The sequence below is a fragment of the Salvelinus fontinalis genome, chromosome 23, assembly GCF_029448725.1.
Source record: "Salvelinus fontinalis isolate EN_2023a chromosome 23, ASM2944872v1, whole genome shotgun sequence".
Taxonomy (NCBI): Eukaryota; Metazoa; Chordata; class Actinopteri; order Salmoniformes; family Salmonidae; genus Salvelinus; species Salvelinus fontinalis.
In genome coordinates, this window is record NC_074687.1 from 21,745,175 (window position 1) to 21,800,935 (window position 55,761).

The window sequence follows — 55,761 nt, forward strand, 5'->3', positions numbered from 1 at the left end:
TGACCTATGTCATTGCCAACAAAGGGTATATAACAAAGTATTGAGATAAACTTTTGTTATTGACCAAATACTTATTTTCCACCATAATATGCAAATAAATTCATTAAAAATCCTACAATGTGATTTTCTGGATTTCTTTTTCTCATTTTGTGTGTCATAGTTGTAGTGTACCTCTGATGAAAATTACAGGCCTCTCTCATCTTGTTAAGTGGGAGAACTTGCACAATTGGTGGCTGACTAAATACTTTTTTGCCCCACTATAAAGCCCTTTTTACATCAGCCGATGTCACAAAGTGCTATACAGAAACCCAGCCTAAAACCCCAAACAGCAAGCAATGCAGATGTAGAAGCATTAGTTTGATATGTTTGCATGTATATATTAAAAAAAAAAATTATTTACATAAACATTCAGACCCTTTGCTGTGAGACTCAAAATTGAGCTCAGGTGCTTCCTGTTTCCATTCATCATCCTTGAGATGTTTCTACAACTTGATGGAGTCCAACTGGGGTAAATTCAATTGATTGGACATGATTTGGAAAGGCACACGACACACTTGTCTATGTAAGGTCCCACAGTTGACAGTGCATGCTAGAGCAAAAAGCAAGCCATGGGGTCAAAGGAATTGTCCGTAGAACTCCGAAACAGGATTGTGTCGAAGCACAGATCTGGGGAAGGGTGCCAAAAACATTTCTGCAGCATTGAAGGTCCCCAAGAACACAGTGGTCTCCATCATTCTTAAATGGAAGAAGTTTGGAAACACCAAAACTCTTCCTAGAGCTGGCCGCCAGGCCAAACTGAGCATTCGGGGGAGGAGGGCCTTGGTCAGGGAAGTGATCAAGAACCTGATGGTCACTCTGACAGAGCTCCAGAGTTCCTCTGTGGAGATGGGAGGACCTTCCAGAAGGACAACCATCTCTGCAGCACTCCACCAATCAGGCCTTTATGGTAGAATGGCCAGACGGAAGCCACTCCTCAGTAAAAGGCACATGACAGCCCGCTTGGAGTTTGCCAAAGGCAACCTAAAGGACTCTCAGACCATGAGAAACAAGATTCTCTGTTCTGATGAAACCAAGATTGAACACTTTGGCCTGAATGCCAAGCGTCACGTCTGGAGGACATGGGGGTGGCAGCATCATGCTGTGGGGAAGATGTTCGGCGGCAGGGACTGGGAGACTAGTCAGGATTGAGGCAAAGAGGACAACGCAGGAGTGGCTTCGGGACTTTAAATGTCCTTGAGTGGCCCAGCCAGAGCCCAGACTTGAATCCGATCTAACATCTCTGGAGAGACCTGAAAATAGCTGTGCAGCGATGCTCCCCATCAAACCTGACAGAGCTTGAGAGGATCTGTAGAGAAGAATGGGAGAAACTCCCCAAATACAGGTGTGCCAAGCTTGCAGCGTCATACCCAAGAAGACTTGAGTCTGTAATCGCTGCCAAAGGTGACTCAACAAAGTACTGAGTAAAGGGTCTGAATACTTATTTAAATGTGATATTTTCATTTTTTACTTTTCATAAATTTGCAAACATTTCTAAAAACCTGTTTTTGTTTTGTCATTATGGGTATTGTGTGTAGATTGACGAGGGAAAACAACTATTTGATCCGTTTTAGATTAAGGCGCAATGAAATGTGGAAAAAGCCAAGGGGTCTGAATACTTTCTGAATGCACTGTATAGCGAATGTGCTCACTCTGGTCTTGGCACTTGTGCTCTAGCCAACAGCTCACAGATAGAGTGCGAGTATAGACTACATGAGATTATTATGGACAAAAGAGCAATATTATTTGTATTTGTCAAATTGCAGCCAAGCATCTATCAAAGCATCAAGAACCTCAATATTTATTGAAAAAGAACATCAAGCTCATCACCCTGCACTTTCACCACCCGGCGAAGTTCATCATAACTTATTTCATCTGTAGCCTAATAAACCACATGCTTCCCGGGGTCGTAGTGGCAGGACTACACGACATGTCATCGCGTGACTACAATTTTACTTTGATATGATGGTAATTATATCAATATTTGTGCATAAAAGCATTTCCACCGGCAATTCTCGCATATTGAATTTTACCATCACAAAAAGATCTCACTTTGTATTTTGTTTTGTCAACATTTGGAAAGTTTACAGACACAAATGCTGTTTCCATCAGGCCTGTCATTTTTCATCCGACATGTGCTTTACTTTCTTAAAAAGGTTGAATGGGAACCTGGTTAGTGTCAAGTGTTTTGAGGATGCTGGAATCAGATTTTGGACAAACTTGCACATGCCTACAGGAGACTTTTGAAGTAGCCTAATCAGATTAAAGCATTGTGACTGTTTGGCCACATATAAAATGTAATATATTTTAAAAGTTACTTGATAAATATTTAGGCTATTTTGAAGCGTTAGGTTCTAGGTGCGCGATGAATAGCTGCTCGGATTGCCTGGTTGCAAAAATTCAAATAGTTTGCCAAATTTTAGTTTTTGTGACAAAACAAGCAAGTATTGTGTAGATAATCATTAACTAAACCGCTGTGAAATATATTTTCCATAACCAAAAATATTGTGTTTTCAGCTGGTTCAAGCTGGTGAACAAATCCGGAGGTAAAAGATGAAAAAACGAAATTTAAGAACGGGACGCATAGAACTAGTGCACATAGAACAGATCTACTGCTTCATAGACTCGCTTTCAATGAGAATGACAGATCTATAACTCACATTTCTATGTGAATTTGGTCAAGGCGCCCAAAAAGTTACATATTGCGTCTTTAAGCTTTCCTGAATAACTCTGCCTGCAGGGGGCATATGTGGCCACGTTATTACAGGATGCCTTGATGATCTGCAATAGGCAGCGCATCTAAGTACCAGAAGCAATAATACAGCCAGACTGGCCTGCTACTGTGCCTTTCTAGATGCTATATACTGTCCAGAGTAGACCCACAACTTATCCAAATGCAAAGAAACATTCAAATCACAGGGATTTTACACCGTTATTCAAATGACATTTTCACTGCAGCCTAGAGTTGAATTTTGTACTCACTTGAAAACAATAATGCAATTATTCATTGTTGTAGGCTGGTCTACGTTATTAATAGGGGAGCTTTTTGAGCAGTGTGTCTCATGTCTTCACTGTTATTTCATGCAATCTTTCATGGACACACAATCCACCTACCGCTATTGTCACTATGAATGGTGGATAGAGGTGAGGATAGACAGTTAGACTGGAAGACTATATTGTACTGTGGTATAGTAAAAGTTAGCACACAGAAAAGTGTAGTGCAAAAGGGAAGTACCAAAACAGATGAGGAAATTTGGCTAGGATGGTAGAAATTATATTGTAAACCTTGTGGTAGAAATATTACAAGATTATGTTATATTTATGCACCAAATGGTTGTTTTATTTAATAGAGTAATGTTCTTAGGACACTCTCTCTCCTTTCCGAGTTAACTCTGGGACTAAACCCCTCCCTCTGCAACTGGATCCTGGACTTCCTGACGGAACGTAGGCAACAATACGTCTGCCACGCTGATCCTTAACACTGGGGCCCCTCAGGGGTGTGTACTTAGTCCCCTCCTGTATTCCCTGTTCACCCACGACTGCGTGGCCAAACACGACTCCAACACCATCATTAAGTTTGCTGACGACACAACAGTGGTAGGCCTGATCACCGACAATGATGAGATGGCCTATAGGGAGGAGGTCAGAGTGAGCTTCCTCAATGTGAGCAAGACAAAGGAGCTGATTGTGGACTACAGGAAAAGGCGGGCCGAACTAGCCGCTATTAAGATTGACGGGCCTGTAGTGGAGCGGGTCGAGAGTTTCAAGTTCCTTGGTGTCCACATCACCAACGAACTATCATGGTCCAAACATACCAAGACAGTCGTGAAGAGAGGCACAACAAAACATTTTCCCCCTCAGGAGACTGAAAAGACTTGGCGTGGGTCCCCAGATCCTCAAAAGGTTCTACAGCTGCACCATCGAGAGCATCCTGACCAGTTGCATCCCCGCCTGGTATGGCAACTGCTCAGCATCTGACTGTGAGGCGCTACAGAGGGTAGTGCGAATGGCCCAGTACATCACTGGGGCCAAGCTTCCTGCAGTCCAGGACCTATATTATAGGCGGTGTCAGAGGAAAGCCCATAAAATTGTCAGAGACTCCAGTCACCCAAGTTATAGACTGTTTTCTCTGCTACTGCATGGCAAGCAGTACCGGAGCGCCAAGTCTAGGACCAAAAAGCTCCTCAACAGCTTCTACCCCCAAGCCATTAGACTGCTGAACAATTCATAAATATCGCCACCGGATAGCCATTGATTTACATCAATGTAAATTCACATCCTCCCTCTCCCCTCTCCTACACTGCTGCTATTTGCTGTTTGTTTGTTACCTATGCATAGTCACTTTGCCCCCACCTACATGTACAGATTACCTCAACTAGCCTGTACCCCTGCACACTGACTCAGTACCGGTGCCCCCTGTATATAGCCTCGTTATTATTATTGTTATTGTGTTACTTTTTATTATTACTTTTTATTTTAGTCTACTTGGTAAATATTTTCTTCTTCTTGAACTGCACTGTTGGTTAAGGGCTTGTAAGTAAGCATTTCACAGTAAAGTCTACACTTGTTGTATTCGGCGCATGTGGCAAATAAAGTTTGATTTGATAACTGAGAGGAGTGTTTATGGAGCTTGGGCTGGCAACTGATTAAGTGATGACTTGGTGGTAAAAAAAAAAAAAACCTGCTGAAAGGAAAATTCCAATCTAATAGAATTCAGGGATGTAATTGTGACTTTGCACAATTTTTAATTTATTTTTATTTCACCTTTATTTAACCAGGGGCCTGTTGCACAAAAGTAGAATTAAGACATCCGGGATAAATGACTCAGCTGAGCTCAATGAAGCCAAAACATGTGCGTCCAGGCTTAATTGGTTGCACAAAGACCAAGCCAGGATGAGCAGACACGGATTCATTAAGCCAGGTGAAACCAATCCTGGATAGGTGCGCGCTCACGGCTCACTCAAATAGACCCCGCCACAGATCACAGATTAACTGATTTACCATGGCAACTAGAGCCGCGTACTTTTCCCCGTCGGAAGCACAAATCCTCATGGAGGCATACGAGGAGGTAAAAGATATAATTAAGAAGAAAGGCAACACCGCCACAGTGATAAAGCAAAGAGAAAAAGCGTGGCAAAGTATTGCAGACCGCCTGAATGCGTAAGTAGTGCACAATTACACAGTCACCGCTCCGCTGAAACATCACAATTACAATTCAAATATTTAATTCACATCTCCAAAAATGCAGTTGTACTGTAATTATGAAACGGTTAAATTTTTAATTGAAATGCACTGCAGATATGAGTGAAATTGTGTAAAGTAACTCCATCACACTGTATAAAGCTATGATAAATGTTTTGATATTTTTACTGAAAACAAGACAAATACCAAGTAATTTTTTGCAGTGTGACTCCATTAAATGTGTGTGTGTGTGTGTGTGTGTGTGTGTGTGTGTAGATTAAACATGAACGGGCCAAAACGGACATGGCAGCAGGTCAAAATCAAATACAAGAACATTCTGCAGAATGGTATGGTCCCTGACTAATATTTAACAAAGCACAAGCATATATTGTACCCAGAAGGTGCCTGCTCACACATTGTCTGTACTGTTTTAGCAGTGAAAAAGAATACCCACAGACAAGGCACGGGTGGTGGGTCACCAAAGGCTGACCTTACCCCAGCAGAGGACATGGCCTTGGAGCTAAATAAAGGCAGGCCCGTCTTAGAGGGGATCCCTGGGGGGAAAGAGACGAGCATAGGTTCCTCCCAAGATGCCACCCGCTTCATTCAAGGTATGTCCTTCCATCTCTACATGGGATACAACCACATTCATATTGAATCAATTTGGACTGTCTGACTTTGGTTTACCTATTGCCTTGCAGTGTCTGGCAGCACTGTGTTCCTGTTAGAGCCACCAGCACAAGCACCAGACGATGCTGATCCAGTGAGTACTCCATCAAAGGCATACTGTAGGCCTGGCATGTCTTGTCTACTAGCTTCAATATGAATCCGATTAAATGTGATAGGGTGAAGGCCCCAGTGCAGCAGCAACAGCACATGATGGAGACGATGATGAGGAGGAGACCATCTTTCTGGATTCCAGAAGGCATGAGGTATCATGTTAAGACTGTGAAAGTACTATTTACTCTACAATGGTGAGGAGTCCTCATCAAAATCAAAAAATCTAATTTCTTTTACAGGACCCAGATGCTATACAGTGGGAAAACCAGCCTGGCAACATAGTGCGTATTAATAAAAGGACACCACATCCTGCCAAATTCCAGCTGCGCTAATTGTATTGTGTTCACAGAGCTCACAAGCTATCAGAAAGTTGTATGGCAACCACCTCCGGCGCCAAATAGAACTGGCAGACATAGACATTCAGTACAAGAAGAAAAAGATGGAAAATCTTGCACTGGAGTCCGAAATAAAAAAGAGGACAATTAGGAAACTGGACCTTGAAATAAAAAAACTTGAGAGGGAGGTGAGACATGCCTTCAATGTACACTGTATGCTAACTGTAACACAAATGTATTAATCATTATTTTTCTTTCCTCCCCCAGCTCCAAGAAGATGACACAGCTCAAAATAAAAATTAGGTATATTCTCGTAAAGTCAAGTGAGCCATGACATATGAGCTCTTATTGTGAGCACACAGGACGGTGGCATCTTTCTAAGTTTTTTTTTATTTTCCCAGCAATCAGTACAACCAAGTCATCGTTATAAGGCATCGCCCTCTTTTGCCCACCCCCCCAGCACCAGGTGTGGCCACTAGCCTATATGAAGGCCCAAAATTGTGTGTTCCTTTCTGCTCTGACAATGGCATGCCCATTCGTGCGAGATGTGGTGGATGAAGAAGCACTTGTGCTGAGGAGAGCCTTCAGGCGAGAAAGGGTCTTCAGGGACCGGTTGGACCCACTGGCCTTCCCTGATGACCATCTATATGAAAGATACAGGTTTTCTGCAGATGGCATCAGGTATCTATGCAGACTACTGGGTCCCAGGATTAAGCACCGCACTGCACGGAGCCATGCACTGAGTGTGGAGCAAATGGTTTGTGTGGCCTTGCGCTTTTTTGCTAGTGGAGCCTTCCTGTACTCAGTGGGGGATGCTGAACAAGGCCACAATTTGCCGCACAATAAGGAGTGTGTGTCTGGCTATCAAAGCATTAGCAGATGTCTTCATCTCCTTCCCTGGCCACAGAAGACTCTGTGACATCAAAGAGGAGTTCTATAGGATTGCAGGTAAGAGGATCTACAAATTACAGGACAACTGTTAACACATAGTAGGATACTCATTACTTTGTGTGACAGGTTTCCCCAATGTCATTGGTGCAGTGGACTGCACACACATAAGGATAAAAGCCCCCTCAGGTGCCCATGAGGCCGATTTTGTGAATAGGAAATCCTTTCACAGCATTAATGTTCAGGTGAACATAACTTTTTGATATTGTCCATTGACGAACACTCTGCATTGCCAGTGATGTGCATTGATTGGTGTAATATTCCTCATCTTATGATTTCAGATGGTCTGCAATGCTGACTGTGTGATCAGCAATGTTGTGGCAAAATGGCCTGGCTCAGTCCATGACTCCAGAATCTTTCGGGCCTCTGAAATCTATCAGTGCCTATCACAAGGTAAGCCACACAACCCCTATTTATAACCATCATGGCTGTGTCAAGAATATCACTGTGTTTATGAGGTAGTAATGATGAGATTTTGTGTTGACAGGTGAATTCTCTGGTGTGTTGCTGGGAGACAGGGGGTATGGCTGCCAGCCTTTTCTCCTGACACCTTTCACAGACCCCCAGGAAGCACAGCAGGCCTACAACCATGCCCATGCCAGGACCAGGGCCAGAGTTGAAATGACCTTTGGCCTCCTGAAGGCACGCTTTCACTGCCTTCACAAATTAAGGGTCAGCCCTGTTAGGGCATGTGATATTACTGTGGCTTGTGCTGTCCTCCACAATGTGGCCTGCCTGAGGAAGGAGAGGGCCCCCAGAGTGCCACCAGCCATGGACTGGGACAATCCGGCAATCTTCCCTGATGACGACAGTGGTCGGCTGCTGAGGGACCAATATGTGTTAAATTATTTTAGTTAGTATGTGTGCTTTCAATTTTGGTTAAATATGTCCTGCGGTGGCAGAGGAATTTGGTTTTTTTTGGGTTCGTTTTTTGACGAATTTGGCCTCTTATGATGTTTGTGCGGTATACTGTGTGTAATACAAGGCTGCAGGGAGGCTACTGCATCCATTCATTTGTCTGTTCAGTTGATGTGTATGGATTTGTCCTGCATTTATTTTAGTGTGCAGACATGCAGGGTGTGTTATATACAGACCTTTGAATGTGTATGTATCATTTTGTATAATATGCTTGGATTCTGTGCTTTCCATCTTGTAGAGTCACTGTGACTTCAGTTTCGAAAGGAGCTGATGGTTTACCTGCTTTGTTTTGTCCTTATTCAATAAAGGAACATAATGTTACACATTGTGTTTTTATATTCATATGGAATGTGTATTTGTTTATATGACAGAGTACTAGGGCCACACTGAAGAAAAAGGATAAAGTCATACATTTATGAGGCTGGTTCTTTCTGCAGAAAAGCTACATATTGTTTTTACAGTTTTGATACTTATGACAATGTGATACTTAATATTCTGGCACATCAGCATGTCTTTGTTTATGAAACCATACTGAAGTACAATTTCACGAAATGCCCCACATCTGTCATTTTAACAACTGTCCTCCTTTAAAACAACTGGTTACAATATTATGACTTGTGTTTTTTTCCCCTCTGTGGCCCTAATATTCTATCATTTTATATATAGCCTTATATTCTATGGGAAACTGTAAATTATCTAATGATAGCAACATCATCTAAAAATCATTTTTTATCCAAAATCATTGAAATTAATGATCACAAACGTTTAAATAATAACAGTGGGTCTAGTTATATGTGATAATGTATAGTGAGCAGTGAAATAACTATTGGTTTCCATTTGTGGTGACTGCTGACTGACATTAGGGATGAGATTAAATAGATCCTGGAATTTAGCCTGGTCTGGAGCAGGCTAGCTCCACAGAATAAATCTCCATGGTAATTTATACCATAACATATCCTCCTGCCCCCTATCCATCTTTAGTGCAACCGGATTACGGATCAATTGAGCCAGGATCACCAAGATATCCTGGCTTAATCCCTTATCCTAGTTTTGTGCAACAGGCCCCTGGTAAGCTAGTTAAGAACAAGTTCTCATTTACAACTGCGACCTGGCCAACATAAAGCAAAGCAAAGCAGGGTGACACAAACAACAACACATAGTTACACATGGAATAAACAAGCATACAGTCAATAACACAATAGAAAAAAAAGAAAGTCTATATACAGTGTGTGCAAATGGAGTGAGGAGGTAAGGCAATAAATAGGCCATAGTAGCGAAGTAATTATAGTTTAGCAAATTAACACTAGAGTGATAGATGAGCAGATGATGATGTGCAACTAGAAATACTGGTGTGCAAAAGAGCAGAAAAGTAAATAAAAACAATATGGGGATGAGGTAGGTAGATTGGGTGGGCTATTTACAGATGGGATATGTACAGCTGCAGCGATCGGTTAGCTGCACAGATAGCTGATGTTTAAAGTTAGTGAGGGAAATATAAGTCTCCAGCTTCAGCGATTTTTGCAATTCGTTCCAGTCATTGGCAGCAGAGAACTGGAAGGAAAGGCGGCCAAAGGTGGTGCTGGCTTTGGGGATGACCAGTGAGATATACCTGCTGGAGAGCATGCTACGGGTGGGTGTTGTTATCGTGACCAGTGAGCTGAGATAAGACGGAGCATTACCTAGCAAAGACTTATAGATGACCTGGAGCCAGTGGGTCTGGCGACAAAAATGTAGCGAGGGCCAGCCGACTAGAGCATACAGGTCATAGTGGTGGGTGGTATAAGGGGCTTTGGTGACAAAACGGAGAGCACTGTGATAGACTGCATCCAGTTTGCTGAGTAGAGTGCTGGAAGCTTTTTTGTAAATGACATCGCCGAAGTCGAGGATCGGTTGGATAGTCAGTTTTACGAGGGTATGTTTGGCGGCGTGAGTAAAGGAGCCTTTGTTGCGAAATAGGAAGCCGATTCTAGATGTAATTTTGGATTGGAGATGTTTAGTTAGTATGAGTCTGGAAGGAGAGTTTACAGTCTAGCCAGACACCTAGGTATTTGTAGCTGTCCACATTTTCTAAGTCAGAACCATCCAAAGTAGTGATGATAGTATGGCGGGTGGGTGCGGGCAGCGAACGGTTAAAAAGCATGCATTTGGTTTTGCTAGCGTTTAAGAGCAGTTGGAGGCCACGGAAGGAGTGTTGTATGGCATTGAAGCTCGTTTGGAGGTTAGTTAACACAGTGTCCAAAGAGGGGCCAGATGTATACAGAATGGTGTCGTCTGCGTAGAGGTGGATCAGGGAATCACCCGCAGCAAGAGTGACATCGTTGATATATACAGAGAAAAGAGTCGGCAGAGAATTGAACCTTTTGGTACCCCCATAGAGACTGCCAGAGGTCCGGACAACAGGCCCTCCGATTTGACACACTGAACTCTGTCTGAGAAGTAGTTGGTGAACCAGGTGAGGCAGTCATTTGAGAAACCAAGGCTGTTGAGTCTGTCGATAAGGATACGGTGATTGACAGAGTCGAAGCCTTGGCCAGGTCGATGAAGACGGCTGCACAGTCCTGTCTTTTATCAATGGTGGTTGTGATATCGTTTAGTATCTTGAGCGTGGCTGAGGTGCACCCGTGACCAGCTCGGAAACCGGACTGCACAGCAGAGAAGGTACGTTGGGATTCGAAATGGTCAGTGATCTGTTTGTTAACTTGGCTTTCGAAGACTTTAGAAAGGCAGGGCAGAATGGATATAGGTCTATAACAGTTTGGGTGTAGAGTGTCATCCCCTTTGAAGAGGGGGATGACTGCGGCAGCTTTCCAATCTTTAGGGATCTCGGACGATAACTAAGAGAGGTTGAACAGACTGGTAATGGGGTTTGCAACAATGGCGGCAGATAATTTTAGAAAGAGAGGGTCCAGATTGTCTAGCCCAGCTGATTTGTACGGGTCCAGGTTTTTCAGCTCTTTCAGAACATCTGCTATCTGGATTTGGGTGAAGGAGAAGCTGGGGAGGCTTGGGCAAGTAGCAGTGGGAGGTGCGGAGCTGTTGGCCGGGGTGGGGTAGCCAGGAGGAAAGCATGGCCAGCTGTAGAGAAATGCTTATTGAAATTCTCGATTATCTTGGATTTATCGGTGGTGACAGTGTTACCTAGCTTCAGTGCAGTGGGCAGCTGGGAGGAGGTGCTCTTATTATCCATCGACTTTACAGTGTCCCAAAATGTTTTGGAGTTAGAGCTACAGGATGCAAATATCTGTTTGAAAAAGCTAGCCTTTGCTTTCCTGACTGACTTCGTGTATTGGTTCCTTATTTCCCTGAAAAGTTGCATATCGCGGGGACTATTCGATGCTAGTGCAGCCCGCCACAGGATGTTTTTGTGCCGGTCGAGGGCAGTCAGGTCTGGAGTGAACCAAGGGCTATATCTGTTCTTATTTCAAAATTATTTGAAAGGGGCATGCTTGTTTAAGATGGTAGGAAGTTACATTTAAAGACCGACCAGGCATCCTCGACTGACGGGATGAGGTCAATATCCTTCCAGGATACCCGGGCCAGTGATATAAAGAATCATTACCTCAATATACCAGCTCATTGATGATAGCGTTCTATCAGCGTAATCGCACTAACGGTACTATTTGTGAAGTAATTTTAGTATGGACATTGTTAAATTGGGTACTTGATAAATTAGCTCAGGCTATTTTGTTCGGATTTTAGAGCACTGGTTTAAATGTTCCAGAGCGTAGAATAGCTGATGAATTCATTACATTTACATTTAAGTCATTTAGCAGACGCTCTTATCCAGAGCGACTTACATGAATGCTCAACGGCGGTTAAATATGGCCGGTGTCAGTAAATGTTAGGGAGGTAACGTAATTTTAATTATTGCCAGCAGCACAGTTAGTCACCAATGTTTTGAATAAACATGTAAAAAGCCTAACCAGCTCTGTTAGGTGAGTAGAATGGAGAGTGAAGAAGTGTTTCTTGTTTGTCTGGAAGTAGCATTAGCTAGCAAGCTAGCCAACTTTAGCCAGTTAGCTTGGGTGTGAGGCAAGAAAAGTATTCGGGAGAGCAGTGAGTGAAATTCTGCAGTGTAGTTAGTATAAATGTATCCGGATTAGGCCGTCAACTACCAAATGAAATACGGCCTGGCCATTTTTGTTTGTTTTGCCGCACGGTTTGCAGGCATCCACAAACAACACACGTGTAATTAGTATTTGTTGGTGTTTTTAAAATGCTATGTCTGATTTATTGTGAGTGTTCTATTTCATTTAGTTTTAGTAGGTTTTTCACGGGTTGGAGATGCTTATTTTAAAGACGCACACATGGAATCTTCTGAAGTTTTTATTTTCTGAGTTTAATTAAAAGAGTACTCTTTCATGTCTCGTGTAATGAAAGATGTCTGCAATCTTTTATGAATCAAACAGGTGAGGACCCATGTGTATGAGACCCTAAAGCAGAAGTTGAAGAAGGTAATCGAGAGAGATGGGAGGAACTGGGACCAGCTGCTGCCCCACTTGATGTTCTTGGTGCATGAGGTACCCTAAGCGTCTACTGGGCTCTCTTCGATTGAGCTCCTGTATGTCCGTCAGCCCGCGGATTGCTGGACCTAGCTAAGGAGGTCTGGGAGGACCAACTGACCCCCCTTCGCAGTGTGGTGGAACATGTGGAGGAGATGAGGGAGAGGATGAAGGCGATTTGGCCAGTGGTGAGGGAGCACATGGCGCAGGCGCAACGCACCCAGGAGCATGTATACAACTGGGGGGCCCAACCATGAGAGTTCCGGGTGAGAAGGTCTTGGTTCTGATCCCCACAACGGAGTGCAATTCTTGGCTACGTGGCATGGGCCCTACGACATCGTCGAGCGGTTAGGCAACGTCAATTATAAGGTCCGCCAACCGGGGCAGAGAAAACCCCCCCGGCTTTACCATGTGAATCTATTGAAGAAGTGGCACGCACGAGAGGCACTGTGCCCAACGTGGACCCGGCCAGAGCAGAACCTACCCTCTGTCGACGTTTCCATGGGGGAAGACCTCAGTCCGAGCCAATGACAATCGCTCCTAGAGTTGGTCAAGCATAATATGTAGGAGTTATTGTTACATATAGAGGTGGATATCACACTATTGAGCAAAAAAGGAGAAAAGGGAAGAGGCGACACTTAAAGTACATTGTCTATTGTCTAGGACAGGAAACTAAAGCAAGGCCATAAGTGCATAGAATGGCTGGACATACACAGGTCAGAGGGACACACAAAGGAGGGGGCCAGCCAAATGACCAACAGATGGACTATAGGCATAATACATATTTATTTTAGGACACTGAGAGGGTCCTGGCACCCTTGTAATTTAATCAAGAGCGGATACAGGTGTTATTGGGCATGAACAAGCAGGAAGTCTAAAATGAGAGATATGGGATGGACTCATTTGATGTGTGTGTATAAGAACAGAGCCAGTGCTTATGGAAGTTGGTCTTTTCCACGTACTGACACGGCTTCTGATATTTTATATTAAAAGCCTACATTGAATTCACTAGTTCTTGTAAGAGTGTTATATTTCTGAGACGATTATCCACGACAAGTATAGCAGTGTTCTCAGAGGTGCCAGAGCGTACGGATCTTGTGGAACATCATATCCACTAACGCCCGGAAGAAAAAGTCAGTAAACGGCCATACCGGATACCAGAAGCCCGGAGGGCAGCGGTCCAGCGGGAAGTGATACCAATGCTAGAGATGGGGGTACTGGAGGAGTTCCACAGTGAGTGGTCTAGCCCTAAAGTGCTGAAACCGGACTGAACCGTCCGCTTCTGCAACGACTTCTGTGGCCTGAATGAGGTCAGTAAATTCTATACCTACCTCATGCCCAGGGTGGACGAACTGATCGACTGCTTGGGGAAGGCAAGATACATCAGCACCCTGGACCTGACGAAGGGGTACTGGCAGGTGCCACTGGCAGCGGGCTCCCGGTAGAAGATGACCTTCTCCTCCCGGGGGGGTGGGGGGGGGGGGGTATACCACTACCGGGTTCTTCCATTCAGGCTCCACTGGGCCCCAGCGACCTTTCAGCGACTCGTGTACCGCGTCCTGCGCCCACGACGTGAGTACACTGCTGCTTATTTGGATGATATAATCGTGCACAGTGACAGTTGGGAGTCTCATCTCTGTAGGTTAGAGGTGGTGCTGGATGCCTTAAAGGATGCAGGGCTGACCGTGAACCCCCACAAGTGCAAGCTGGGCTACGCCGAGGTGTAGTGCTTGGGCTATCAAATTGGGCAGGGAAATGTGAAGAACCAAGAGGGAGATGAAGTCGTTCCTGGGGTTAGCAAGATACTACAGTTGATTCGCACCTAACTTTGCAGCAATAGCTTCTCCCCTCACAGACGCGATGGACGGAGGACACAGAGGCAGCGTTCCAGGCCCTGAAGGAAGCTCTATGTTCGCACCCGGTACTCGTCACCCCAGACTTTTCAAAAAACCTCCTGGTCTAGACAGATGCATCTGAAACACGGGTAAAAGCCCTCTTATCCCAAGAGCAGGAAGGTGAGGAGCACCCCATCATGTATGTCAGCAGGAAACTCCTCCTGAGGGAAAATAAGTACTTTATTGTCGAGAAGGAGTTCCTCGCCGTGAAATGGGTGCTGGACACCCTCAAGTATTACCTCCTCGGGGGTAAGTTCACCCTAATTACTGACCATGCCCCCCTTGTGTGGATGGCAAGAGGTAAGGACACAAATGGCCTTGTCACCGTCTGGTTCCTGTGATTGTTTTTCTCTTTCAGTCACAGGTTGGGGGCCTGTCATGCCAAATAGTGTCCTTCTGCCAAATAGTGTACACCTCTACATCACAATGTAATTCGATGAGTTATCGCTACTGTTGCAACATTCTGAACGGATTACGTAATGAAACAAAGCGTCCGTTGCTATGTTGGTTTATGGCTGTTGCTTGGCTCTAATTTACCTAGTAGGAGGGCGCGGGCAGTTCGTGTTCTATTTCACTGCATAAACGCTTGCTCAGTACGCTCAAAATTATTACCTCAGAATTGCTCTCCAAAGACGGTGTTTTTGACAGTGATAACCTGCTGCTTCAGAGCACCGAAAGACTGGAAAGAGAACACTTTCTTTACCATGTATTTGTCTTAAGTACATATTGTTAAATAGGAATAAATCATTTAAGCTGTTTTTATAGATTGATGTTGCTAGCTACTATACTTATATACCTCATTCTGCCTAGTTAGCTAGCAAGCAAGCAAGCTACTGTAACTGCTATTGCAGCTTTCTGTTTTTATGTAGTTAGCACTTCAATGGCATCCCTCGAGGATATTTTCTTTTATCTTTCAAACCAGGCGAAGTACTATGAAGACACCCCTGATCTCGACAAGAGGCACAACATTCAGAAAATTCACAATTCAGGGTAACGTTAAGCAGTTAACTTCAATTAGATAACTGGACGGATTTAGCTATGTACAACCATTTTTCAACAACCATTTTCCATCTAACGTTAGCTAGTTGCTAGCTATACATATAGTTAAATGGAGGCTGCTGAGGGGAGGATGGCTCATAATAATGTCTGGAATGGAGTGAATATAATCGTATCAAACACGTGGTTTGCATGTGGTTGATACCATTCAATTGACTCCATTCCAGATTATTATGAGCCATCCTCCCCTCAGCAGAATCCACTGATGTAGTTATGTCTGTCATATTGAGGTGCCTAGCTATAAGTTAAACCTTGATCAATCAAATGGATAGGTGCAAACTAAGTGTCTTCGCTAGACAGACACAGAGTGAGTGGGGGGGGGGGGGGGGGGGGAGAGACAGAAAGGACGAAAGTGAGAGAGGTGGGAAGAGAGTGGAAGACAGACAGAGAGAGAGAAATAGAGAGAGAAAGACAGCAGTGTAAATATACTTAGACTTGAGTATTTCAACAACTCTTCTCTTCCAACTTGTTAGGCAATCATATCTACCTACGGGGAAGGATGGCCAGCCACACAAGAGGGTGATTTGTATTAAGGAGAAGTAGGCAGTGCTGACCGAGATGCATGCTGGCCATTTCAGAGTGAAGTGCATGAATGCCAAAATCAACCTACGCTTTTTCTGACGGGGAATTGTCAAGGAGGTGGACAGCTGGGCAAGTGAAATAAATAACATTTTGTCACTTTTTGCGTAAAGGTCTGAACACTGTGTAGCCTGCCAGAGGTTTGAGATCACTGAAACCCACCTGATGTGGTGGAAGTTGTCGATCCAGATCAGAACGCCTTCGAGTACTACCTTCAGGCACGGACTGAGAAGGATGTGGAGGTTTTTGACCAGGTAAAAATGATTGCCCGCTGTTAATTTATTTTATGACACTGCACTAATCCATCAAATTTTCTCACAGTAAAGTGTAACCTGTGTGTTTGCTTGTTATGTCTCTGTCTCCTACCCTGTTCCCTTTAACTCTGCTCTTGTTCTCCAGGAGCTAGGGGTTCTGCCCAACACCCAGACATGGATCCACCGGATGTCCTCCATTACCAACCACGCTCCAGCTTTTCATTACATCATCTACAGCTACTGTTGTTGTCATGTTGTCATTATCTGCTAAGAAAGTTTTCTTGCTCTATCATACTGGGCACATAATATGTGAGATGCACAGATTAACTAAAAACACGAGCACTGCAAACACTCAGAACAGAGAGAGCAGCAGCGCCTGGACTTTGCAGTCTCCCTCTTCTTCAAGTTCCCCTTCTGAGACTGGCTGCCTGATGAGAACAAGTGACAGGTAGAATTCCACACACCTTAATTCAGTATTTTAGTCTATGATTGCCATGTGAGTGCACAAAAAATCTGTGAAAATAAATTAATGACACAACTGTACCAAAAACGATCAAAGTTTATGTATTCAAATCTTAAATATTGCCAGGTTGGTTTTCACAGCTGTTTCACAAGGTGTTCATTTTTGTAAGTTGTAAGGTATCCTTTGATGGCATTTATTTGTTCCACATGATTCATTGTTGTATCCTAGGACCTACAATAGATACATATATGAGCTATGTGAGATATAATTTTTTAATCATAATAGAGGACTGCTGAAATTATATTATTTCAGTCTAGATAAGGGAAGGGCAGGCTAAAATAAAAACATGACAAAATCAAATCCAATTTTATTAGTCACATGCGCTGAATACAACAGGTGTAGACCTTACAGTGAAATGCTTACTTACGAGCCCCTAACCAACAATGCAGTTAAAAAAATGAATAAGAAGTAATTAAATAGCGAGACTATATACAGGCACAGAGTCAATGTGTGGGCGCACCAGTTAGTCGAGGTAATTGAGGTAATATGTATATGTAGGTAGAGTTATTAAAGTGACTATGCATATATGGTAACAACAGAGAGTAGCACCGGTGTAAAAGGGGGGGGCAACGCAAATAGTCTGGGTAGCCATTTGATTAGATGTTCAAGAGTCTTAAGGCTTGGGTGTAGAAGTTGCTTAGAAGCCTCTTGGACCTAGACTTGGTGCTCTGGTACCACTTTCTGTGCGGTAGCAGAGAGAACAGTCTATGACATGGGAGGCTGGAGTCTTTGACAATTTTTAGGGCCTTCCTCTGACACCGCCTGGTATAGAGGTCCTGGATGGCAGGAAGCTTGGCCCCAGTGATGTACTGGGCCGTACACACTACCCTCTGTAGTGCCTTGCGGGCGGAGGCCGAGCAGTTGCCATACCAGGCAGTGATGCAACCAGTCAGGATGCAGCTGTAGAACCTTTTGAGGATCTGAGGACCCATGCCAAATCTTTTCAGTCTCCTGAGGGCGAATAGGTTTTGTCGTGCCCTCTTCACGACTTTCTTAGTGTGCTTGGACCATGTTAGTTTGTTGGTGATGTGGATATCAAGGAACTTGAAGCTCTCAACCTCCTCCACTACAGCCCCATTGATGAGAATGGGGGCATGCTCGGTCCTCTTTTTTCTGTAGTCCCCAATCATCTCCTTTTGTCTTGATCACGTTGAGGGACAGGTATGCCGGGAGGTCTACCCCGGGGGTTGGTGATAGAGGGGAGGTACCTGCCACGATGTTGGCTCCCTCTGCTAGGAGTACACGGGCTGGGCAGCCCAACACTGATAGCCCAAGTAGAGATAATTAGGGGAGAGTGCCAACCAGCCGTGCAGGCCACATAAAGGGAGCACCATGGCACACCGCGAGGGAGACAAAGAGAGAGGCAAGGAGTGAGCCTAGAAATGGGAACAAAGCTCCCGGAGGCACAGAGCAGAATATAAGAAGGACAGAGCAAGTTATTTTGTTGTTATGTTTATTTTGTTGCCTAGTAAAGTTGTGTTTTCTGACTAGAACCTTCCTGTCTCTGTGTCCATATATGCATGCTCAACCCAACACAGTACCTCATAATGACAAAGTAAAAACAGGTTTTCAGAAATTTTTGTAAATGTATTAAAAATAAAATAAAATACCTTATTTACATGAGTATTCAAGCCCAATGACTCATGACTATGAGACTCAAAATTGAGCTCAGGTGCATCCTGTTTCCTTTGATCATTTTTTAGATATTTCTACAACTTGATTGGAGTCCACCTGTGGTAAATTCAATTGATTGGACCTGATTTGGAAAGGCACACACCTGTCTAGATAAGGTCCCACAGATGACAGTGCATGTCAAAGAAAAAAACAAGCCATGATGTCGAAGGAATTGTCCATTGAGCTCAAAGACAGGATTGTGTCGAGGCACAAATCTGGGGAAGGGTACCAAAACATTTCTGCAGCATTGAAGGTCCCCAAAAACACAGTGGCCTCCATCATTATTAAATGGAAGAAGTTTGGAACCACCAATACTTTTCCTAGAGCTGGCCGCCCGGCCAAACTGAGCAATCGGGGGAGAAGGACCTTGGTCAGGGAGGTGACCGAGAACACGATGGTCACTCTGACAGAGCTTCAGAGTTTCTCTGTGGAGATTGGAGAACCTTCCAGAAGGACACAAATTCAAAAAAGTTCTGGGACACCGTAAAGTCCATGGAGAATAAGAACACCTCCTCCCAGCTTCCAACCGCCCTGAAGATAGGAAACACTGTCACCACCGACAAATCCACTATAATTGAGAATTTCAATAAGCATTTTTCTACGGCTGGCCATGCTTTCCACCTGGCTACCCCTACCCGGGACAACAGCACTGCCCTCCCCTCTGCTACTCGCCCAAGCCTTCCCCATTTCTCTTTCTCCCAAATACAGTCAGCTGATGTTCTTAATGAGCTGCAAAATCTGGACCCTTACAAATCAGCCGGGCTAGATAATCTGGACCCTTTCTTTCTAAAACTATCTGCTGAAATTGTTGCCACCCCTATTACTAGCCTCTTCAACCTCTCTTTCGTGTCGTCTGAGATACCCAAAGATTGGAAAGCAGCTGCGGTTATCCCCCTCTTCAAAGGGGGGGACACCCTTGACCCTAACTGCTACAGACCTATATCTATCCTACCCTGCCTTTCTAAGGTCTTCGAAAGCCAAGTCAACAAACAGATTACCGACCATTTCGAATCACACCACACCTTCTCCGCTATGCAATCTGGTTTCAGAGCTGGTCATGGGTGCACCTCAGCCACGCTCAAGGTCATAAACGATATCGTAACCGCCATCGATAGGAAACAATACTGTGCAGCCGTATTCATTGACCTGGCCAAGGCTTTTGACTCTATCAATCACCACATCCTCATTGGCAGACTCGACAGCCTTGGTTTCTCTAATGATTGCCTCGCCTGGTTCACCAACTACTTCTCTGATAGAGTTCAGTGTGTCAAATCGGAGGGTCTGTTGTCCGGGCCTCTGGCAGTCTCTATGGGGGTGCCGCAGGGTTCAATTCTTGGACCGACTCTCTTCTCTGTTTACATCAATGATGTCGCTCTTGCTGCTGGTGATTCTCTGATCCACCTCTACGCAGACGACACTATTCTGTATACTTCTGGCCCTTCTTTTGACACTGTGTTAACAACCCTCCAGGCGAGCTTCAATGCCATACAACTCTCCTTCCGTGGCCTCCAACTGCTCTTAAATACAAGTAAAACCAAATGCATGCTCTTCAACCGATCGCTGCCTGCTCCGGCCCGCCTGTCCAACATCACTACTTTGGACGGCTCTGACTTAGAATATGTGGACAACTACAAATACCTAGGTGTCTGGTTAGACTGTAAACTCTCCTTCCAGACCCACATCAAACATCTCCAATCCAAAGTCAAATCTAGAATTGGCTTCCTATTCCGCAACAAAGCATCCTTTACTCATGCTGCCAAACATACCCTTGTAAAACTGACCATCCTACCAATCCTCGACTTCGGTGATGTCATTTACAAAATAGCCTCCAAAACCCTACTCAATAAATTGGATGCAGTCTATCACAGTGCCATCCGTTTTGTCACCAAAGCCCCATATACTACCCACCACTGCGACCTGTACACTCTCGTTGGCTGGCCCTCGCTTCATACTCGTCGCCAAACCCATTGGTTCCAGGTCATCTACAAGACCCTGCTAGGTAAAGTCCCCCCTTATCTCAGCTCGCTGGTCACCATAGCAGCACCTACCCGTAGCACGCGCTCCAGCAGGTATATCTCTCTAGTCACCCCCAAAACCAATTCTTCCTTTGGACGCCTCTCCTTCCAGTTCTCTGCTGCCAATGACTGGAACGAACTACAAAAATCTCTGAAACTGGAAACACCTATCTCCCTCACTAGCTTTAAGCACCAGCTGTCAGAGCAGCTCATAGATTACTGCACCTGTACATAACCCATCTACAATTTAGCCCAAACAACTACCTCTTTACCTACTGTATTTATTTATTAATTTATTTTGCTCCTTTGCACCCCATTATTTCTGTCTCTACTTTGCACTTTCTTCCAATGCAAACCAACCATTCCAGTGTTTTTTTTAGTTTTTATTTTACTTGCTGTGTTGTACTCACTTCGCCTCCATGGCCTTTTTATATTTTTATTTATTTATACATATATCTGTTTGCCTTCACCCCCCTTATCTCACCTCACTTGCTCACATTGTATATACTGTAGACTTATTTTTTTCACTGTATTATTGACTATATGTTTGTTTTTACTCCATGTGTAACTATGTGTTGTTGTATGTGTCGAACTGCTTTGCTTTATCTTGGCCAGGTCGCAATTGTAAATGAGAACGTGTTCTCAATTTGCCTACCTGGTTAAATAAAGGTTAAATAAAAAAAATAAATAAAAAACATCCATTTATGTAGCACTCCAACAATAAGGCCTTTATGGTAGAGTGGCCAGACGGAAGCCACTCCTCAGTAAAAAGCACCTGACAGCCTGCTTGAAGGCACCTAAAGGACTCTCAGACCATGAGAAACAAGATTCTCTGGTCTGATGAAACCAAGATTGAACACTTTGGCCTGAATGCCAAGCGTCACGTCTGGAGTAAATCTGGCACCATCCCTACGGTGAAGCATGGTGGTAGCAGCGTCATGCTGTGGGAATGTTTTTCAGTGGCAGGGAACTCAGGATCAAGGGAAAGATGAATGGAGCAAAGTACAGAGAGATCCTTGATGAAAACCTGCTCCAAAGCACTCAGGACCGCAGACTGGGCCGATGGTTCACCTTCCAACAAGACAACAACCCTAAGCACACAGCCAAGGCAACGCAGGAGTGGCTCTGGAGAGAGCTGAAAATACCTATGCAGAGATGCTCCCCATCAAACCTGACAGAGCTTGAGAGGGTCTGCAGAGAAGAATGGGAGAAACTCCCCAAATACAGGTGTGCCAAGCTTGTAGCGTCATACCCAATAACACTCGAGGCTGTAATCACTGCCAAAGGTGCTTCAACAAAGTACTGAGTAAAGGGGCTGAATACTTGTGCAAATTAGATATTTACGTTTTTTTGTATTTTGTATTTTTGCACAAAAACAAACTGTTTTTGCTTTGTCATTATGGGGCATTGTGTGTAGATTGATGAGAGGCAAAAACAAATGTAATCAATTTTAGAATAAGTCTGTAACGTAACAAAATGTGGAAAAGTCAAGGGGTCTGAATACTTTCCGAATGCACTGTATATGTAACTATCATCTCACTTGTAGCACTGGCATACCTCCACCCTTATCTTGGTCTTCCCCTCTTTATCCCCCTCTCTCCCCTATCCTCCTCTTCCCCCTCACTCTCTCTCTATGTCTCTATCCCCTTCTTTCTTTCTACCCCCTCTTTCTCCTGTAACAGAAACCTGTACTAAACCTTGGCCTGGTTTACAACAGCAACCTGGCCAAGACAAAGCAAAGCAGTGCGAACCAAACAACAACACAGAGTTACACATGGAATTAACAAACGTACAGTCAATAACACAATAGAAAAAGTATATATACAGGGTGTACAAATGGCGTAAGGAGGTAAGGCAATAAATAGGCCATAGTAGTGAAGTAATTACAATTTAGCAAATTAACACTGGAACGATAGATGTGCAGATGATGATGTGCAAGTAGATGTACTGGGAGATATAAGTCTCCAACTTCAGCAATTTTTGCAATTCATTTCAGTCATTGGCAGCAGAGAACTGTAAGGAAAGGCGGCCAAAGGGGGTGTTGGCTTTGGGGATGACCAGTGAGATATACCTGCTGGAGCGCGTGCTACAGGTGGGTGTTGTTATCGTGACCAGTGAGCTGAGATAAGGCGGAGCTTTACCTAGCAAAGACTTATAGATGACCTGTAGCCAGTGGGTCTGGCGACAAATATGTAGCGAGGGCCAGCCGACGAGAGCATACAGGTCGCAGTGGTGGGTGGTATATGGGGCTTTGGTGACAAAATGGATGGCACTGTGATAGACTGCATCCAGTTTGCTGAGTAGCGTGTTGGAGGCTATTTTGTAAATAACATCGCCGAAGTCGAGGATCGGTAGGATAGTCAATTTTACAAGGGTATGTTTGGCAGCGTGAGTGAAGGAGCCTTTGTGCGAAATAGGAAGCCGATTCTAGATGTAATTTTGGATTGGATATGTTTAATATGAGTCTGGAAGGAGAGTGTACTTAGTCAGACACCTAGGTATTTGTAGTTGTCCACATATTCTAAGTCAGAACCGTCCAGAGTAGTGAAGCTAGGCGGGCGGGCGGGTGTGGACAGCGATCGGTTGAAGAGCATGCATTTAGTTTTACTAGCGTTTAAGAGCAGTTGCAGGCCACGGAAGGAGTGTTGTATGGCATTGAAGCTCGTTTGGAGGTTAGTTAACACAGTGTCCAAAGAGGGGCCAGATGTATACAGAATGGTGTTGTCTGAATAGAGGTGGATCAGGGAATCACCAGCAGCAAGAGCGACATTGTTGATATACTGTATACAGAGAAAAGAGTCGGCCGAGAATTGAACCCTGTGGTACCCCCATAGAGACTGCCAGAGATCCGGACAACAGGCCCTCCGATTTGACACACTGAACTCGATCTGAGAAGTAGTTGGTGAACCAGGCAAGGCAGTCATTTGAGAAACCAAAGCTGTTGAGTCTGCCGATAAGAATACGGTGATTGACAGAGTCGAAAGCCTTGGCCAGGTTGATATAGGCAGTGTGTGGTTAGCCAACATTAAAGTAGATAAAAATGGTTGATGCAAGAGTCAAAACCACTATCTGTATGTGATGATAGAACTATGATGCATAGGTGGAGAATTTGATTTGAATCACAGAAGGTTGACATAACTCAACTTTTGTAGTTTATTTCAACGTTATTTAATTGTGTGAGTGTGTGCGTGTGTGTTTCTGTGGTTGTGTGAGCGGTGTACTTAAGTGAACACGTTTACTGTTTGTTTCATGTGCACGAAGTATGCGTTACCTGCTGCCCTGCTTACTGGCGAACCCTCAGGGTTTTCAGGAAGTGCTAAACAGTAACTTCCTCTGACCTGAACTCAATAGCTCTCCACAGATGCCTATCTCTCTGTTAAAGTCAAGGCAGCACCTGAATGGAATTGATGAGTGCATGTTCCAAAATGTAACCCGACACCCTTTCTTTTCCTCAGAACACTGTTTCAAAGAAGAAGAAAAAAACACATAGAAACACATTCTCTCTCTCCCTCTCTCAATCTTACACTTTCTCTACCCCCCCCCCCCCCCCCTCTCGCTCTAAGACCACACAAACACATCCTGTATCAGTTTGACTACCCCAGCCACTCTTATGCATGATTGTCTCACACCTCTGTATGTTAGACTAACATAAAATTGTCAACAGTTATATGGGACAGTACACACATAAACTAACAAACTAGCAAAACGAATAGTTACCTATGGATCGCATATAGGCAGACTCTTGAGTTGATCATTTCATCCCAAATGTAAAGATCAATAACCAAAACTAAATGGTCAAAAGCATTGAAAAACACCAAGTGATTTAATGTGATTGAGTCAATGTGAAACTGATCTTAATGTCATGTATGACATTCTACACTGAGGTAGTTCAGAGTGTAGTATGTTCTGGGGTGTCAGACCCCTTAGAGTTGCAGAACTTTATGTGGTTTCTTTTATGAAATGACTTTGTGAAATACAGAGAGGTTAGATAGAAGGGGCTCAGATCATAAAACATTTAATATAATCAATTTCTATGGCTCAGACAGAGTGGCCAAGACAGGGCTCAAATCCCCGTTATTCACTAGGCCAGACTCCTGCACTCTCTTGGTGCATTTCCACTGAGGATTTACCCCAGTGTTTTACCCAAAAGGCTCTGACTTTTATGTTTCCATCTATGTGGGCCGGCACCCGTGTCTCACTGGGCCATGGCTTCGGTGGACCTGCTCAGACTTGGAGCCAAGGCAAGGTCTTGGGCACATTTCAGCTGGCATGTACATAGCAATGGCTAACTGTGAATTTGACCACCTTCTCACAAAGCAACAGTCTTGAATGATGCAGAGGTTGTTGATTCTGCTCGCCACAAGTGTTTAGTGTCACACTCCTGATGGAAAACAATAACACTAGAGCTAACATGAAAATTAAACACTGGTGACACCCTGGTGTGTGGGTAAGTCCAGGTGGCAGGTGGGGGACAGGGGAGAATATAGCTGCTTAGTGGCTATTCAGCAGCCTGATGGTCTAGGGGAAGAATCTATTGCTCAATCTGACAGTTTTCGGGGACGGGATCATCGATGGGGAATGAGACTTTGGATATGAAATTGAGTTTGTCTGAAACATCACAGCCATTGAACTCCGAGACATCACATTATTGTTTCAGACAAACTCACTTCTGTGCTTCTCTCTCACACGATCACTTCCTCTGTTCTCCATCCTCCTCAGACTACCGAAATGTTCATGTCCCGCCCTCTCTGAGTGGTTCCTGGTTAGCTAGCTATGACACTGATCTCAGACTCTGACGTTCCACTCCACTCTGTCCATTTCTCTCTCTGTCAGTCAGCTACGTCCAATATCGTCATGGAAACTCTCCTGTTCTGGGACCTGGTGTCTGTGGTCATCATGCTGTTCCTTGTCTCTACAGGTAAGCTACAGTGGATGACCACCGTCCGTCCGTCCGCCCGCCCGCCCGCCTGCCTGCAATTTGGCGCCCTGCAGTTTCACTTGCTGTTGACGAGGTGGGACGCTACCGTCCCACATACCCTAGTGAGGTTAACAAAAGTTTTCAGAGGAATGTTCTTGTGAAGTAAAAGGAATCTTTCCATGAGACCATTCCCTTAACGTCAAATAGAACTTAGAACTTAGTTCAATGGGAACATTGCAATAACTTTCATTGGTCCAGATTTCTGAGGGTTAGGAGAATGTTCCATCAATGTCCCACCAAACATACACAGAACATGTTTGCCATATTCTCAGAATATAATATATGTTCTGGACACGTTTTATGGGAATTTGGAAGAACATTTGTATCCAAAGAAATATTCATTACACATCACATAATTGTTGCCAAGCCAATTAATGAACCACTGACAGCTCTTTTTCTGTTGCCAATGTATGGGCTTACAGTGTTTTCATCATACATATTTGACTACACTGTGCATGATCATTTATACAGTAATTATTATTCAACTTTTCCTCTTCTGGGATTTGAACTGACAATCTATTGGTTCACTATACTCTGATCTTCCTGCTACACCCCCATGTCAGTGTAAGCTATCAGTTCATCTATTTTCATCATTGATTTTATTTACTTATTTCAGAAATGGAAAGGCTATCTGTATAGTGGTGTAATGTTGTTGGGGCATATTAACCCATTTTAATGATACCACTGAATCACTATGATCAATAAAATATTTTATTGAGTGTTCTTTTAACAGAGCTGAGATTTACTTCAAATATTTACTGCCTTCAGCCTATTGCTTACCCCTATCAAGTTGTTTCAGATCTACACAAGTGCCTAGGGAGGAGGGTTTACGGTTTCTTCTGGACATGGCTCAATAAGCACATATTCCAGAGATATCCCTTATTGGGAAAGGGGTTAGGGTGTTTTTCATTGATGCTGGTGGCCTGGGTTCAAGATCCGGTAGGGAAATCATGTTGCTCTCACTTTCTTAACAATTAATGTTAATGTCATTAATGTGGATGCTACCATGATTAGGGATAGTCCTGAATGAACTGTGAATAATTATGAGTGAAAAAGTTAGACAAGCTAATATCAAGACATGCTCACCCTCTCACCATGACAATAATAGCCTTTTTTTGGGGGGGGGGGGGGGGGGGGGGGTATGAAATCTGTGTGTCTATCTTCCTCACTCATCATTATACACGATTCATAAAGGACTATCCATAATCATGGTAGCATCCACATGGATGTAGAAATGTTTCTGCTCTATTTTGTTCTTTACTACAATTAAAGTGACTCCAAAATGACACCATTCATTTCTATTGGGCACAAAATAATCTGAAACACAACAAAAACATACAGCAAATGCATGCAACACGTTTGTAGAGTCACAAGCTTGATTTAATGATTCCGTGCTATGAATATGGGACCAAATACTAAAATTCGGATTACTTTCAAAATACGCATATGTGAATTTGTCCCAATGCTTTTGGTCCCTTAAAATGAAGGGACTATGTACTAAAAGTGTTGTAATTTCTAAATGGTTCATCCGATATGACAGTCTGCACTTTAACCTCATACACATTGTATCATTTGAAATCCAAAGTGCTGGAGTACAGAGCCAAAACAACAAAAAATGTGTCACTGTCCCAATACTTTGGTAGCTCACTGTATCACACGCTGGAAGAGATATTCTTCTGAAGGTAATGTGATGGAAAATTGTATCTTGTGAAGAGACAGTTTTGAAAATGTTCATCTTGTCTTAGTGTCATAAATAATCCTTGGTTCTTGCCTGTGCTTGGTAAAGATGTGTGGGGGGGGGTGACATGACTTCCTCCTTAGGACCATCTGGCAGAACGCCCAGAATATGTTCTATAAATTAACATAGGAGACGGTGCCAGACATGCTGGAACCAACTCTATGAACTATGCCTATGTAACGTGTCTGTAACCAGTATATAAGAGATCTAACTGGATTGCCCCAGGAGAGCTCCTGATCAACATGTGAACCTGGTGCATTGAATTGGTTGGAACCTCTCCAGCGCGCTGATAATAAAGAATGATTCATTTAAGATTGACTTTGAGTGTCCCTGCACAGAATTTCCCCTACAATTTGGAGTCAGGCTGATTCATTCTGCCTGCGGAGCTTTCCAGTGAGGGTCTACGAGGAGAACTGATGACGCATTTTATAAAGCATGAGGGAAATTCCTGTCTGACCAAACGAGGACGAGACCCGCCCAGACCAGATCCTTACTGTGAGCTGCCCAGGAGGAGACACATCATCCGCAAACAATTGAGGGACGGAAACTGATTTCAGTAAGTCCATTTAAATTAACTTGTATGAACACACATAAAAAAAAAGAAAGAAAGATAAAACCAATAAAATTAAGGCGAACAATGCATAAACATTTACCCATAGTATTAGAGAGAAGACTATTCACTAGTCATATGGTGAGAATACTAAAGTGAGAGCAAGTAACGGTACCATGGAAAGCCCCACTGACAGCTGTCTGTAGGCATTGATAAAGAGAAATGTCTACATGGTCTGCAGCCACGGATAATAGCACGAGGAGCTATATTGTATGTATGAGAGATAGAAATGGTGCAAAGCAAGAGGCACATGGAGTAATAATGGAGATTACTGGGTGTGTTTGGGAATAGTACTAAAGGAATGTGGATGTGAACATGTGGAAAGGACGTGTTAAGCTGGATAACAAGACGGGGTGTTTTATATAGATAGGAAGTAGCGGCAAGAGATCCGTTGAAGATACATATGGTGCATAGGATGTAACGATAGAAAAGTCTACGTTGTCTGAACCACTGATAATAGCACAAGTGTTATTGTAAACATTTAGAACTGTTGAAGGTGCACATGGGGGGGTAGCATGTCTCAGAGGGTAACATGACTCATTTATAATGAGGATAACATGATAACTTGTCTCATTAGAGGATAACATGATAACACGTGTCATTAGTAAGGAGGATAACATGTCTCAGAGCTTAACATGACTCATTAGAGATAAAGAGGATAACATTACTTTGTTTGATGGTATAACGTTATTATGTATGTGGAGATATTATCAGGAATCAAGGTAAGACCCAAGTGCAAAGTGTGTGAAGTAACAATGTTTATTGTAACAGGGCAGGCAAAGGACAGGTCAAGGTAGGCAGAGATCAATAATCCAGAGTAGAGGCCAAGGTACAGGATGGCAGGCAGACTCAACGTCAGGTCAGGCAGAGGACGGTAATCCAGAGGTAGAGCAAAGGTACAGGACGGCAGGCAGGCTCAGGGTCAGAGACAGGCAGTAGTCAGGCGGGTGGCAACAGGGTCAGGACAGGCAAAGGTCAAAACCAGGAGGACACGAAAAAGAGAGACTAGGGAAAACCAGGAGCTGAGACATGCTGGTAGGCTTGAACAAACAAGACGAACTGGCAACAGGCAGACAGAAAACACAGGTATAAATACACAGGGGATAATGGGGAAGATGGGCGACACCTGGAGGGGGTGGAGACAAGCACAAGGACAGGTGAAACAGATCAGGGCGTGACAGTACCCCCCCCTCTAGGGGCGCCACCTTGCGTCCTACCTGGGAGCATACCTGGTTGACCGGGGTGCCGGCAGTGGAAGTCGACGAGGAGCGCTGGGTTCAGGATGTCTCTATCGGGGACCCAGCACCTCTCCTCCGGGCCATAACCCTCCCAGTGAACCAGGTACTGGAAACCCCTGCCCTGTGGTCGAACCCTCAGGAGTCATCTCACCGTGTATGCCGGATGTCCATCGACGACACTGGGAGGGGTGGGTCTGGAAATAGAAGACAAAGGGCTGTGAGACACGGGCTTTATTCTAGACACATGGAATGTAGGATGAATACTAAGGGTACGGGGCAACAGAAGACAGACAGCAGATGGGCTAATGATCTTGGAGATGGGGAAAGGGCCGATAAACATGGGGGGACAGTTTAAGAGACTCCACTGTGAGGGGCAGATCTCGGGTGGACAGCCATACCTTCTGCCCAAGACGATACGGGGGCCGGGATCCAATGGTGATCCGTTTGTCGTCGATACCTGTAGGTGGTCTTGACCGGGCTCTCCTCCATGTACGACGACAGCGGCGGAAAAACATCTGGGCAGAAGGTATGCAGACCTCCTCTTCCTGCTTAGGGAAGAGCCGGGGCTGATACACCAGGGAATACTCAAAGGGAGATAGGCCCATGGCAGAGCAGGGAAGGGTGTTGCGGGCGTATTCGACCCACACAAGCTGCTGACTCCAGGTGGTGGAGTTGGTGGAGACCAGGCAGTGCAGGGTAATCTCGAGGTCCTGGTTGGCTTGCTCCGACTGGCCGTTGGACTGGGAGGTGGAACCCGGAGGACAGGCTGGCCAACGACCCAATGAGGGTGCAGAACGCCTTCCAGAACTTGGAGAACTGCGGACGGAGTCAGGAACGAACATCCGGGGTGTGGGATGTCTCGCTTCCTCTTCCGTCTCTGGAGCAACTGCAGATGGGTGTAGTCAACTGCAGTCAAAACGTCATGACCTTTGATCACATGGTTTTTGTAAAGTTCATGCAGTCAACATGTTGGCGCAAGTCAGACAATTTTTATCCCCAAAAGCAACACCCTTTGATAAGTGGTGACCAACAATTTTCACTGACTTAGCACAACTGATCTGCTCAAATGCACCCATTGTCTTGGAGCCAGTTTGTCTTACATCATAAGGTCCTCTATGATACATGATCTAACACATGACTGAAAACTGTGGGTCAGGTATCCTTACGACGACCACTGACTGACCATATGACCACTGGTGCTGCACATTAGAGACAGACAAAGCATTGACCAACTCTTTATTAATAACCACCACTCCAAAGTCAAAAAATGTCAGGTCAACTCCCCATGATAAGACCTACAACAAACAAACACTCCAGTGTGTAGTGTATATTTGCTCACATGTCCATGCATATAATTTATACACTCAATATAATCAACACATTCCTAAAAGAAGGCACCTACTGTTTCACTCACAACATATCGTAAACAGAATAAATCCCTTTTTAAAAAGGTTCTAAAATGAATGATTCTGAGTGGGTAAACACACACTCTCATACACACCATACATTTTGGTACCCTTGGTTAATGAGCACTATGTACATGAAGTGCTTGGTTTTCCCCTGAGGAGAAGATTGCAGTTTGCTATGAAGCATTTTGGTTCACTCTGAAAACAACAAAGCCAGAACATTTCAGAAAGTCAATATACAGTATCTATAAACCCCGTCATTTACGGTGCATAAAGTAATAACCAGGTAAATGCAGTCTATCTACAGACATATAAGCACATCGCTCTGTGCATAGTACTGTCGCAGAAAGTACATTTATGATTATAATTGGTAACATTTTATACATTATAACATCACCAGATTATTTCAATATTATTATGATTTACTTTGTCAAGTAAAACTGTCTTCATCTTAGTCATTTAGCAGATGCTCTTATCCAAAGCGTGTGCATACATTTTCGTACTGGTCCCCCATGGGAATCGAACCCAGAAACCTGGTGTTACAAGCACCATGCTCTACCAACTGAGCCACACGGGACTGACCATCTTAACCAGTTGAAGCAGTACCACACAGGATGCCTATTGCCCTGAGTGTGGTTTCAAAGCCAGTTATCCACTTTGAGAGTGACGCTACCTTTGTGCATTTAGACCAGGTGTGGGCAAACTCTGGCACGCGTGACCATTCAATCTGGCCCACGGGAGGTACAAAATAATCAAATAAATGTGTGGGGGAAATATAATTTTGGTTAACAAAAACACTCCAGGCCACACTTGAATGTCTAAAACTAGATAGAAAGAACATTATAATGGACATTTACAATGATGGCCTACCCCGGCCAAACCCAATTGTGCGCCACCCTATGGGACTCCCAACCACAGCCAGTTGTGATTCAGCCTGGAATTGAACCAGGGTCTGTAGTGATGTCTCTAGCACTGAGATGCAGTGCCTTAGACCGCTGTGCCACTCGGGAGCCCAATGGATTATTTATAATGGACCCATTTACAATGGACCTATTTTCGGGTCCGCAAATTGATTTAAAAAAATGTATAGATAAAAATAATAATATTAATACAAATAAAATAAAATAAAATAGCCCAAAATTTCTACGGCCCTCCATCGAAATTCAAAATCCCGATATGGCCCTCAAGCCAAAAAGTTTGCCCACCCCTGGCTTAAACAGTGAGGTATCCTAACATACTAAATACTCTAATACACGGGCTAACGCTAGGCTAGGGCTGGAGAGTGGATGTCTGGTGGGATGTAAACAGGGTGGCTGGTAACAGTGAGAGTGTGGAAGCCTCAGGGGTCGGCCATGCCCTCTGTGCGGTTGCAGAGCGACTCATAGAGTTCAGAGGTCAGTGAGTAGTTAGAGAAGGCCTGCTTGAATTCCTGCAGGGGGCAGTAGACTCCACTACAGCCTGGAATCAACTGGTCCTACAGACACAAAGAAACAAAGAACATAAGAAAGAGACACACACAAAAAGAGATCACTAACTTTCTCAGAGAGAAAGAGGGTCCTGAAAGTGTTTAAATATGTGCACACTTTTATGAGCTTTTATGAGCCTTCCCTAGCACACTTGCGCCCTAGACCAAGTTCTCCGTTAGGAAAATATGGCACTGGACAATGTGACCGGGAAGATTTAAATTTACCTGCCATTTGAGAAATGTACCGGACCCATAAGCATTGGATGTATAACCCATTAGGGCAAACACAATTTGAGGGAAAACACCATTCAAAAGAGCGCACCTGGGAAAACACCATTCAAAAGAGCGCACCTGGGAAAACACCATTCAAAAGAGCGCACCTGGGAAAACACCATTCAAAAGAGCGCACCTGGAAAAACCCCATTCAAAAGAGCACAGCTGGGAAAACACCATTCAAAAGAGCGCACCTGGAAAAAACCCATTCAAAAGAGCACAGCTGGGAAAACACCATTCAAAAGAGCACAGCTGGGAAAACACCATTCAAAAGAGCGCACCTGGGAAAACACCATTCAAAAGAGCACAGCTGGGAAAACACCATTCAAAAGAGCGCACCTGGAAAAAACCCATTCAAAAGAGCGCACCTGGGAAAACACCATTCAAAAGAGCACAGCTGGGAAAACACCATTCTAAACATCACAGCTGGGAAAACACCATTCTAAACAGCACAGCTGGGAAAACACCATTCTAAACAGCACAGCTGGGAAAACACCATTCTAAACAGCACAGCTGGGAAAACACCATTCTAAACAGCACAGCTGGGAAAACACCATTCTAAACAGCACAGCTGGGAAAACACCATTCTAAACAGCACAGCTGGGAAAACACCATTCTAAACAGCACAGCTGGGAAAACACCATTCTAAACAGCACAGCTGGGAAAACACCATTCTAAACAGCACAGCTGGGAAAACACCATTCTAAACAGCACAGCTGGGAAAACACCATTCTAAACAGCACAGCTGATAGCTGTTCCATATGTGAGAGATGGAAATCTCGGTTGGAAACTTAGAAAGAGGGGGAATCTAAAGATGCAACTAGGATGGGTTGCTATATGATGTGGATTGTTTCAAAAATCACAAGGTCGTAGGCCGATGTCTATTTGGGAAGCACGCTTGGCAATAGGCTTAGCGGATTATTGACTTGCGGCTGTCAGTGAAAAACATCTAAAATATGTGTGAAGATAATGTGTTTTGAGCATCATTTTAAAATGTTGAGACAAGGGGGAGGGATGTGTGGAGAATATATAGGTGAGTCTCTCCAGAACGGCTCAGCTGTCTCCTGCCAATTCTTGTGCATTCATTGTTTGTGCGAATTGTTTGCCCTTACATAAAAAAATCATTCCCCAGAACATGTCACCAGACGTAAATGTAAAGTGTTTAACATCCAATGCAAATGATAACATATTAAAACTATAGTTCTTCACGGTAAGCTATTTCAATCAAATGTATCAATCAAATGTATTTATAAAGCCCTTATTACACCAGCCGATGTAAGAAAGTGCTATATATTTAAAACATCTTTCCAACAATCTCATCCTCAATAATCACCAATCCTTGGTGTGAAAGAACAAGGGCAGTTATAGGCTATGAGCTCTATGCACTCATTTCTTTAGCCACCAATGGGTCACGGTGTATTAATACGACAGAGGCTGGTGATCTCGCATTAGTTGATTTTTTACTTTCAGATTCTAATCATTTTAATTCAATTTAATTTAATTTAATTCCCCCGTGATATGCAACTTTTCAGGGAAGCCAGAAACCAATATACACAGGCAGTTAGAACAGCCAAGGCTAGCTTTTTCAAGCAGAAATTTGCTTCCTGCAACACAAATTCAAAAAAGTTCTGGGACACCGTAAAGTCCATGGAGAATAAGAACACCTCCTCCCAGCTTCCAACCGCTCTGAAGATAGGAAACACTGTCACCACCGACAAATCCACTATAATTGAGAATTTCAATAAGCATTTTTCTACGGCTGGCCATGCTTTCCACCTGGCTACCCCTACCCCGGACAACAGCACTGCCCTCCCCTCTGCTACTCGCCCAAGCCTTCCCCATTTCTCTTTCTCCCAAATACAGTCAGCTGATGTTCTTAATGAGCTGCAAAATCTGGACCCTTACAAATCAGCCGGGCTAGATAATCTGGACCCTTTCTTTCTAAAACTATCTGCTGAAATTGTTGCCACCCCTATTACTAGCCTCTTCAACCTCTCTTTCGTGTCGTCTGAGATCCCCAAAGATTGGAAAGCAGCTGCGGTTATCCCCCTCTTCAAAGGGGGGGACACCCTTGACCCTAACTGCTACAGACCTATATCTATCCTACCCTGCCTTTCTAAGGTCTTCGAAAGCCAAGTCAACAAACAGATTACCGACCATTTCGAATCACACCACACCTTCTCCGCTATGCAATCTGGTTTCAGAGCTGGTCATGGGTGCACCTCAGCCACGCTCAAGGTCATAAACGATATCGTAACCGCCATCGATAGGAAACAATACTGTGCAGCCGTATTCATTGACCTGGCCAAGGCTTTTGACTCTGTCAATCACCACATCCTCATTGGCAGACTCGACAGCCTTGGTTTCTCTAATGATTGCCTCGCCTGGTTCACCAACTACTTCTCTGATAGAGTTCAGTGTGTCAAATCGGAGGGTCTGTTGTCCGGGCCTCTGGCAGTCTCTATGGGGGTGCCACAGGGTTCAATTCTTGGACCGACCCTTTTCTCTGTTTACATCAATGATGTCGCTCTTGCTGCTGGTGATTCTCTGATCCACCTCTACGCAGACGACACTATTCTGTATACTTCTGGCCCTTCTTTTGACACTGTGTTAACAACCCTCCAGGCGAGCTTCAATGCCATACAACTCTCCTTCCGTGGCCTCGAACTGCTCTTAAATACAAGTAAAACCAAATGCATGCTCTTCAACCGATCGCTGCCTGCTCCTGCCCGCCTGTCCAACATCACTACTTTGGACGGCTCTGACTTAGAATATGTGGACAACTACAAATACCTAGGTGTCTGGTTAGACTGTAAACTCTCCTTCCAGACCCACATCAAACATCTCCAATCCAAAGTCAAATCTAGAATTGGCTTCCTATTCCGCAACAAAGCATCCTTTACTCATGCTGCCAAACATACCCTTGTAAAACTGACCATCCTACCAATCCTCGACTTCGGTGATGTCATTTACAAAATAGCCTCCAAAACCCTACTCAATAAATTGGATGCAGTCTATCACAGTGCCATCCATTTTGTCACCAAAGCCCCATATACTACCCACCACTGCGACCTGTACACTCTCGTTGGCTGGCCCTCGCTTCATACTCGTCGCCAAACCCACTGGTTCCAGGTCATCTACAAGACCCTGCTAGGTAAAGTCCCCCCTTATCTCAGCTCGCTGGTCACCATAGCAGCACCTACCTGTAGCACGCGCTCCAGCAGGTATATCTCTCTAGTCACCCCCAAAACCAATTCTTCCTTTGGACGCCTCTCCTTCCAGTTCTCTGCTGCCAATGACTGGAACGAACTACAAAAATCTCTGAAACTGGAAACACCTATCTCCCTCACTAGCTTTAAGCACCAGCTGTCAGAGCAGCTCATAGATTACTGCACCTGTACATAACCCATCTACAATTTAGCCCAAACAACTACCTCTTTACCTACTGTATTTATTTATTAATTTATTTTGCTCCTTTGCACCCCATTATTTCTGTCTCTACTTTGCACTTTCTTCCAATGCAAACCAACCATTCCAGTGTTTTTTTATTTTTTATTTTACTTGCTGTGTTGTACTCACTTCGCCTCCATGGCCTTTTTATATTTTATTTATTTATACATATATCTGTTTGCCTTCACCTCCCTTATCTCACCTCACTTGCTCACATTGTATATAGACTTATTTTTTTTCACTGTATTATTGACTATATGTTTGTTTTTACTCCATGTGTAACTATGTGTTGTTGTATGTGTCGAACTGCTTTGCTTTATCTTGGCCAGGTCGCAATTGTAAATGAGAACGTGTTCTCAATTTGCCTACCTGGTTAAATAAAGGTTAAATAAATAAAAAATAAATAAAAAATTCAGATTATGATTAACCACATTACAATGATTTTGAGAAACAAAAAAGTTATTGATTAAATAAAACTAATCCACAAAAATTCTTATATGAAAATCATAACTGGCATGCATAACGGTAGACATGGTAGGATAAATTGTAAGCTTCACCAAACTTGAAACTCATGTGCCACCTATGAAGTCTTAATAAAATAATTGCCTACACGTTTCCATGGTCAGATTTTGCATATAGGCTACTTTGAAGCAAGGTAAAACATGCGTCATAATATGAAATAAAACATTCACGTTTCAAACAATTAAGTACTTTTTCAAAATGCATACTGCCTTCAGCTCACATTGTAAAGTGGAGGGTGACACACTGATAGCCTGTTGACTGCACTTGAATGGTGAATGGGAGGCGATCTTTTAATCATACACCACAACTGTTTTAACACGCGATACACACAGGCCAATTTAATTCCATAAAATTATGCTAGTTAACCTATAGACCAGTGGAGGAAGGCTCCTAATAATGTCTGAAACGGAGTGAATGGAATCAAACACATGGTTACCATGTTTGATGTATTTGATACCATTCAACTGACTCCACTCCAGTCATTACCACAAGCCGTTCCCCCCAATTAAGGTGCCACCAACCTCCTGTGCTATAGACCGATAAGCATGACGGTCAAATGTATTTCCATCGACTGGTATTTCCATCAATGAATAAAAAGCATTATTTTGCAATGGGATTATTTTTCTGGCCGGCAACAATTTAATTTATCGGCTTTTCATTTATTTATTTTGGGCCGGCTAACAGAAACCCTGCCCTAGACCATACCTTGCCAATGTAGGACACTTTGACAAAGGCCTCTTTGGTTTGCCTGTGTTGATGCAGCTCCAGGGTGATGTCAGCGGCGTACGGTGGCCATTGCATGTCAAAAACCCCCAGAGCCATGAGACAGGGCATCAGAGTGGTGTCGTGGGCAGAGTACAGGAACAGCTTCCTGAGAGAGAAAACACATATATGTGAAAATGCCCTCAGATAATTTCTGATGTTCAGCAACAAGTAGGGGTAGGGAACGAAAAACTAAGAATGTGCCATTTAGAAAAGGACATTTGCTACCATCAAGTGGTTGGGTTGAGATCTGCAGCTCAATAAATCTATTATTGGTTGTGTTTTCTATTGCAGTCCTCTAGTACCCCCCCCCCCCCCCCAACAGTACATATTTTGTTTGTGGCCCTGGACAAGCACACCTGATTGTACATGCAAACTAATCATCAATTCCTTGCAGGCATTCCCTTCTCAAATCAAACCGTAATCTGCACCACTCATTCATGTTGTCACCAAGGCAGCATGATGCATCGTTCAAAAACATGCATCTCTTTTCCATAAAATATATCTTCAAATTTTCAAACTCATTGGTAAGGCAGATCAATCAAAAGCAATCACTTTTGCATGTGAAAACACTGAATCTTACTCATCTGCTGTTTTCAACTCTCTAGAGACAGCAGGAGCGGTAGAGATACTCTCAATGATCGGCTATGAAAAGCCAACTGACATGTACTCCTGAGGTGCTGACTTGTTGCACCTTCGACAACTACTGTGATTATTATTATTTGACCATGCTGGTCATTTATGAACATTTGAACATCTTGGCCATGTTCTGTTATAATCTCCACCCGGCACAGCCAGAAGAGGACTGGCCACCCTTCATAGCCTGGTTCCGCTCTCGGTTTCTTCCTAGGTTCTGGCCTTTCTATGGTGTTTTTCCTAGCCACCGTGCTTCTACACCTGCATTGCTTGCTGTTTGGGGTTTTAGGCTGGGTTTCTGTACAGCACTTTGATATATCAGCTGATGTAAGAAGGGCTATATAAATACATTTGATTATTATAAAAAAAAAAAAGATTAATCCACATGCTAAAATCTAGGTCACTTCGTCGTTGGCCAGAGCGGGGCACCCGGTTCACGGCCGGGAGGCAGCCCCATTCCAAAACGAATGCAATCAAAGTAAGAGTAACTCACCTGTTGGACTCTGAGGTTGTGTCCTGTAGTTGGTCTTCAATGTTGCCCATCAGGGTGTGGAAGAGGGGACCCACACACAGCTGCAGGTTCTCCCTGATCACAACAAGCAAACCCCAGACAAGATGAAGAAAACAACAACTGTCTTGGGGGAATTTATTTCTGAATGTGGAATAAGGAAGCAGCTTATGCTCATGAAACAGGGAACTATATTGTCTCTGTTCTACTACCCGGCCCATCTGTATTTACATCCCACTGCCCTTTGACCCCTGACCTCTTGCTGGGTTCGTAGATGTGACAGATCATCTCCACAGCTCTCTGCTCCACTGTGTTCCTCCAGGAGTCCAGGACTGGTGGGCAGGGTAGTCCGTGTGTCTGATATAACACACACACACACACACACACACACACACACACACACACACACACACACACACACACACACACACACACACACACACACACACACACTTTGTCATGTTAACATCTCTATGCAATGCAAACAAAATGACTGTAAGGGAGTGTGTAACTGGCAGCAGGGAAGTCAGGCGGAGGAGAGCAAAACTGGGTAATCAACAGAGCAGTATTATTCATAAAACCACCAGAAACCAGAACAATAAACAAATGGGTACAAAACCTGTCGCGCACCAGAGAAAACGTGCACATGCACTTACAATAAACATTTCCGCACAAAGACATGGGGGGAACAGAGGGTTAAATACACAACATGTAACGAGGGATATTGAGACCAGATGTGTGAGAAGACAAGACAAATGGAAAATGAAAAATGGATCGATGATGGCTAGAAGACCGGCGACGCCGACCGCCGAGCTCCGCCCGAACAAGGAGAGGAACCGACTTCGGCGGAAGTCGTGACAATGACAGTATCACTATTTATACCTTTGGATCTCATAATACATTTTGGTAACAAAAGGTTTGAAATTAAGAATATATATCTTTGTTGCATTGTGTCACCTCTCTGGCCACCATGTCATCCCTGATGAGGATGAAGTCAACCCGTTGGTGGGCAGCGATGCCCAGAGCACTCTGGATGCTCCTCAAGTCCGCAGCGATGTCTGGCAGAGTGGACGACTCCGCCCAGCGATGACTACAGCACACACAGACACAGCCAATCACAAAAATCAACAAGATAGAAACATCCAATCACAAACATTAACGAGTGAGAGATCCAGCCAAACACAAACATTTATAGGAAAGGGGCCCAGCCAGTCACTCACTAACCCACTGAGGTGTTTGAGCAGTCTGCACCCGTGGTAGTTAGGGTACAGGATCTCTGACTCTGCCTCAGTCGTCAGAATGGAAACCATGTCTTCAGAAGAAGAGAGGGGGAGCAACATTAGGAGATCGGAAATACTGGCCTTTGACACACACGCCTCATACGCACACAAACAAACAAACAGTGACACCTACCGCTCTGGCTTTGCTGGAACAGCCCTGCCACCAGGCACTTGGCAGACTCTATGGTCCTTACAATGTTAGTGGAACGCACACTGGGAGAAAGAGAAGAAACGGCATATATATTAGAAGAATATATCAATGTCTTGTACATGTACTGTGGTATTATGTCTTCAACCTTTATGTTACCTAGCCTGATGTTACCTAGGTGACAGCTCAGGTGGGCCTTTGCTCTTCAGCAAAAAAGGAAAGGAGGGGTGCTCAACAACAATGACAAAATCAATCTCTGTCTTTTTTTGTTGAGTGCTCCAACTCCTTTTTACCTCGAATTAGTCCGTTTGGAAGTTTTTCTTAGTAAGCCATTCTCGTTACCTAGGTGACCTTTACGTTAGCTAGGCTGATGTTACCTAAGTGTTACCTAGATGCGGATCTGCTCTACAGCCAACTTCTTTCTCATTGTCAAGCCAAACAAAGACTGAGTTGGCTACAGCACGTGACTACCAGGCTGCTGACAAGAGCACATGTGGCTGTGGTACATATCAGACCTCTGTAGGGCTGAAGGTGGGGGTTGAGGAAGGCCGTGGTACTTACTAGACCTCTGTAGGGCTGAAGGTGGGGGTTGAGGAAGGCTGTGGTACTTACTAGACCTCTGTAGGGCTGAAGGTGGGGGTTGAGGAAGGCTGTGGTACTTACTAGACATCTGTAGGGCTGAAGGTGGGGGTTGAGGAAGGCCGTGGTACATACTAGACCTCTGTGGGGGTTGAGGAAGGCCGTGGTACTTACTAGACCTCTGTGGGGGTTGAGGAAGGCCGTGGTACTTACTAGACCTCTGTAGGGCTGAAGGTGGGGGTTGAGGAAGGCTGTGGTACTTACTAGACCTATGTAGGGCTGAAGGTGGGGGTTGAGGAAGGCCGTGGTACTTACTAGACCTCTGTAGGGCTGAAGGTGGGGGTTGAGGAAGGCCGTGGTACTTACTAGACCTCTGTAGGGCTGAAGGTGGGGGTTGAGGAAGGCTGTGGTACTTACTAGACCTCTGTAGGGCTGAAGGTGGGGGTTGAGGAAGGCCGTGGTACTTACTAGACCTCTGTAGGGCTGAAGGTGGGGGTTGAGGAAGGCCGTGGTACTTACTAGACCTCTGTAGGGCTGAAGGTGGGGGTTGAGGAAGGCCGTGGTACTTACTAGACCTCTGTAGGGCTGAAGGTGGGGGTTGAGGAATGCTGTGGTACTTATCAGACCTCTGTAGGGCTGAAGGTGGGGGTTGAGGAAGGCTGTGCTACTTACTAGACCTCTGTAGGGCTGAAGGTGGGGGTTGAGGAAGGCCGTGGTACTTACTAGACCTCTGTAGGGCTGAAGGTGGGGGTTGAGGAAGGCTGTGCTACTTACTAGACCTCTGTAGGGCTGAAGGTGGGGGTTGAGGAAGGCTGTGCTACTTACTAGACCTCTGTAGGGCTGAAGGTGGGGTTGAGGAAGGCCGTGTCCTGGATGTACCTCTTCCTCAGCCTCTCTCCCAGCTCATACAGCTGCTGCATGCCCACCGTAGTCAACTGACCTGGGTACGTACCCCCCTTCAGGGGAAAGGGACAGGGGTCAAAGGTTAGGTTTTATTTATTCACACCAAAGAAAATATGTGAAAGACAAAACAGTACAGATATAAAAAACTGGAAAAAACAGTGTGCAAGTGAGGCTGGAAGCCCAAAACGGCTGACATGAAAACCACACCACAAATAAGTTAAAAGTACAAAAAATATATATTTGTTCAATCAGTTAAAAGCATTTGAATTATAATTGTACATGACATACTCAGTATAAAATAAAATAAAACATGTTTGATTATGTGTGTAAGTGTGAGAGTTAGGATACATGAAGGGGATTATTGGATAGTTTGGTGCATCAGGATGACCCCAGTCTTCACTTATTGGGAGATGATGAGGTTTTGGCAATGTGAAGGTAAGAATTCCAGAGTATGGTACCTCTGTATCTGATAGATAATTGACTATGTGAGGTCCGTCGACGGAGTAGTATTCAGTGATATGCCATTTCGTGCCACTGTGGTGTGTGTGATGTAACTGGTCTGGAATGGGAAATCCTGTTGGTTGACAGCTGGTCATGGGTAATCCAGTAAGTGACATCAACATGTCTGGATGGAATCCATGCTAGCACTCCTACATGACAACTTAAACCCATTAACCATACGTAGGGCTGTGACGGTCATGAAATTGTCAGCTGGTGATTGTCAAGCAAATAACTGCCGGTCTCACATAAACACATTTAGCATCTCCTGGATTCCACACATAGCCTACAAGCCACTGATGCAGACCTTAGGAACATCTACATTTGAAAAAGTCTAATAAATCCATTTAATATAGCCTACACCATCACAATAAATAGTTTTTTAAAAGACAGGTCTAAAGAAACATGATATGAAGAAAATGTAGTCCATTTCAGAAGAACAGAATAGCATACTCTGAGTTGTCCTTATGTTAGGCCCTGAACCGGCTATGCCATATGGCTGTGGGCTACACTAGTTCATAAGGCTGACAAGATTTGCTTAGAATTCCGTGGCATTATCTTATATTATGAAGAATACAATTGAACATAGCTGAATGAAATAGAAAGGATATTTTCTCCAAACGATTTGAGGGAGTGTGCACATGTAGCTATTCTGTGTTGATCGGTTAAGAAATAAACAGGTCCACCTATATGCTTAATTTAGAGTTATTTATGCAACTTTAGTTGAGATACAAACGTTGGGCTATTTGTTTTGATTATTAATACATTCTAAGGCTGCATGATGCGACTCTAATGATGATTTGAAAAAAGTTGCATGAAAGGCATGTGCTCTGCTTTGTTATTTGCAAAGGCTGTACACACTTTATCAGTCTCTCATTCACAATTTGACAAGCAGGATAATGCCTCAAAATTCCCAGCAACATCCCGTTTGTGTGGCCTTAATGTCCCATAAAAAAATCCATGCCTTTTGCAGCCAGTGTACATTGTGCCATTGGGCTGAATATACAAATTATAATTCCCTTCTCCCAGCTGCGTGCTCTGAAGCACCTCTCACTCACATGGCTCTCTCAAAAAGCTCAATTCTTATTAGCCAATGCCGTCACGTGATCGGGTCTTTCTCAAAGGCTACAAGTGAAAGACACATCTGGAATGCAACTGCGCACGTCCTTATCTAATTCCGAGCGTAATATTGAAGATATTTGAAGAACTGTCCACATTTACTTTATGGCAGCCAACAAGATGAGTAGGCCTAACGAACAGCAAAAGCACTAGCCTATGTCAATCTACCATCCCCCATAGTACAAAGGTTGACCTATTCTATTCTGTGCGAGAAATAAATATTCTGAACATAGTCTTGGACAGTTGTGGGTTGCGATAGAACCCAAATTAATGCAACCACTAGCATTTTTAAGCAATGAGGACTGATGCAACAGATCAGAACGTTTTGCTCAAAATGTTGATAAACTATTAGGCTATTTCTTTACATTCTAAGCGCATCAATGCGCACATGGCAGTAGGCTATAAGCACGAATGATCCAAAATGCAATCAATTAAAAGGAAAACACCATTTTCAAAAGTGACCGCAAATACGATTATGCATGTAATTTTATTATGCATGTAAAATTATGTAATTTAAAGATGCATTTTTATGGTGAAAATTATCTTCCCAAAACTTGAAACTCACCCACTGCTTATGTATGGCAATTAGGCTCTACAACCGTTGTAAAGCGGATTAATGTGCTTAATTTTAAGAAGCCATTTGGCCACGTTAGTTGTGATACAAACCGTATCAAAACATATAGGCCTATTGGCTACGCTACATGAGGTGTTCGACTATGATTCGAAAAAAAGGCATACACTGTTTCTTGCCTTACTGCACACAAGCTGGGCATTTAGTTATTTTATATATGCTTCATTAACAAGTGATAATATATACAGTACCAGTCAAAAGTTTGGACACCTACTCATTTAAGGGTTTTTCTTTATTTTTTACTATTTTCTACATTGTAGAATAATAGTGAAGACATCAAACTATGAAATAACACATATGGAATCATGTAGAAACTAAAAAAAGTGTTAAAGAAATGTAATTTATATTTGAGATTCTTCAAAGTAGCCACCCTTTGCCTTGATGACAGGTTTGCACACTCTTGGCATTCTCTCAACCAGCTTCATGGGGAATGAATTTCCAACAGTCTTGAAGGAGTTCCCACATATGCTGCGCACTTGTTGGCTGCTTTTCCTTCACTCTGCGGTCCAACTCATCCCAAACCATCTCAATTGGGTTGAGGCCGGGTGATTGTGAAGGCCAGGTCATCTGATGCAGCACTACATCACTCTCCTTCTTGGTCAAACAGCCCTTAACACACCTCCAGGCTGTGTTAGTCATTTTCCTGTTGAAAAATAAATGATAGTCCCACTAAGCCCAAACCAGATGGGATGGATTATTGCTGCAGAATGCTGTGGTAGCCATGCTGGTTAAGTGTGCTTTGAATTCTAAATAAATCACTGACAGTGTCACCAGCAAAGCACCCCCACACTTCCTCCTCCATGCTTCACGGTGGGAACCACACATGCGGAGATCATCTGTTCACCTACTCTGTGTCTCACAAATGTCCATTGCTCAAGTTTCTTGGCCCAAGAAAATCTCTTCTTCTTATTGGTGTCCTTTAGTAGTGGTTTATTTGCAGCAATTCGACCATGAAGGCCTGATTCAAACAGTCTCTTCTGAACAGTTGATGTTGAGATGTGTCTGTTACTCGAATTCTGTGAAGCATTTATTTGGGCTGCAATTTCTGAGGCTAGTAACTCTAATGAACTTTTCCTCTGCAGCAGAGGTGACTCTAGTTCTTCCTTTCCTGTGGAGGTCCTCATGAGAGCCAGTTTCATCATAGCGCTTGATGGTTTTTGCGACTGCACTTGAAGAAACTTTAATGATGGACTGCCATTTCTCTTTGCTTATTTTAGCTGTTCTTGCCATAATATGGACTTGGTCTTTTACCAAATAGGGCTTCTGTATTTTTATTTATTTCACCTTTATTTAACCAGGTAGGCTATTTGAGAACAAGTTCTCATTTGCAACTGCGACCTGGCCAAGATAAAGCAAAGCAGTTCGACACATACATCAACACAGAGTTACACATGGAGTAAAACAAACATACAGTCAATAATACAGTAGATATACCACCCCTACCTTGTCACAACACAACTGATTGGCTCAAACGCATTAAGAAGGAAAGAAATTTCACAAAATAACTTTTAACAAGGCACACCTGTTAACTCAAATGCATTCCAGGTGACTACCTCATGAAGCTGGTTGAGAGAATGCCAAGAGTGTGCAAAGCTGTCATCAAGGCAAAGGTTGGCTACTTTGAAGAATCTCAAACAGAAAATATATTTTGATTTGTTTAACACTTTTGGTTACTACATGATTCCATATGTGCAATTTCATAGTATTGATGTCTTCACTATTTTTCTACAATGTAGTAAAAATAAAGAAAAACCCTGGAATAAGTAGGTGTGTCCAAACTTTTGACTGGTACTGTAATTCCCAAGTGATAGGTGAAAATATTAGACTATCAGACTGTTCTTGATTTAATATTGTCTTTACATATACTATATAATATATGTGTGACATTTGTTTTGATTTAGAATGGACCATTATCATGCATCTGTCTGGAAACTGGGGCAGGGGAAAAAATACATGTCATTTATGCACTTAAAAAGCGAATGGAGGATGCTTTCCTGTGGTTCATTTTCATGCCAGCCAGTAAGGCTATACTCCTGTTGTAAAGGGAAGAAATGTGCTTAATATTAGGAAAGTTGAAAAATAATAGTAGTAGGCCTAGCCTATAGAAAGCTGATGGGATACTCCTCTTTTTAAATAGAGGCCATCACATTCTCACGCAATTGCATAGCCTGTAGAAATGTTGTGCAACATGAGCTCATGGGCTCTCATGAAATGTTTGATAAGATTTTCGATTACATTTGCATTGATGTCAGAGTGATTAGAGGAACAATAGTGTGCTGAGTACCAGGCAGTTAGCAAGTTTGGCAGGCTACTAATGACCATCAGCAGCATCAGAGATTGGAGAAGCCTAATTACTGTGACTAAACAGTCCCGTTGAATTTGACTGCCTTCATGACAGCCGGTGTGGCGGTAATACGGTCACCGTAACAGCCCTAAACATACTTATCAAAGCGCTTACTCCTCGCCCTGACCCTATCTCTCTAGGTACTACTTCCTCTGCTCACACACACACACACACACACACACACACACACACACACACACACACACACACACACACACACACACACACACACACACACACACACACACACACACACTCACGGTCAGTATGGTGGCCCGGTAACTGTCCTCCACCGGTGAGGAGGGCCGTGGACCTCCTTCCAGGTCTGTCACCACATAGTTGATATGTGTGTGTGCTGGGGGTTCCAGGAGGTTAGGCACCCACTGGGCCTGAGAGACAGTACAAGGAAGTATTTTAGCTTTTCAGATACTGGTGACCATACCTTCAGCATGCATTGTCTTGTCAATGAGGCTAAACATGTATTTTTTTAAACCTTTATTTAACTAGGCAAGTCAGTTAAGAACAAATTCTTATTTTCAATGACGGCCTAGGAACACTGGGTTAACTGCCTTGTTCAGGGGCAGAACACAGGCAGAGATGGAAAAGGAAACAAGACATCCCACTCCCTCATTTTTTCTGGTTAATGAATTAAGTGAATGAATTAAGTAGATAATTCACACCCAGCTGCTAATGCATTGGTGCCTATGGGAGAGCCACCCCGTTAAGCAGACCGGAACTAATATGTTTTTTCTACGGTAAAAGGCCTGAGTGGGACATCTTCATTTATTCACCATCTTTGACACAAATGGTCCCTCACCTCCATGACATCCGGTATAGACTTCAGCGGAGTTCGGGCTCCGTGGCGGAACAGTACTTGCACCAGTTTGAGCTCATAAGGAGAAGGTGGTTCCGTGCATGCGGTGGTCGAACCCGTCTGAGTCGTTGCCGTCTTCTTCTGAGACCAGAACATGGATCCAAACGCCATGGATACCGAGCCCAGAACACCTGCTTTGGTCCATAGGTTCCTCATCCTCATGATTACTGTGCTGCCGAGACAGACCGCACAATTACAACATTGAAAACATATTTAGCTAGCATAGTCAATAATTTACAACGAACCAGTGTAAATGTGTGATCTTCATAAATTGTAATGTTAGCGATTCCAGAGATTATTACCGGGTAGTTATACAACTGCCGTATGGTTGAACCTGGCACTTGATCTTTTGGTGGCGATGGCAGCAAGTTTTGAAGCAGGAGTTACGAACAAGCTGGCTGCCACTGAGCTAATGACTCTTAGCTAGGTAACGTAAACTCACCCCATTACATAAAAATGTGCGTAACCGCAACATTCAAATGAGGCTACAAAGAAAACTAATGGGACTGTAGCGACTGTGTTGACTTCAAAATCTGGGGTGTGAACTAGGTTTATATTCAAGCGTTGATCGACATGGTAATGGCTCTATAGTATTGGAGAAAAGTTGAAAAAAATGAACCCTCCGTTACATCGTGACGTGTCATGTCGTAACGTAGAGCACGCATAAAGCAACTATTCTGTCTTACAATCTCTCTCCACCAGGTGTAGCACTTCTCTCATCCTTTAAAAACAAGAAATGGACAGTGACGGGGGTAAGGGGGATACCCAGTAATTTTTTTGCGTCATCATTGCATGCAATCATCATTCTCAAAGCCGCTGTTTACTTCTAAGATAATTTTAGCACCGCCCTAAAAACCCGATTCAAATTCGACACAAACCTTCAAATGGGTATGTAATGACACATTATATAAACTCCTTATAGTGTTTTATTTACATTTTAGAGGCGATAAGGTGATAAGTTGGACAGATCAAGTGAAAAAATGCAATTTTCCCACACATCTCTCCTCACTATCATGCATTAGTTTCGCTTCCCCACCCGCCATGTTTAAAGGCTCATTGCCTTCTTGAATCATGCAGAAACGGGCAGCGTGGGGTCATGTAATTGATTCTGTTGGAAAGTGGAGAAATTGTGCTTTACAATGGTATTGACATTACAGTTGATCTGGAAGTATTACTTTGTTGGGGCGCTAAAATAAGGTCAATTGTACGGACCAAGGCGATGTACAAAAGTGAGTGAGTTTACGTTAGCCGTCAAGATCGAGCAGTTGCTGCAGACTGAAGGTTAGCTAGCTATCAACAAATGTCAACTCATGGCTAGCTAATGTCAAACGTAAGAAATTCGTCATTCTATCGATTAGGGGTTAGCTAACGTTACATCTCAAGCTAATTGAATGGCACACGGGTTTGAACTCAAATGTACTTACGTTTAATAATCACTGGAACAGTTAACTAGCCAACAAATTTTTCAGATACAAATCCCCTATGGACTAACTCAGGCTATTTTGAAAACACTGCACCGGTTAAGGATAAAAGGTTTTTTGGAATATGTAGTCCTTTCTGGTATGATCCATGCTTTCAAAGCGAATCCATGGTAGCGGTAAACTACTCTTCCCGAAAAAGCTGCCCACACGCGTCATTTCCCCCCCCCCCCCCCCCCCCCCCCCCCTTAAACTGTATTAGGCCACTTTTTAAAATAATTATATAAGTAAACCAAGATAGACAACATTCTGTCGTTTCCAATGTGAACAAATGAGCCATGGTGGGCAGAGCCAAGTACGAACTAACGAGATCCTATTGGCGCGCTCTAGTAACATCTGCATATTTCCGTTAGAGAACGCCTAGTCTGTGAAGTGCGCGTGTGCGATAACTCAATTCGCCTTTGCGCTCCTTTAAACAACGCGATTTTTGCAAAAGTCTTCAAACTTTAGTCCACTCTGTTGGTAACAGATTTAAGTTTTGGGAACAGAAAACTGTATTGACGTCAAACGTTTCATCGATGTGAAAATTTGCAGAATGTCGTCCAAAATCTTCTCCCACTGCCCGCAATTGGGCTTCCTATCAATACCATATTTGGTAGTGAGTGGAAACACCAAGCAGATGCTTCACAATACATCCAGTGAAATATCTGTCTCATTGTTTTATCTGTGCTTTTTACACACGAGGGGAGGTCCTCGGGACAGGTTGAACACAGGTCTGTCAAATAAATTACAAACAGTGTTTACCAAAGTGCCAATATTTATTAGAGTTGGGCAGCAGGGCAAGAAATAATGTTATATAAATTACATTCACCTGCAAGATAGCACAGGCATGATAAAACACGGTAGGAACACAGTAGGATGGTTAACACACTAGTGGTAATTAACATGCAAAAGCGACCATTAATTCATAACTCCACTTGCCTCTGCTGTCTAACAAAAATAGTCTATGAGGACAGCCAGCCCCGGAGCTCTCTGGGGAAGTGGTGGATCAGGACAAAAATACAAATAGGTTGTTTATTAGTTATTACCATGTTATTCGTTTGTTGGTAGAACTCAGGGTATGATGAAAAGCATTTGTTCTCAAATTCTTGAGTACTGGAGCTAAACAGATACTAAGTAGTAGCGTTCTTAAAGTGCAGGTAATAGTAGTTAATACACAGAAGTTACGTGAATATGTCACAGCACACAGTAGCAAGTAAATCCCCAGTACTCAAGTTAGGTTCTAGTGAAGAGGCACATCAAAGCACAGCACACAGTGAAGCCACACAAAGCTATAATATTAAATACAGCAAGTTAACTACTAAATGGCTGATGCTCAAGGCTAATTATAAAAATGTAGTCCTTCCCCTTTAAAACACACAAAGATGTAAATAAAAACAATGTTCAAGAAAGTAGTGCTTTACCTGACTGAGCTACACGGTGCCACACCTAGAAACAAACTATATACTTCAAATCAAATTTTATTGGTCACATACACATGGTTAGCAGATGTTATTGCGAGTGTAGCGAAATGCTTATATTTCTAGATCCGACAGTGCAGCTGTATCTAACAGGTAATATCTAACAATTCCACAACTAAATCTAATATCTAACAAATTCCACAACAAAGCTAATACACACAATCTATTAAAGGAATGAGAATATATAAGTATAAAATATATCGATGAGCAGTGACAGAGCAGTTACGATGCAATAGATAGTAAAGAATAGATAGTAAAGGATACATGATATACATATGAGATGAGTAATGCAAGATATGTAAACATTCTTAAAGTAGCATTATTAAAGTGAGTAGTGTTCCATTTATTAAAGTGGCCAATGATATCAAGTCTGTAGGCACAGGTGTACTCAATCAGAGCACATTCAACACAGAATATAAATACTCAAAGTTACTACTTGTAAAAAGGCAATCCTGACCCTGTTACACATATATAAGCCAACGGTCTATGGTTTTATGTGTGGAGATTTACTTGACAACTAAGTCTTTAAATGTTTCTTCTGACTGGAAATGAAATGGCATCAATTCCCCTGCTTAGGCCTACTAGCCCTGAGTTCTGAAGTTGATCTTTAGAGCCGTCCCGTGTGCTTTAGTGTGGAAGTCGTAAAAATGGTGCAGTAAAATGTGTTGTTTTACAAGGTTGTTTTAAAGTAGATACAATTTGGATGTTAAGATGTATTCACCTAATTCATCTAATGATGAAGCTGATAGTCATCACTATATGGTCAGACAGGCAATATGGCTAAAAATGAATATCCATTGATGATCATGGTAGCCAATTCATTATATGTAAGGCTATGAGTAGTGTGAATAAAGGCTATTTGAAGGAACAAGTAAAAGACAATTTATGCTTAATATGAAAATGTAGTCGGAGGCTTCATATGGATGGTGTGACGCAATTGCGGAGCCTCCGGAGGCATACAGAGCCCAAATCAAGCTCTGTAGCGCATCGCCGTACGCCTCTCAAATTTTGTAACAATATGAAGGGCTCTGCATAGCTCCGCATTGACATGATTGGTTGACGGTAGGTGGGGGGGGCGGTACATCCTGTATAAACACAAACACACTTCCTTGACAACTTCTTTCACAATAGCTCTGCTCTGCTTTGCTAGGTGCAAGAAGTATGAAAGCCCCGAAGTATGAAATCCCTGAAGAGGCTGCATCGTAGTAAATGCTGTACTGCCTCTTCAGTTGTCGGATTGACCATGCAGAGCCTTTAAGATTGCATGTAGGCCTACAGTAGACAGGTTAGATATAAGGTGGGAACCATGGTTTTATTTCGTGTTTCCCAGGGGACCCTAATTGAAGAAGGACATGACAGAATGCATAAAACCACCCGGACGGCCAGGGGTGGATTTAGGGATTGAGGCCAAAGGCAGAGGCCAGTCTGCCATACTATTTTTGTCCAGACATCATCAGATACATGGCTACACATACATGTCCTCTGCCTCAATGACGATGGCAGTATTATCAGAAGCACCTGCCTTTTTACTAAAGAAATGTGTTAAGCCTTTTGGGAGGGGAGGGGACACCCGTCTGATGCATCCATCTAACCAACCACAACCCAATGAATCCTAACCAATACATTGCCTCCTAACCATACATTGTCTCTTCTTCTGTGGACATGAAGGGAGGTGAATGGCTCAAAGGAAGGAAGTCCAAAATGATGAAAGTCCACTGGCAAGTGGGGTCAAGGATGACCCGCACTGGCCAATGAGGTGTCAAAGGTCACTGCAGGGTTGAAAGACTCACTGGGAGGTGGAAATGTGGGGGGGTTGAAGCCTGTAAGATGTGCACAGCATCAACCGACAACAACAACGTAACCTTCATACATCCTTTACATGTCGTCATATCTAAACAGCAACAGGCGTGAGCTTTCCTTTCCTGTGACATTTGTTTATGCTAATAGCAATATATTTCTAGGATTTAGGCTACCTGTAGTGTGGCTGGATATTAAAATATGTTTTTAATGATTGTATTATCATTTAATTATTACATTTATATATAATGTGGCTCCAAAGCTGTAAAAAAATAATATTTGGGAGATGAATGTTTGTACGTATGACTCTGACCTAACCAGATTAGATTGATGAATGCCTCCTCATAATACATTCCCAAAAGAGTACGAATAGAAAAAGCAACACTATTTCAACTGAAAACGGACACGTTAGCAGATCAAAGGGATTGTTGAAAGGAGAACATCCCATCACTAAACTCTATGGGCGAGGCGTTTAGACAAGGATGTAAATGTGCTTTCCCCCTCGTCTCAAATAGATATTTAACTTAGGTAAACATTCACACACCACCAGCCAGGTATCTAGAATTTAGCAGACTGCCCTTTAGTAGCTCACTGGCTGGCAGTGGTCCTCTATGCACTGCATCCTGTGGCTGATTTGGCACACACACACACACACACACACACACACACACACACACACACACACACACACACACACACACACACACACACACACACACACACACACACACACACACACACACACACACACACACACACACACACACACACACACACACACACACACACACACACACACACACACACACACACACACACACACATGCACACACACAGAGAGAAAGATCACAACAAGCTCTCACAGTCTCACTGCACAATTAGATGTTCATCCAAGTTCTCCAAACGTTAAATTTCAAGTTGCTCCAAACATCACATTTCAAAGTTAAGGGTTAAGTTTAGGCACTCATTTCAACTGGTTAAGGTAAGGGTTAAGGTTTGGGATAGGGTAAAAGAAATATACAATAAAAAACAGTGTCCGAGACTGGGTTCGAACACGGAACCTTCTGATGGGATTACTTGACCGTAATAGCGCTCACTGTTGCCGCTAGTGGACGGTTTGGAATGCATTTCCTGGCGTCCTCAGGACATGGGATAGAAGTCCAATTTCGACATCAACCTTGAACAATCTCCCTCGAGATTATGCATTTGTATGATGTCAAAAACCATGGACAAACAAAACACAAATACCAAGCACCTTTTCACATATATTGTTTGAAAATTGTGATGTAGCCTTTAAACATGTTCTCAAAATAACAGCCTTCAGATTCTGTTTGTGTACCAAATGGCACCTTATGGGCCCTGGTCAAAAGTGTGCACTATTTATTTAACTACGCAAGTCAGTTAACTAAGGTAATTTTGTAACGGCTTTCCTCCTCCTCTTCATCAGAAGAGGAGGAGCAGGGATTGAACCAAAATGCAGCGGAGTTTGTAGACATTATTTATTAAAGAAAAAACACGAACTCGACTATACACTAACAAAACAAATAAACGGTGTAGACAGACCTAGACGACGAACTTACATAAAACATGAAGAACGCACGAATAGAGAAAATAGGCTACACAAATGAACGAAGAACAAACAAACCGAATCAGTCCCGCGTGGTGTACAGACACAGACACAGGAGACAATCACCCACAACGAACACTGTGAAAACACCTACCTAAATATGACTCTTAATTAGAGGAACGCCAAACACCTGCCTCTAATTAAGAGCCATACCAGGCAACCCATAAACCAACATAGAAACAGAAAACATAGAATGCCCACCCAAACTCACGTCCTGACCAACTAACACATATAACAAACTAACAGAAATAGGTCAGGAACGTGACATAACCCCCCCCATAAGGTGCGAACTCCGGGCGCACCAGCACAAAGTCTAGGGGAGGGTCTGGGTGGGCATCTGACGACGGTGGTGGCTCAGGCTCCGGGCGAGGTCCCCACTCCACCATAGTCAATCCCAGCTTCCATCTCCCCCTATGAATGTCCACCCTCCTCTTACCCCCACAAAATCCTTTTTGTAACATCAACAACAGGGGCAGCACCGGGACAGAGGGATAGATCAAGACAGAGGGATAGCTCAAGACAGAGGGATAGATCAGGATAGAGAGGTAGCTCAGGATAGAGAGGTAAATCAGGATAGAGGGGCAACTCCGGACTGAAAGGCAGCTCCGGACAGAGAGACAGCTCTGGACTGAGGGGCAGTTCTGGATAAATAGCCGCTCCGGGCTAAGGGACAGCTCATGACTGGCTAACGGCTCTGGACGCTCATGGCTGGCTGACGACTCTCGACGCTCATGGCTGGCTGACGGCTCTCGACGCTCATGGCTGGCTGACGGCTCTCGACGCTCATGGCTCGCTGACGGCTTTGGACGCTCATGGCTCACTGACGGCTCTGGACGCTCATGGCTGGCTGAAGGCTCTGGACGCTCATGGCTCACTGACGGCTCTGGCAGATCCTGTCTGGTTGGCGGCTCTGGCAGATCCTGTCTGGTTGGCGGCTCTGGCAGATCCTGTCTGGTTGGCGGCTCTGGCAGATCCTGTCTGGTTGGCGGCTCTGGCAGATCCTGTCTGGTTGGCGGCTCTGGCAGATCCTGACTGACTATCGGCTCTGACGGCTCGGAACAGACGGGCGGCTCTAATGGCTCGGGACAGACGGATGGCTCAGACGGCGCTGGGGAGACGGATGGCTCAGACGGCGCAGGGGAGACGGATGGCTCAGACGGCGCTGGGGAGACGGATGGCTCAGACGGCGCTGGGGAGACGGATGGCTCAGGCGGCGCTGAGGAGACGGATGGCTCAGATGGCGCTGGGGAGACGGATGGCTCATACTGCTCCTGTCTGGCGGAAGGCTCTGGCTGCTCCTGTCTGGCGGAAGGCTCTGTAGGCTCATGGCAGACGGGCAGCTTTGCAGGCTCATGGCAGACAGGCAGTTCATGCGCCGTTGGGCAGACGGCAGACTCTGGCCGGCTGAGACGCACTGTAGGCTTGGTGCGTGGTGCCGGAACTGGAGGCCCCTGACTGAGGACACGCACTTCAAGCCTAGTGCGGGGAGCAGGGACAGGACACACTGAACTCTCAAAGCGTGCTATATTCCTGGTGCGTGGTACCGGCACTGGTGGCACCGGGCTGAGTGCACGCACATCAGGACGAGTACGGGGAGAAACAACAGTGTGCACAGGACTTAGGAGACACACATGTGGCTTAGTGCGCAGTGCCGGAACTGGAGGCACTAGGCTGGAGACACGCACCATAGGGAGAGTGCGTGGAGGAGGCACAGGGCTCTGAAAACGCACTGGAAGCCTGGTGCGTGGTGTAGGCACTGGTGGTACTGGGCTGGGGCGGGGAGGTAGTGCCGGAAATACCGGACCGTGAAGGCGTACTGGCTCCCTTGAGCACCGAGCCTGCCCAACCTTACCTGGTTGAATGCTCCCCGTCGCCTGACCAGTGCGGGGAGGTGGAATAACCCGCACCGGGCTATGTAGGCGAACCGGGGACACCATGCGTAAGGCTGGTGCCATGTAAGCCGGCCCGAGGAGACACACTGGAGACCAGACGAGTTGAGCCGGCCTCATGACACCTGGCTCAATGCCCAATCTAGCCCTACCAGTGCGGGGAGGTGGAATAACCCGCACTGGGCTATGCACTCGTACAGGAGACACCGTGCGCTCTACTGCGTAACACGGCGCCTGCCCGTACTCCCGCTCTCCACGGTAAGCCTGGGAAGTGGGCACAGGTCTCCTACCTGCCCTTGGCCCACTACCTCTTAGCCCCCCCCCCCCCCGTCTCCTTGCTGCCTCCTCATACCAACGCTCTTGGGCTCTCGCTGCCTCCATCTCCTCACGAGCGTGGCGATATTCTCCCGACTGTGCCCATGGACCTTTCCCGTCCAATAATTCCTCCCAAGTCCATGATACCTGTGTAGAATCCTGCTCGACTTCGCGCCGCTTGGTTCTGGATCGGTGGGTGATTCTGTAACGGCTTTACTCCTCCTCGTCATCAGAAGAGGAGGAGCAGGGATTGAACCAAAATGCAGCGGAGTTTGTAGACATTATTTATTAAAGAAAAAACACGAACTCGACTATACACTAACAAAACAAATAAACGGTGTAGACAGACCTAGACGACGAACTTACATAAAACATGAAGAACGCACGAATAGAGAAAATAGGCCACACAAATGAACGAAGAACAAACAAACCGAAACAGTCCCGCGTGGTGTACAGACACAGACACAGGAGACAATCACCCACAACGAACACTGTGAAAACACCTACCTAAATATTACTCTTAATTAGAGGAACGCC

General features: G+C 44.2%; 1 protein-coding gene and 1 long non-coding RNA gene across 3 annotated transcripts; one reads left to right on the plus strand and one right to left on the minus strand.

Annotated features, from left to right (window-relative positions):
- The first annotated feature begins 6,070 nt into the window (after positions 1 to 6,070).
- LOC129821526 (uncharacterized) lies at positions 6,071 to 7,669 on the plus strand. The gene is made up of 4 exons (XR_008754343.1): positions 6,071 to 6,149; positions 6,237 to 6,520; positions 6,600 to 7,280; positions 7,562 to 7,669. It is a non-coding gene; the product is annotated as an uncharacterized LOC129821526 (long non-coding RNA).
- A 22,810-nt stretch (positions 7,670 to 30,479) lies between these two features.
- LOC129821022 (lysophosphatidic acid phosphatase type 6-like) lies at positions 30,480 to 48,277 on the minus strand. Of its 2 annotated transcripts, none has more exons than XM_055878228.1 (11): positions 48,083 to 48,277; positions 46,602 to 46,825; positions 46,045 to 46,173; positions 41,115 to 41,245; positions 39,696 to 39,775; positions 39,507 to 39,594; positions 39,240 to 39,372; positions 38,539 to 38,639; positions 38,268 to 38,360; positions 37,082 to 37,247; positions 30,480 to 32,140 (listed from the first exon to the last, which is right to left on the minus strand). In XM_055878228.1, the coding sequence occupies exons 2-11, from the start codon at positions 46,818 to 46,820 to the stop codon at positions 32,006 to 32,008; spliced, it is 1,275 nt and encodes a 424-aa protein (XP_055734203.1). In that variant the 5' UTR covers positions 46,821 to 46,825; positions 48,083 to 48,277; the 3' UTR covers positions 30,480 to 32,005. The 2 variants fall into 2 exon arrangements, with proteins under 2 accessions (XP_055734203.1, XP_055734202.1); XM_055878227.1 differs by having other exon boundaries at positions 46,602 to 46,830; positions 48,083 to 48,276.
- Between the last annotated feature and the right edge of the window lie 7,484 nt (positions 48,278 to 55,761).

What these genes read in the sequence shown, in the direction of transcription:
- LOC129821022 (XM_055878228.1), bottom strand. Translation starts at nt 46,820, where the DNA reads ATGAGGATGAGGAACCTATGGACCAAAGCAGGTGTTCTGGGCTCGGTA. An exon ending in GTTCCAGCAAAGCCAGAGCG is followed by an intron (nt 39,595 to 39,695) that starts GTAGGTGTCACT and finishes CTTCTTCTGAAG; the next exon opens with ACATGGTTTCCATTCTGACG. An exon ending in CTGCTCAAACACCTCAGTGG is followed by an intron (nt 39,373 to 39,506) that starts GTTAGTGAGTGA and finishes TGTGTGCTGTAG; the next exon opens with TCATCGCTGGGCGGAGTCGT.